Genomic DNA, 69,965 nt, shown 5'->3' on the forward strand with positions numbered 1-69,965 from the left:
AAAGGAGCTTTTTCCTCTCAGCTGAACCCTAAGACCCCCACACATCTGAATCACTTGAGTTCTCTCATCACTCGGATTGGCCTTCTTCACCGTCTAGGAGCGACAGGTGAAGATGTGCTTGAAAAGACCCCAATGAGGCCGGCGGCCCAAGAAATTCTCGCACAAGGACAAGAAAGCAGCAAGGTACACTATGGTGTTGGGTGTGAAGTGGTGGAGTTGCGCCCCAAAGAAATTCAAAAATCCCCGAAAGAAAGGGTGAGGCGGCAAAGAAACCCACGGTCGACGTGGGTGGCCAAGAGAACGCACTCACCCTCCTGAGGCTGCGGCTCTGACTCCCTCCCCGGGAGCCGCGCTAATCCATGGGGGATCAGTCCTCCGTCGGCCAGGTCGTCAAGATCTGCTTGACTAATTGTCGAGCGGATCCAGTCACCCTGGATCCAGCCCGGCGGCAGGCCGGTCCTCGATGAAGATCCGCTCCGACTGGTCCCCCTTCCCTTCGCCTTCGCTGTCGCTTTCTTCGCCTGCTCCAGGGACGCCGTCTTCTCTTTCATCATCGTCGCCGGCAAGGCGCGCACGGAGCAGCGGTGCTGAGGCGGAGGCGAACGCGGCGGAGAAGTCTGGAGAAGAGAGGGGGGAATGAGGACGCACTGTTCAAAAAACCCCGTCCGGCGCCTTATATAAGGTTGCTTCCGAGTGACTGACATATAGGGCTGGGCGATCCTGTCAAATCCCGCAACAGTCGCGCGCGCGATACGTGGCGAAAAAGGTGGCGCGGAGATCGAGGCGGCCCTGCCTTATCCCATCCGATTACTGCGGCCTCGCCCCGCCCCGCGCGCTTCCCAAAACTCAAATCCCACAAAATCCGCGGGTTGCAGAACAACTCGTCAGACAAAAGATCTCCTCCACTCTGTCGCTTGGAGCTCTCCAAGCGAAAACTTCACTCGACGGATACAAATAATGGATCGAGGCAACTGAAAAAGAAGTTGGTGCCGTCACCTAAGGTTCATTGATCCAGAACAAGACATACTCATAGCACAAGAAATGGGTCGGAAGAGTTCTCAACTCCTTCCCCACTCAAACCTCGATCCATTCGGGGGCTAATGATGAAGCTATGTACCTAGGGTAGGGTCATGGACCTGTCCAAACTACCCTACCCAAGGACATCTCTAGAAGAAACCACCTGTCAATCGACTCGGAAGTGTTCCACTCGACAGACTCGAAGACACTCGACCATGAAGCCAACCACTCGACGCCCAGGAGATCTAAAGTCACTCTGCACGCAAACGGTCGGTCATTAAGTAGCTTTTATGATCATCATAGCACTTTATGTGTAGCGTTACCAGTAACGCCCAATCTTAATGTATCTTAAACCTTGCATAACTGAGGGCCGGAGGGGTCTGGCGGACTCTATATAAGCCACCCCCTCCTCAGTGTAAAGGGTTCGCACCCCTGTAACTCATACGCATATAATCCAGTCGACCGCCTCCGGGCTCCGAGACGTAGGGTTGTTACTTCCTCCGAGAAGGGCCTGAAATCGTAAATCTCTTGCGTATACAACTACTCCATAGCTAGGATCTTGCCTCTCCATTAGTACCCCCCTACACTACTGTCAGACTTAGAACCACGACAGCGGCCATGGCGGAGAGGCGTAGAGGACGCAAACAACCAATTGGGGTGTGGGAAAGAGGTTGCCTATAACCTTGTGGCTATAGGCACCCGCATGGAGGACTGAGAGGTGGGATGGCGCCGAATCTTCGCCGGCGGCCGCCGCGGGGAGGGAAGTGCGCCTCCTCTCGTGTTCTTCGTTGAAAAGGTGATGCGAGATCGCGAGGGAATTGGGGTGGAGGGAGGAAGGGGCCGCGACGCGCGGCTAAATCCTGACGATGAGGATTAAAACCCTAGCGGCGGCGAGGAATAAACCCTAGCAAACGGGATAAAAATCGAACCAAAAATAGCCCTGAATTTTTTACCGAGAATACCCTCGAAATATTCTGATCAGTTTGAAATATATTTTTCTCCCAAAAATGCCCCTCGGGGTCTGATATAATACACGTGACATCGGCGTATTGCATCGGATCTGGACCATCGAATTCGCTTCGACGGACGGTCCATATCGTCCAGATGCACTGTAAAATGACCCTAATATAAACCCCCACCCTCACCTTTTTTAAGACTATCAAGCCTTCTCAAATTAGGTCTGTAGTAGAAGCTTCGAAGCAGACACCCGTATAAAATCTTTCACTCATTGAAAAGTGAAAACCCGTGACAATATCATACTAGAGACGGATGGGACAGGAAGAAGTGGCATTTAGAAGTGCTGCTAAATTTACATTTGGGTTCCGGCATAACAAAGCTTGCATTGTCTTTTTGAGATTAGCTAGGCGCACAGCTTGCCATTGATAACGATTCTACCAAGATTGCTGCAAATTCACAAGCTGATCCAAAGTAATAGTTGTTGTCCACTGGATTCCTCCGGAGATATTTCGTTAGGATCGACCAATCCTTCCTGGCTCTTGATGACGTGGCTGTATTCTCTCCAGGCACAATTAGAGTATAGAACTCGTTGCTCGGTTACCACATATAGGGAGGAGCCCGGACTCGTCGTATGGGGCAGAAAAAGACACACGGTATCAACCACATTACATCGTCGTACTAGTAGTATGATTTTGATTTTTGGAGGTAGACGACGACCCGCAGAGAGAGAGAGAGAGAGAGAGAGAGAGGTGTGAAATCGCGCACATGCTTCTCATGCGCTTGGCAGGTGCCACTGAACGGATATAACCCACACGTTTTGCGGCTCCTAGATGCGTGCACAATCTGGTTCACACGTTGGGCATGTACGTTTACGTGTCATCAGTGCAAAATAATGATGGGGATTAAAACTGGCATGGGGTCATGTACATTGGCACGTTTTTATGTGGTGGCGATGTATTCGACACGGAGCTACATTTGGCAGCGACGACCTACCCAACCTAACCAGCTAGGGAGTCCAACAAATCAAGTTCGATCGTTCCTGGCCTTGGATCAGTTTTCCATTTCGTCCATTCAGAGTTTCAGACCCTGCCGACAGGAGGAGTGGGGTCGAAAGCCAAGGAGAGGTCTTCACTACCACTCCCTCAGTATAGTGTTAAAAACGTTATTATATTATAAAAAAAAAAAGGAGACTAGCCATGGCCGCAGGGTCAGTCACGGGCCGTCAATGACGATGCCACTGCCGATGCTTATCCGGACCCGGGAAGGTAGCGCTGGCAGCACCTCTGTCCTCTGGCCCCCGATCAAGCAACTCCACCATGTCCGTTTGGCTTGGCCCCCGATCGAGCAACCCCATCAAAATCTTTGTTTCAGACTCGCATAGTCTTTCCTTTGTGTAAAAAGAATCGTCTGAAAAACTTCCATTCCAAAAGAAAAATCATTCCTTTGTGTAGAAACATTCGTCTGAAGAACTTCCATTCCAAAAGAAAAAATCATTTTAAAAGCTCATCACAAAAGAAGTTGTGAATAGCGCTGTTAAACTCTACGTTTTGCAGTTCACTATGCAGCTAAGGAAGGAACAACGATGATAATGTACTGGAACTGAGAAGATGAAACATATCCGCTCATATCATGCGAACATCTTACATGGGTGGATCGATATTCAAGTTCGCCCGTGTTCATTTCACAGGTACACACATCTCACAGGACACTAACTCACACTGGCCAGTAACTTCACCAGAACTTCAGTTGGACCAAGTGCTCTGTTTCAGCATAAAAAGTTATCAACTCCACCAAAAGATACGAAGAACCGCTGTTGGCAATCAAACAGCTCCTGACGGTGGAAAAGGGCACGGGCAAAATTTCATCACAAGGGCAGCACTTCGCTCAAAGGTTGAAGATCTGAGCTGGCCAGCTGCGCTTCCGGCCATCTGAGCTGATTCCCGTGGTTTCGATTGATATGTCTATGCTGCGGTGCTCAGAGGCCCTCACGATGCTGATGCGGGATCTGATCGTCACAGCTGGGCATTCACCCGTGCCAACAGATGCTGATGAGCCAATGACTGACCCATCCTTTACCATCGCGATGGGCTCTTCGAAGGTGAAGATTGTCTGCGACCAGTGAGTTGGTGTGGAGAAAGGAGAGGTGGAGAGGACCACGGGCTTGTCCTTGCAGAACCTGCTGGTGAAGCCGGTGTCGAACCACAAGACAATGCCATGGCACCAGGTTACTCCTGGCACAGCCGCACAACTTTCAGGAAGCCTTAGCTCCAAGCTCGCGGTCAAATCCATTTCGCTTTCCTTCATAGTTGCCAGATCAAAGGACTGCATAAACAAGAAATAAGACCAACATGTCAGAGTATAGATACCTGCATCGGAAGGATATATTAGCACACAGGATGGAATGTTGTAAATCTTAAGTGCATTTATTAAATCAGGGACCTTGAGTATGTTGATTCTACAGAGAATATCATATATTACACTTGGGTCGCGAAATATCAGATTCTATCAATAGAACTGTTCGAACAAAGTTTTCTCCAGCTCAGTATAACCATTAAACAATTTTTAGCAAAAACGAGGATGCTTGAGAAGTGAAATAACCTAAGTATGCAGAGTTCCTCGGACTTACATGGAGTACAGCGGTATCTGTCACAACATCCTGAGAAGCCAGTATATCAACAACAGGAAATCGAGCTGAACTCTCTGTTACTTCTTTCCCAATAGATGACATATCAAAGCCATACACATTTTCCCAAAATGGCAAGCTCGTTCCACCTCTCCCGAAACCAGCACCAAACTATGGATCAGAGGAAAAAAGTTATCAAATGCAGAAAACAAAGACAAATAACACATGCAGGCATTGCTAAAAAACTTACAATTGTTGCAGTATCCGGGAGAACAGCACCGCCAGGTTTTAGGAAATGGTCGCGTGCATATATAACTGAACTGAGCATGGATTCATACAACAGGCAATATCCCATCCACTCACTCACTAACACATCAAAGCCATTTGGCGGAACTACTATTTTATGGTTTAGCTCTTCAGCCTTGGTATGCACAACAGTTATCACTTCAGAATTATGCTTCTGTTCCGGTTTCGTATTTTCGTCATATAATAGACCATTATTTTTTGCCACCTGCATTCGTATTTTAACTGTGAGATAAAAATCATCGTAAAAAGAGGCCATAGTATGGCATTATGATTCAGAAAAGGCATACTTGGGTAGCCACAGAAGACATCTTTGCACTCCCATCAACAGCGATAACTCTTGATGCACCGGCCTTCGCTGCAAAAAGACTTATGAGAAGCATCTGTCAGCAACAGCCCAGGAGGCATTGACAAGTGACTGTTAAAAGAAATTGATTTTAGCGACAAGCCTTGCGCTTGATGATATGAAAACCAAACCACGTGCAATTAGCTCCAACCAAATATCACGCTAAGAGAGGCATTTTAAACCAGGCCAGGTTTGAACCAATGCTCAACCTACCTAAACCAAGTCAGGATTCTCCTTAACAAGCTACTCAGTGCATTGAACCTAGCCAAGCGAAATCTTGTTTAACCTTTAAAGTATTCAAATTGTAATTATAGCCACCGCTTACTTATTTATTTCAAGTAGATATAGTCTATTTGCTTGTGATGGACCCAAGACTACCAGTACACATGAGGCGTCATGGTAAGACAAAGTAACCCACCAGTGCAAAACAATTAGCATCCTACACTACATACCTTAGAATTCCTGTACCACAACCAACATCCAGTACAGTTGCTCCATTCATGAGGCTAGGATTGTCCAAAAGGGCATCTCTGTAAGCGTCTGTTCTTACCTGAAAAGATTGGGAACAGTAAGGGAGTCAAATGATCTTGTGAATCATAATAGCGCATATATGAAATCAAACCAACACACATATGTTGAAGGAATCTATTAATCACATATGGCAAGAGTTCACGTACTTTGTCGCCCAGCATCTCTCTATGAATGCCAAATGAACTATAAGACCCAAAGTAGTTGTCATCCACTTTTTTAATTTCCTTGGCAGTAACACTAGCACGTGTAATCTTTAGCTGCCTATCAGTCTGTTCCTCTGAAAGAGTCCCATTGTTATCTCCTCCATTACTTTCAGTAGTAACTGCTTCCTCAAACCTAGCACTGATGTCAGAGCAATCGTCGATGGTGTTTAGACCATTCCCCTGTAGTTCACATGACCTCCCATTGCCCGCTGAACACTCTCCTGTTTCCACTGGCATCTCACAGTCCTCGTCATCTTCATCATCAAAGATGGACAAACTGTGCAACAGCGAGTCATCTTCCATGAATGGTTTCAAGTACGAGTCCTCCGCCCATGGAACCTTCCCCTCAAGTTGGGAAATTTCTGCGCAGCTCCAACCCTTATTCTCTGCAACCTACATATCAAAGGACCCATAAGTCAAGGAATGCAGCAAACAAGCACAGAATTCAACAAAAATTACTATCGACACAACCTAAATATCAATCATAAGGTCCATAAGCCATGGAATGCAGCAAACAAGCACAAAATTCACCAAAATTGCTATCTAAGTCAACCATGAAATGGAACTAGTGGATTGGTTCCTTACACTGGTAGCCTCATACGACCACAAAAGTTTTAGCACAGCAATTAGCTTGGTACTGTTCGTATTTGGTTGCAAACCAATCGAGCTGAGAAGCTCAGCGCGGCCATGGAAGCAAGGGGGGAGAGGAGACGCACCTTGGAGCGCACAAAATTGATGAGCTTGATGCATCCGTAGAAATCCAGCCCGAGCTCCCTCACGACCTTGTGGAAATCGAAGCCGTGCTCGGAGCCGCAGTGCGCGAAGAGGGGGCTGTCGGAGTCGAACCGCGCGCTGCAGAACAAGCAGAGGAGGCCGCCGCCGCCGCCCGCCGCGTCGTCGCCGTCCGACTCCCAGTCGTCCCACCCATCCTCCCCCTCCTCCTCCTCATCCTCGTCGTCCTCGTAGTCGTCTCCGTCGTCCCGGGGAAGCTCTTGCTTGGGAGGGAGCTCGCGCGCCTGGGTCGCCATGGCCAATTGCTTCTTGGTGAAGGGACGAGCAGCGGCGAGCGGCTCGGTTAAACCCTAGACGAAGCTTAAGCCCTGGACGAATGAGGCTGGTGAATGGGCCGGGCCGAATATCCAAATGAGGCTGGAAGGTGGGCCCAGCCCATAAGATGTTAGAGAAGACCCGAGTCTCCGGTCTCAACAATCCGCCCTTCGTCTCGCCCCCTTCCTCTCACCGTCGGCGCCGCCGCCGCCATCCACCGGAGAGAGCCGTCCGACGCTACCCGGTCCAGGTAAGAGCTCTCTCATCTCCTCTTCCCCATCCTCGCCGTCGAGCTTGTAAGAATAGAGCGTAGAGGTCAGGAACGGCACTGATAGAGGACGGAATCGTAGGTATACTCACCTGTGCATGACTGCGTTGGTTCGGCTCGCCGGGAGAGCAGCTTCTTGGAGCAGGTGAGGCTCCAAGACTGACGTTCCCCTTAACCAAAGTCCGCGTGCATACAACCCTTGAGCTCACTGTGCTCGCGATCTTCCTCGCAGGGGCGCCAGCATCGCGCCTCCGCGTGGCCTCGGCTTGCTCCCGCAGCGCAGGACCGCGTTCCAGGGTGCGAGGATGGCGAATGGCGGCGGAAAGGGCGGCCGCGGCGCGCTCATAGTCCTGGAAGGGCTGGACAGGAGCGGCAAATCGTCGCAGTGCGCCCGGCTGCTGTCCTTTCTGCAAGGGAAAGGCTGCGCAACCGAAGGGTGGCGCTTCCCGGACAGAGACACCAGCGTCGGGAAGATGATCTCCACCTACCTCGCCAACGAGTCGCAGCTCGATGATCGGACCATCCATTTGCTCTTCAGCGCGAATCGCTGGGAGAAAAGGTTTGTTGTTGTTGTGAAATCTAATTGTGTACAATCTGATAGTGATTCAGGCCGAAAAGAATTCTTGGGTGGTAACTGCATGATCTGCAGTAATGCACACACTATATGCAATAGTTCAGATGTGTGTATGGTTCTGAATATGGAGCTGTTTGTTGGGTTTGTCATGTACAGAAGTTTGATGGAGAGCAAGCTACTTGGTGGAACTACACTCGTCGTTGACCGCTACTCTTATTCTGGAGTGGCGTTTTCAGCTGCTAAAGGACTTGACATTGGGTGGTGCAAGGTCAGGCACATACAAGCTTGAGGTGCGCACCTTCTTAGGTCTGAAATGCTGACAAGTATTGCCTGTTTTTTATTATTGCAGGCCCCTGAGGTTGGACTGCTAGCTCCAGATCTTGTAATATATCTTGATGTACAACCAGAGGTACTCCATTGCTCCTAATTCTTCCTATGGATTTAAAGCAACTGATATGTAGGTTATGCATTGCTTGTAATGCTTATTTCATGCTTTTGTGCATTTGAATTGTTCGGTTCCCTCATACTGGGTGATGATAGCCACCATAGGCCCATAATTTTATCAAATAATCATACAGATAAAACTCAGTGATGGTGATGCACCTAAGATGTTCATCTATATTCAGTGTCGAAACAAACAATATGCGTCAATTGTATGTCATTCTGCTTAAGGTTATGCATTGCTTGTAATGCTTATTTCATGCTTTTGTGCATTTGAATTCTTTGCACACCCAGAATCTGTAGCAAAAAGTACCCTTCTCTGCAGTTGTTTACTCGGTTATCCGAATTTCATAAAGGTAAATCTGAAATTACTGTTTCAGAAAGCGGCCGAAAGAGGAGGCTATGGGGGTGAAAGATACGAAAGAGTTGAGTTCCAAAAGAGAGTTGCTGAGCATTACCATTCACTCCGTGATTCGACATGGAAGGTAACTTATGCCACACAAAAATGTTCTGACATAGGGCCCTGTATTTGCTTTGCCACGTTTGCTTGCAACTCAGGGTCCATGTGAGGTATATAGTCAAGGAGGTGCAACTTGAAGTGAAGCAGTATACATGTCTAGAATTTACGCAAGAACAAACTGAGGAACCCCACCTTAGATTCTTTTGCAACCTTTTTTATGTGAACCTCAATGGCTTACTGCATTTCTTTTTCTGTCATGAAGGTCATCGATGGTTCCCTTCCCATGGAGACCGTGGAAGAACAGCTAAGAGAACTAGCCATGAATTGCATTTCAGAATGCCAAGACAAGCAACTTACCAATCTTCCCTGGTAGAGTTCCCGCGATGAAATGCCAAACCACATAGGCACATCGGCAAGATCTCTCTTTAGTATGTGATTGACTGTTGCTCTGTTAGATCTCTGAAGTGTGTGATTGACTGTTGCGATTGACTGCTGCTCCGTTAGATCTCTTTTAAGTGTGTGATTGACGACTGTTACTCTGGATGAGATACAGGCATATCATTTCTTTCCCCATTTATGTGTGTGTGATTGACTGTTACTCAGCATTGCTGATTGCTTTACCCATTTATGAACTCCGACACCTGGTGCAGATCCTCGATATATCTATGAAGTGGCATTTTTTTCCCACGGAACTTTATATAGTGGTCTTGTGACCATGTACTGAATCTGGCGTGCTTTTTATGTTGAGTAAAATGCATCATAAGTCCTAAAACTATTGGAAGTGTGTCAGTTTAGTCATATAACTTCGAAACTGCAGTTTTAGGTCCTAAAACTATTGGAGGTGTGTCAATTTAGTCCTATAACTTTGAAACTGTGGTTTTGGGTCCCAAAACTATGTAAGTTTGTTTATCTCAGGTCCTAAGCTTGCATGGCCAGCATTGACCCGCCGCCGTGTCGATTGGAGATGCTTGAATTGTTGCCATGTTGACCCAATGGACCCACCAAGTTGACTTCCACGTCGTCCGTCGTCCCGCAGTAGTGACTCTTTCCCATCTGTGGCCATGGTTGTGCCCAAACAACAAAATGCATGACCAACTCTATGGCAAGGATATCGGGGCAAGGACATTGTCATGAGAGAGAGAGAGGGGCGGGATGGCGTCCTCCATCCCGATTGGCTCGGTGTCTCCCGGCGGCCGCGCCTAGGGATAGGGATGTTGTCCTCCATGCCGGCTGGCTCGGGGTCTCCCAGCGACCGCGCCAAAACCTCTTAGCGAGGTTGCTTGTAGCTCATGGGCACGCAGGGGGAGGGCATGCAGGTTGCAACACACACTGCGACATTGAAGCGTATGGACCATTTTTTAGGAAGTAAACACATATAAAGTGCTCTTTTGAAAAAAAAATGCACCATAGATGCTGGACATGCAAGCTTAGGACCTGAGATGGACAAATTTGCATAGTTTTGGGACCCAAAACTACAGTTTTGAATTTATAGAACTAAACTGACACACTTTCAATAGTTTTGGGACCAAAAACTACAGTTCTACAGGACTAAATTGACACACCTCCAATAGTTTAGGATCCAAACTGTAGTTTTTAAGTTATAGGACTAAAGTGACACATCACCAATAGTTTCGGGACTTATGATGCATTTTGCTCTTTTATTTTTTATATGGAATCCTATATAATCCCTCCCTTCCATAATTCATTTATTTATCTCAGTAGCTGCATGTGATCTATACAAAGTACCTAAGTAGCTCATCTCCCCTACTTCTTGTTTATCTCAACATGAACACATGCCATCTCATTAAAAGCCCACCTCAACATGCATGATCATTATTAGTTGATCCCGATTACTTCTATTGGATTCAACATGCACACACCTCACCACGACACGTATGTGAAAAAGTTTTCATTATATTATGCAACTTATACTCAATAAAAACTAACTTAAAATGATCAAATGCAAATATGTAATATGTATTGTTAGTTTTAGTTAATGTACTCCCTCCGTTCATTTTTATAAGATGTTTCAGACAGCTAAGATAGAACTGTTTGGGTGATGTCTAAATTGTCTGCAACATCTTATAAAAATGAACAGAGGAAGTATTAATCTCTACTACCTAAAAGAAACGCAATGTTCCGTTTCCCCTCTTACGTTCGTCCGACGCCAGATTTTCGCTTGTGGCTCGTCGCTCGTTGCTCCTCGATCGTCCGCACATGGGCCAAAGACCAACGCCCAGCCCGAGCGAGCCAGCCTACGCACAATCACACGCACTCCTTCCTCCTCACGGCCTCAAACGGGCGACGCTAGGGTTTCGCCCAGCCCCAGCCTCGGCCGCCGCTCGACCTCGGCGACCGCCGCTAGACCTCCACGCCCGTGCCTTGACCTCCTTGGCTCCTTGGCCGCCACTCGACCTCCTTAGCTCCTCGGCCGCTGCTCGACCTCCACGGCCGCGCTTCACCAACACTTGCTTCCCCGTATGCCCTTCATTGATATGGACTCGTGCTCCTCAGCCCTAATGGTGTTGTGCTACACGCGTGCTCCGCGGCCCCTCCTCCACGGTCTCGTACAGGAAGGACGAGGGCGAGTCCTGGTTACTGGCGTGTGTGGGTAAGATTTTTCATTGATTTCTTCTCCGTTGGAAATTGTCCAGCCAGTATTGATTTCACGTTTCATTTTTTCTTGTTGTTTTTACTGAATGAATTACAGGAACACACACCTATCATATGCCCTAGCAGTGCAGGCCTGAACACATGTCATATGTTGGAGTAGATGCAAGTATATGAATGATGAATGGGTGCTGCCTTAAATCATCAGCACATTAGTGGTGCCTGATCCAAGTCAAACGCTCGCCGTGGACAGCCTATTCGCCAAAGTGGTTACGCCGAGCTGTAGCAGCTGGGCGCCCATCTAGCCGCTCTGCTGGGTGTGGCGTCACTCCTGTTCCCGGCAACAGGTACTTCTCTACCAGACAAATTCACTTAGATTGGGCTGCTGCAAGAGTTCCTATTGTTGATTTTGAATGTTTTTTTTAAGGAGAAAGGTTAGTAAATGATGTTGTTTTCTACAATGCAAATTTAGTCGTCGGCTTTGCTATTGAGTGCCAAGGTGTAGATTCAGAACTGCGGGGTTCAACATAGAGGGCTTCACTACAATATTCTTGCCATGGGGTTGATGGATGTGAACGGTCTAAATAACACGGCCAATGAGCGGACGCTTCGTCGAATATTTTTGATCTATGCAACACTGGATCAATTACACATCCATCCACCCAACTTCAGTTTTGATATATTTGATGCATAATATACAACGAATCTTACTTATGTTGAAAAACTTAGACATATAAGAATGTCTGCAAGCAAACCACGTACCACACATTTTAGAAGGTTTATTTTTCTACATTTATAAATTTTTTTCTACATTTGTACTAGCTATGTATCAATAAGTATTTCTACATTTTTTTATTTGATGCCAAATTTTAAGGAACGTCAATCTGATGTATTTTTACAGTAATCATCATGTTGACTTGGTGCTTGCCCGTTCGCAACATACCTTGGTATTGTCGAAGGGTTGGATGATTGTAAACCGGATGTACCATTAACGACAATGGCGTGGATGGATTGGGGAGACAAATAATACGGAAGGACAAAGAAGTAGGATGATTTGAAGGTTAAAAAATTCTAAAATGCTATTTTATGTGCATGAGGATTCTAAACAAAACACGACTAATGTGAAACCAATTGGATATTCATGCCCCCGGTGCAACGCACGGACAATTACCTAGTAATCTAAACATTCATATTTCATACCATCAAATCTCACAACAATAGATTGCAACTAAATCTCACAGTAACGCGGGGAAGTAGTTATCATATATAGATGGGGGCGTCCTGGGCGCCACTTTTCGTTTTTCTCCACGCCTTGCATGCTTCCATGGAACAGGGCATTCTTCTAATTCAATTCTCGACGGTTGATCGTCGGCGGCTGGACCAACCCTTGAATCCCGTTCCACTTTACGCTTTCCAAAATGAAAAACACATGCGGAGTCGTAGTATATTGCCAGCAGTACTTAATTTCAAGACTCCTTTTCGCACGCCTGGACTCACGTCACGTCCGGACTCCGGCGAGCCTATAAAACCACACCGGCGACGCCATTGCTAACGACAGCCACCGCACCTTCACAGTTCACACTTGACAATCTGCTCTGTTTCTGCTCGAGTGAGTGACTGATCGGTATTCGATAGCTAGCTAGCAATGACGGCGCGGGGGATTGCAAGCGGGAACGGCAGCACGGCCGTGGTCGTGGGCGTGCTGCTCGCCTGCGCGTTCCTCCATGCGAGGGTGGCGGAGTCGGCGGAGTTCATCGTCGGCGACGGCAGCGGCTGGTCCGTCAACGCCAGCTCCTGGGCCAACGGCAAGCGCTTCTTGGGCCGTGACGTCCTTGGTACGTACACCCTCTGACCTCTTATGTTTCTAATATAAATGTAACTAAGGCACTTTCAAAAAAAATTGTAACTAAGGCGTTTTTGCAGTTTAATACTAAGGCGTTTTTGCAGTTTAATACAGGGTGTGTCTAGGTTTCAGACTTAACCAAGCCTTAGTCACACGGAGTACTAGTATACAATAAAAAAAAGAAAAACTAAAAAAAATATTTTGTACGAATCTCCATGCAAGATCTAAAAGATATAACATCAACTGAGACGTAACAAAGTCTCTCGGTCCACTAAGACTTAGTAAAAACTGTTAATTTAAACCGAGAGGCGGTACTTATGATGCATACATACATGGATCAATGTATGCTTGCTGCATGAAAATTAAATTGGTGGTGCCAAGCTCTGATGCATGTCCGGATTTGGGTACGCGAACGGCGCTGGACGGCCCGACGGCGCTGGACGTGGTGAAGGTGTCCGCGTCGGAGTACGAGGCGTGCGCCGCTCGGCGCGGCGCCAAGGTGCTCAAGTCCGGGGCCGACCGCGTCACGCTCGCCCTCGGCCCAAGCTACTTCATCTGCAGCGTCCCCGCCCAGTGCCAGGCCGGCATCAAGATCGCCGTCGTCGCCAGGAAGCAGGGCCGCGTCGGCGGAGCGTCCTAATTCAGTCTACATATACCAAGTTCTCGGCCCATGTATCCAATATTTATTACCACTCCATCATTCGTGCCTCTTGTGTTACGTTATAACATGTGTAATGATTTTGTACTCTTATATACAATAAGCGAGCAAGAGGCATGTGCTGATTATCTTTTTCATCTGCCATCACACGCTGGTTGGAAATAAAAGCTCTGCCCAGAGCTGAGGACCTGTGCGTATTTTTTGGGTCCCGATAACTGCCATATGTGTGGACGTTAAGAAATTTGTCCACACGTTCTGTGTGGTGCCTAAGAGGACTAGCCCACACGTTTGTGTGTGGGCAAAACAATTAGCGTTCACACGGCTCTTTTTTTCCCTTCCGGTCCCTCTTACACGCGTGCGTGTGGGCGAAAATAGATAACGCCCACAAATTCGGTACGTCAGGCCTCGTGCCTCGTGGTCCTGCATGTCTCACGTGACACTTTATCGCGTGCACGCAGTTGCCATGGGCCGGACCCTCGTCTATGTTCGTTTAAGTGCAGTTGCTATGTTGCTGAACTACGGTTGCCATATCGGACAACTACAGTTGTCATGTCTGCTCAACTGCAGTTGCCATCTCAAGTCAAACTTTCAGATTGCCATTTTTTGAACAACTACAGCTGTTGCCATGTGTGGTCTGGTCTACTGCAGTTGCCATAATTTCAAAACTTTAGAAGTTGTCACCTACTAACACTAGGCAGTTGCCGTCTAGCACTGAAAAAATGGCATGGCAAAAAAACATGTTCGGGTAAAAGAGAGAGTTGCCATGTGCTCACAAGCACGTTAGGGCAGTTGCCATGTAAAAAAAAGAGTTGACATCTCCTTACATGCACGCTAGGGCAGTTTGCCAAGTACTCCCTCCGTCCGGATTTATTAGGCCTCTCAGCATCACAAGCATGTCCCCTTTTATAAGGCCCCGTGTTGGAAAGGTGCATGCATGCAACCATTTCATTGGTTGTATTGAAAGCTATTGTTGTTGGTGCCATGGCTGAAAAGTTAATACACTTCATGTGTGCTTTTTCATTGGCTGCATGCATGTGAGAGAGTGCATTGGGAGTGGAATGAAAGAATTAATGTGAGCAAATTACTATGTGTCTTGGTCTAAGAAAAGTTGTCTTTAGGCCTAATAAACCCGGACGGAGGGAGTACCATGCAAAAAATATGGCAACTGACATGTTTGGATAAAAGAAAGAAAGAGTTGCCATCTGCTTGCAATCACACTAGGGCAATTGCCATGTACGCTGCAAAACGCATGGCAACTGGCAGCTTGAGTGTGAGAGAGGAGGCGGACGTGTGGACGAGATGGCAAACGCCGACACATCATCCCTTGTGCGTGACTGAAAACTGGTGTGTGGGTGAACTGCTAAACGTCCACACACCGGTCCCTCCATGTGGCAAATTGGATGTGTGGGCGAACTATGTCTCACACCACACACACGCCTTGTCCTACATAGCACACAAAATCAGCCTTTTTACGCCAACATTCGTGCAAAAGGCGTTGGACGGTGATGAAGGCGTGTGGGCGAGTTGGCTAACGCCCACACGTGTGGGCGTTAACATTTCCGTATTTTTTTATATAACAGAGCAAGAAATTTCTCCAAGTGGAAAAACAATGCATGAATCGTCAACGTAGATGTAACCGAAGTTCGTCAATGCTAGTACTCCCTCCGTCAGGAAATACTTATCGTGTGACAAGTATTTCTGGACGGAGGGAGTAGAATATAAAACCAACATATACTGGACTAGAAGTATAAGGTTGCGCATCTCCCGATACCGTAAGCTTTACCAGTACAAAGCATAAGTTTGCAATCCCAAATTCAGAAGACAGACAGAAGTAACAGCTTAGACAGGCACGCTTTTTTGCTACTGTCAACCAAGAGTACAGCTCAAGAACCACACCGCACTGCATGCCCTTTTGATCATTTAGACATAGCTGTCAATCAGCGACTTCCTCATGTCATCGACGATCGCTGTGGGCTGGCCTTCTCTCAACTTGAAGACGCTCTCGATGACGGACAGCTCGGTAGCCGTTGTGTCTGAGCCACAGAAGGCGGTCCAATCGTTCACCGTCATGCCCGCAGCAATGACCTCGCTACCACGGTTCACGGTTCCAGCGACAAGAGGGACTTGGAGGAGTGTGGACAGCTCATCAAGATCTTCAATGGATGTGTGAGGATGGACCTGTGCCGCAAAGGAATTGCACATTAACAACCTTAACCAATTTTTGCAGAAACAGATAGATCAGAGGGATGCAAATGCAGCAACACCATACCAGTCCACCCCTGTTAGAGAATGCACAGTAGCTGCCAACAAGGATATTTCCTGCAATCGTCTGACGGAACACCTCAACCCCAAGCACATCTGCAATAAGCTCCTCAGTTGCCTGGGGAACCAAACAGGAGATACTTTAGTTGAGGTAAGCTAGGAAAGGCACAGGTTCAGCAAATAAACATCACTAGGGATGTATAGGCATACCTTGTCAAGGTCAGGGTGTGTGAGCGCAACATGGTCATTGCAGGATATGCAATTGCCAAGGGCAGACAGCCTCTCATCGATGCGCTGAACAACCACTTGATCAGGTATGCAGTTCCTCAGATGCTGAAGCTCTAGCAAAAGTTCAAAACCCCATAAAAATAATAAGCATCACAAAAATCATAATATCACTTAACTACACAAATCATGCCTCTCTAGAAGCAAGATGTCTAAGAACTGAAACATCAGAAATGACTGAAGAAACCAACATCTGTAGACATAACGAATCTCTAAGCAACTTCTATGTAACTCCAATGGTATCAACAGTCTTTTAAGTACTAAAATCAACTTGAAAATGAATGCTGGTAGATAGCAACTTCGTATTCAAAAGCATATTAAACCATAAGAGAACTGTGCGGTTCGCAACAACACACAAGACATAACAGAATTATGTAAACAATTACATTGTAGATTGAGGTTCCGAAATAAAGTACCTTGATCAGTGGTTGTGTGTGGCAAGAGAAGTCCATTCTTGTTTCCTGGGGTCATCAAGGTGGTGGTAAGTACACTACAAGTGAGTGAATAGCTCAAATGACAGACTATAAGTTCAAAGGCTAACCAACGCAGAGGCGACCAATTATTCTAGTGCCACCGATAGAGGTCTTGACCACAGGAATGACATCTGCAAGCTCAGACTCAAATGTACTGCATAGGTATTCAAAAGATCAATCAGTTAGAGTTAGTTATTCCTCTGCTTCCACCAAAAGTCCAAAAAGCTAAACCAAAGGAAACATCCATTGCTAACCTGTAGAAATTCTCTGATCCTCCAATTGCAACCAGACAGTAGGCATTTGTGAGCTTGGAGAAAACACCAACTTCACAGTTGTTCTCAAACTGGATACCTGCAGAAACCACATAGCAAAGAACACGGTCAAAACCCAAAGGATACGAGGAGCAGAGTTGCCACAAACAGTACAGCAACTCAGACTAGAAGGGTAATTACTTATACCGAAAATCACATATGAACTTCTAACACTTTCACAGGCACAAGGGCATCCACTTGGAGGTGTACCACATGATTAAACATCACAATTTCATACTCTCAGATCACAGCAACACCACTTGTATACGAAATGGTGACGGGGTTAATCCTAGATAAATACAGCAGCAGCAACAGCTGCTCATCACAAACTCAAAGCTAATCTAATTATTAATTCGAATTCTAATCCTAAATACCAAAGAATAAATCATGTCCAGACGGTCAACTATCTTTCTGCAGGGACGAAACCACACCTTCTCTAAGACGCTGCCTAAATCACACCCGTTCTCAACATCTAGCCACGGAATCGACACTTCACGACAGCCCCGAAACCCGCACCGCGGCCGTGGCGACCAATCAATCAATCAATCCGAGCAACGAAAAAATCGAGAGGGTTCGACAACCACAGCCGCCCCTTCCGGTGCCACCGAATTCGTGAAGGACAAAACTCGCGCTGGAAAAGGGATGGGTAGCTTACGGGTCGCCATGGTCGATTCCTCTTCGCCTCAGCCGCTTCTCGTCTGCAGCAACAGGCGCGCACCTGCAGATCAAACGCGCGGATGATTCAGCGAGCAGACGGGCAGGGGAGAGGGATCGCTGGTGCGGGAGAAGGAAGCGGGCGGCGAACCGGGAGAGGGGCGGGGGTCGAGAGGCGGTGGCCGCTGCGGTGGGAGCTAGGGTTTGGGAGCGCGGCTTCCGAGAGAATGGGGAACGAGGGGAGAGCCGTGGCGGCGTGGTATATGAGCACGGGCCGCTCGGAGAGACGGCGGCGGAACTGTGTGGGCCGAACGGGCTGGTCCTATTAGGTCGAGACGTCACAGCCGGCCCGTGCTGATGCTATGGGCCGAGGCTCTCATTCGTGTGTTCGGCCCACCCATCGCTGTTGGCCTTCTCTCGCTGCGAAATGTTTTGAAGAACGTAATACACTCTTACCTCAAGAAAAACGTAATGTACTCTGGAAATCCTCAATTCATAAAAAACTGGAAGTGACATTTTTTTTGCGGGTAGAAAGTGATATTTCTAACTTTCATGAAAGAGCGAACCATGGTCAGAGGGGTAGTGGTATCCTCAACCACCAGGGTTCAAGTCCTGGTGCTCGCATTATTCATGGATTTATTTCAGGATTTTCAGCGATGCGCTTTCAGTGGGAGGAGACATGTTGGCTCAGTCTCTCAAAAGTGCTCATAGGGGTAGGGTGTGCGTGTGTGCGTTCATAGGGTAAGTGTATGCACGTATGTATGAGCGCTTGCGTCTGTAGTATGTTAAAAAAAACTTCCATGAAAGAGGAATTAACTTCCGAAATTTTGAATTAATTTAACAACAATTTTCATGAATAGCAATATAAAAAGTACGAGTTAAGATGGTAATTTTTTTAGATCATCTTGTGTAGTCTTATAGTTATTCTTCCAAGGTTGTGGTAGAATATTATAATTTCCTCTAATCACTCATATGTTGCTAAATATTTACTGTAATTTTGTAAATATCAATCAAATAAATGGTATACCTTCCTCTGATTACTCAGACGCTTTGGAAACTTTATTGTAACTCTATAATAAAAGGTTGTGATAAAATGAAATACATTTCCCTAATCACTCATATGTTTGGTATTTGTTTCATCTTGATTTGATCTTGTATATATGAGAAATATTGTGTTCTCCGTGCATACGTATATTATTTTTATGTGATATTTCTACAAATAAAAGCTCATTTGTTTTTGGATGTGCTTGTTATCTGAAATATCAGAAAAAACATTTCTATGTTTAACATGAAATTATATGATGATTGACACGTGTGGGTTTACTCCTGGAAGAAGAAACATACTTGTGGGTAAATTTATTGTCTGCAATACACATCCTCTTTTCACATCAAGTATAAAACAAGTGAACCTTATGAAGAAACAGTACTCATAAAATACCATCAAATATGTTTCAACTATGTTATTCAAACAAGTCCCCTCACCTCCACCGGCTACTCCGGTGGCGGTAGGAGGTAGGGAGTCGGTACTTTGTTTCTGCTCGTCTTTAGTAATCTAGTGTCTAACTTAGGTTTTTGGATGTCTATGGCTTCGTCCTGGCGGTGGCTATGCCACTGTTAAATCAGTTTATTCCAAACCTTTCACCAAAGTTGTGGTTATCCTATCTATTGATGTTGGATCTAGGAGGCAGTGTCTACGTCGTCTCAGGTCCTTGGGATTTGGGCAGGCGTTTTTTTCATGTGTCGGTGTGTTGCTAACGAGGTAATGGTCTTCTTCTCCCTGCTCTTTTGTGGTGGTGGTGTTGCGAGCAGACAGTGGACCAGGGTGATTTTTTTTAGAAAAGGAGGATGACCCCCGGCCTCTGCATCTGGGAGATGCATACGGACACTTTATTGATTATTCTCAAGGACCTTACAGAGTATTACAACAATATGCCTGAATCCACCATCTTGGCAACATATGTCGTTACTCATATCCATACGATGAAGGGGTGCTATCTGGGCCACTCAGACCACTCACCTAAGCCTAACATCAAAAGCCGGAAGCCCCAGTCGAGCCACATACCGGGTCTGGGGCACAATCCGGTCAGACGCACTCGTGTGTCGTCGCCGTCATCTTCCACAGGTCCGTCTTCAAATCATATTGAGGCATCTACCTTGTCTGGCCACTCAGCCATCGACATCATCATGACGCCAAACAGCTACCTCCTCCTGCGCGAGTCCATCCCGCGCATCGGACGCCGAGCCTCCACAGCGCCATGCCGCTGATAACCGCCGTCATCTCCACAGTGGACCAGGGTGATGTTCCCGTTGTTTATCCCACAGCGATGAGGCTATGGTCTCTTTTTTTCCCTTGGTGTGTGCCTAACGTGTCAGATCTCTCTTTGGTGGTCTGTGCTTCCGCTATGTGGTGTTTTCACCGTCTTCGTTATGAAGTTCATAGAAATTTTCTTCGGGGCATGATTTAGCTCTAGGATTTTAGACCCACACAAGTCTTATGCGATGACGACTTCTTCTTCAAGGTGTTTATCCGCCTGGACCTTAACACGATGACTTCCCGACCGTACGATACAATGTCAAGCCGGCTTTGGTCATGGAGTGGTAGTGGTGGCGAACCTTCTACTCGTACTCGAGTTTGAGTTTGTGTGGCTCTCTAAGAACCTGGCTTTTAAAAAATGGAGGCAAAGAATTTCTCATATATATATTCACTTGCGAAAATGATTTTCCATAACTTCTTTGCACCCGCGGCAACCCATAACTTTGCCTCGTCCAAAATGGTGTTGTGTTGAGTAGTATCGGCGGCAGTGTGCTCTTGCGCCAGTGCATGCAAACATTCCTTTCATTCCAAATCGTCCAAGAGACAAGCATGATAACTGATGCCATGGCCTTTCTAGATGGGGTGTGCACGTCGGTTCTATTATCCCACCACTCCTTGACGGAGCCCTCAACATGGCAAGATAGATGTATCCATATGCACAAGGTCAAGTTTTTCAATCACCGAGTTCCAAAGTTGAAGGGTGCATCAACACCAAAAGAAGAGATGTGTCCCATTTTATTTTTCTCTTTTGCAAAAGGGGCAAAGGCTGCAATTCTTCAACCGCACTTGGCCGACTATCAGCGGCCCAAATCCTATCATGTGTGGCCAACCAAGAAAAAAACTTGACCTTCGGCGGTGCCCAATTCTTTTATGTCATGCAATCCAAAGGAGATAGGACCAAGCCCAAGAATTACGCCTTATAGGCAAAGGACGCCGAATACAATCGATCATTAACGTGCTTCCTAATATCATCCTCGACAAGATCATCAAGATGGAAATCGTCAACGATTATCCAAAGATTGAAGAATTCTCCGATATGATCTACCGAGACAACGTCAGAGGGTCTGATTTTGAAGATCCAAGCATTATCCCTGAGCGCCTCTCACACCTTTTACCTTTTTTCACCTTGAGGCCTCATAGATGAGAAGGGCGATGTCCTTGGTCTTACAGCCAAGGGGCCGAGGAGAACCCGGTTGCACTTTTCTTGGTTTTTGAGATGTCTTGTATTGTTGAAAGCTTTTTATGAAAATCCGATGCTTTTCGCTAAAAAACTGTATTATTCGAACGTGTTACTCGTCAATACAAAAACGAGTAATCTTATTTGGCTCCCTCTCAAAGTCTCAACGTATTTTTTTTTCGCTCCATAGATGCCTTTATTTATTCCTAGATGGCCCGAAACCATGTAGAGAAGGGAACGCTCATAAAACCTTGTTGTACGGGTGGTTTGTGACTTCCCACCCTTTCTTCTTTAATGAATGATACGTACACTCATGCGTATTCGAGAAAATAAACCCTTGTACAAAGTTCAGTTCCATGTAGTCGTCCCGTCGATCTCGCGGGGAGGCATCTCCGATCACAGTTCGTCGGCGGCTTGGGCGGTCAGCATACACCGTATACGTCAGCCGCAGTGGAACCAGCACGGTAGCTCACTCCCAGTCCCAGCTCATGGGCCTGCGGAAGCGCGGAGGAGGAAGATGGTGAAGGAATCAACGAAACAATGGACACGGCAAGGAACACAGAACAAGTGTCGAGGTAGAGAGCTGGGCGGTGGAACACGCCGTGGGAGCAACCGTCAGCGCGTGAGCTTTTTCTCCCGGGATAACCGAAAGGGGACCGGCTCGGTTTGGATTTCGACGCCGGCGGCCCGAATCCGTCTGGCATTGATGCGAAAAGTGAGAAAAAAAATATACCAATCTGCTGGGCTCGTCCATATCCGTATCGTCCTGGTAATATTCCGGCGAGATCGATCCGGGGAGCTGGAGCTCTGCGAATGGCTGAACTGAACCTTTGACAGGCAAGGGAAGCTCTGCCTGTCAGCTGGCCAGTCCTCACAAGCTAACGTGTCACCTAGAGCTGCTCGTGAAATTCTATAGAAGAAGAGAACAAACAGTCCACACGAGAACCGAGCCAGTTCTCCTCTATCCAGCCCTCCCGATAAGCGCTGCTGACGACGAGCCTACAGTTTTTCTCGCCGTCTCGGTCGGCCGTTCGGTCGATGGATGCAACATGCCGCAGCCCGCGCAGATTATTACGCACGCGCGTACGCACGCACGCTCGGGTAAGACAGCGACGAAACAGTAGTGCTGGAATCCGGCGTGCGGACACCGCTGCCGCCGTTGGGTTCCGTCTCCCGAAAGCGACCGGCGATCGGCGATCCCGATCCAGGCCCGCCGTGTGATGCGGCTCGACGCAAAGTAAGCAGATCCCGTCCGCATTCTTTTCTTTAGGATTCCTTGTCCTCTTTCAAAAGTCCCGTTCGCATTCTTTTTTACACAAAGTGTGTGTTTTACTCCGCGGTAATTGAATTACAATCTGCTAAGACATCTTCGGCTACACTTCCTGGCACACGACCCAACCAACAAGCAGGGTGCTATCACAAAAATGACCAGTATTAGCAAGACTATTTTTTGAAAAGGGACGTTTTATTACTTACCCTCTCCGTTCCAAATTACTAGTCGTGATTTTAGTTCAAATTTAAAAGTTTAAATTTGAACTAAAACCACAACGAGTAATTTGGAACGGAGGGAGTACAAGATTTAAGCATTACACCCGGCCTCTGCATAACTAAGATGCATACAGCTAAATAATGTCCTCTCACACAAATAAAAAATTTAAAAGGATAAATACAAAGAGACATGTAGAGTTCATATAAGGCCTAAAGCGGGGCGTGGCCAATTCTAAGATCATGCTGCCACCCATGTTGAATAAAAGTATCCCTCGCTGTAGCCTCCAATTGTGTATACACCTCCGTAAACAGGTCTCGATTCTTCACGCGTTGTAGAGAGGACCATAAACGAAGAGTCCCGGCACATCTGTAGATAACATACATCAGAGAAGTACTTTTATCATTAAAACCTTATCATTTCTACATAACCAAAGCGACCAAATAACGGCTAGTGCTCCCACCCTGAGAAGAGTTCTAAACTTGTGATCAATCTCATGTAACCAGTTGCCAAATACATTAACGACACTACAAGAAGGATACAAGCCAGAAGCTATTTGGATGACTGATCGTATAGAACGTGCCAATTTGCATTGGAATAATATAAATGTTTTATTGTCTCATCATGGTGACAAAAGACAAGATTGTGAACTTCTTTGCTAATTCCTCTTAATAATGTTATCTTTAGTAAGAATAACTCCACGACAAAGATACCATGCAAAGATTTATTTTCTTAAGAGGTTTCTTTATCTTCCAGATCTTCTTGTTATTATCAACTGGCACATCAGACTGGATTAACGCTCTATACATGGACTCAATTGAGAATTGTCCATTCCCATGGAGATTCCATCGGAATACATCAGACCCATGTGGCAATTGCACCGTGGACAACCGCTGGAGCAGGATGTTCCACGAATGTAGTCTAGGTCCAATTAAATCTCTTCTAAACGTCACATTAGACGGAAATGATTTCATTTCCGTGGCGATAGTATCACCCTTGTGGCGCACAATATTGTATAAAGCCGAATATTGTTCCCGAAGTGTGGCATTTCCTAGCCACTCATCCTCCCAGAATCTAAATTCCGAGCCGTCCTTAAAAGAGAATGATCCATAGCAGAAGAAATATTTCTTCGTATCAACTAGACCCGCCCAAAAGTGGGAATCCCCAGGCTAGCATTGTACTTGGGATACCGCCTTGGAACCCACATATTTCCTTATTAGGAGGGTCTACCACACACCATCTTCCGTCAGAAATTTAACAACTGCTTGCCTAGAAGGGCCCTATTCTTAACCTCAAGGTCATGAATGCCCAACCCGCCTTGGTCTTTGGGATGACAAACCACACTCCATTTAGCCAGTCGATATTTCTTTTGCTCGCTATCTCCTAGCCAAAAGAATCTTGATCGAAAATAATTCAATCTATGTAAAACTCTTTTTGACAATTGGAAGAAGGAAATCATACTCCCTCCGTCCGAAAATACTTGTCGTCAAAATGGATAAAAAGGGATGTATCTAGAACTAAAATACATCTAGATACATCCCTTTTTATCCATTTTGACGACAAGTATTTTTGGACGGAGGGAGTATATAGTACCATACTACTTAGTAGTTTGTACTGAATTTATGAGTACCACTCTTCCACCTAGAGATAGCAGTTTACCTTTCCAACTGCTAAGTATTTTTTGCAGTCTCTTCTCAACATGTTTCCATTCAACATTTGTGAGTCTCCGATAGTGTATCGGCATACCCAAATATATGATCAAAACTGGCCCAACCCGTATCCGAACAGTTCAGCATACATGTGGGCCTTGTCTTGTGCGTCACCAAAGCAAAACAATTCATTTTTATGAAAATTGATCTTAAGACCCTGAGAGTTGCTCAAATGCTGATAAAATTAGTTTCATATTTCTCGCTTTCTTGAGGTCATGATCCATGAAGAGAATCGTATTATCGGCATATTGAAGTATAGAGAGACCACCATCAACTAGATGATTTATAACACCATCAATTTGGCCATCAACCTTGGCACACTCAACCATGACTGCATGGGCGATAACGAGTCACCTTATCGCAATCCCTTCTTCGTTTAGAAATAGTATCCAACGCCATCATTGACCTTAATGGCAACACTACCTCCAGAAACGAAGCTATAGATCATAGCACACCACTCTGCAGAAAATTCTTTCATTCTGAGACTCTGTTGTAGAAAGGGCCACTTGACTTTGTCATAAGCCTTTTCGAAGTCTATTTTCAGTACCACACCATTCAACTTTTTCCGGTGTAATTCATGGACTGTTCAATGAAGGATAACAACTCCATCTAAGATGTGTCCGCCTTGCATAAAAATTGTCTGTGACGGACGAATCACATGTTCAGTAACCGAATTTAGCCTAATAGTCGCAACCTTCGTGAATAAGGAGGCAAATAGGTCTATATTGTTGTATCCTTTCAACCTCATTAACCTTAGGTAATAAAATAACCTCGCCGAAGTTTAAGCGAAACAATTCTAGTTGGCCAGCATGTAGGTGGCTTAACAAAAGTAGGAGATCCAGTTTGATGACTTCCCAGAAGTTTTGATAGAACTCTGCGGGAAAACCATCCGGACCCGGGGCTTTGTTATACCCCATTAGAAAAACCACCTTTCTAACTTCCTCCTCGGGGTATGGGGTTGTTAATGTCATCTATTCGGGACTCATCCATCGAGAAATTTCCTTCTTCTAGGACTCCGGACAGATTTTAAAAATGATTAGTGATATAAGATTTAAGTTGCTCATGCCCCTCAATCATGCCCTCATCCTGTTGTAGGGAATGAATAATTTTCTTCCGGTGTCTGCCATTGACGTCTTCATGGAAATATCTAGTATTCAAATCACCTTTTAGGATAAACTGACAGTTAGAATGTTGGTACCATTTGAGTTACTCTTCACGCAACATGTCAGCTATCTGTGCATTCGAATGGTTCTTGATCTTGATTTCATGCTCAGATAGAGGTCTAACATCCGCCAAAGCTTCTAATTGATCAATGATAGATGAAAGACAAAGCTTCTCCTTTTTTAGGATACCCACCATATGCCTAGCCCAACCACCAAGGAATTTGCGCAATGCACGCATTTTGTTATTCCATCTATGTATTTGGGTAGGTCCGTCCATCGGTTTTCCCCACACCTCCTTAACCATGTCATGGAAGCCACCCCGAAGCAACCATCCAAGTTCGAACTTGAACTTGCGTCTGTGTTGGGGTGTTGGCCAACCAGTAGTTAGGAGAATGGGTGCATGGTATGATATAGCCTTGATACGAGGTACAACACGAACATACACCATAGGAAATTTAGATTCTCAGTCGGTATCCATTAAAACGCGATCTAGTTTCTCATATGTTGGTTCCAGAAGACTGTTCACCCAAGTGAACTGTCTTCCAATCATGGAAAGCTCTCGCAGGTTTGGACTATGCATGAAAACGTTGAAAAGGAAAGGCCAATGATTATCAAACCTATTGCGGCTTTTCTCATTTGGAAATCAAAGCAAATTGAAATGCCCACCTATAAAAATGGGATAGGGATTATCTTTCGCTAGATTATCAATTCACGGAGAAAATTGGTCTTGAACTCATCCTGGGCTGCCCCATACACAGAGAAAGGCCAATCAACGTTTTTTATGACAAACTACATTGTCGCGACATGGGTCCCTTCATTTTTCCATGTTCAGTTTTTTGCCAAGATTTGTCATGCCCGCTGAAGGAAATTGCCATACCGCAACAATGTAATTTGGCATAGAAAAACGTTCAATTTGCCATGCTTAAAATCTGACGTCGAGGTCTCTAAGCACTGAGCGATGATTATCCCCGCTAGAATGAACCGTCGACGCGCCGCTGCCGATGCTCCTCTACCAAAGTCGTCTTGACTTTCTCGATGACAGCTGGAAAATCTTCATGCACGTGCCCCTAAAGACCAACGATTTGAAGTCGTAGTCGTTGTCGTTACACGTTAGAATAGATTTGAAGCAACTGACACCAAATCTTAATGTCATGCAGGAGAAACCCTAACCTCACCACCCCAAAAAAACGACAGGAATCTACGCTAGAGCTTCATCGAACACGTTCAAATGAACAAACCCAAGGAGGATCGGAGCCTGAAAAACAAACTCGAAGAAGAAGTGTCGCCATACGTCCGGGCGTCGCACTTGTGAGGACTAAAAAAAACTTAACCTAGGCTACTAGCCCGTGCGAAGGCATCGAGATTCCCCTCCCCGCCATCGGAGTCGGAGCGGCAGGCGGAGGGGAGACGAATCCAAGGCCTCACCGATAAGTCCGGAGGGAAGAGTTTTCCTGGTGGAGTCTCGAGGAAAGAGTTTGCCCTACCATATAGGGGAAGGGGAGAAAACGCTTGAATTGAGCTTTGGGGTTTGTACGTTGCAATCACTTAATTGGTTTTACTCTCTTTTGTTTATGTCTTTTTAGAAGAAAAGGGCTCTTGCCCCAGCTCCATTCCATAGAAATGAAACCACATAGTACTTATTACAGCTCGCGTGAGAGGATTGACACATCCTTCCGGCACTTTCTAAGAAAAGTTCACTCTAATAACTCTCACTAACTGCGAAACCGAAACATAGATCTAAACATAACTTTCTTTCCCCCTCACTTCCCGCATACAAGGTTTCTATGATTCACCCTTCCAGCAATACATCGCTGAACACGCCAGTCCATCCTTCTGCCTTCTTCTTCATCAGGTATTGCATCCACAAATTCTTCTTCCTCAACCTGGCTCTGGCCAGATCAGCAGAGGAGGATGCCTGGCCGACTCCCAGAGTGAAGAGATTAGCCTCTCCACGCGATCTCTTGCAGCCTCTTTGCACAGAATCTTCCATTGATCGCAGAAGCCTGCAATTTTTCTCAGAATTACCTGCACACCCATCCAGGGGTTTTTGTTAAAACACATGTCATTCCTGCTTCTCCAGATAACCCAGAGAGTGGCTGAAACAAGCATATTTTCAGCTTGCAGGGTTTTGTGTTTCTCCCAAATCTTAGTCATATTATCAAAAGTAGGCTGGGGCATATATCCTGAAATGTCATGAATATTCCTCCACACCTCAGTAGCAACAGCACATTTTTTTTGAAAAATGTCCAGCAATTGCTGGCTATTTCATTGATTCATAGCAGGGAGAACATGGTGAAGAAATAACATGGTGTGCAATGGTCATTGACCAAGGAGGAAACATAGAGAAAAATAAAAAAGGAGAGGAGCCACTCATAATCTAAAGATTCTCACGGAGGATCCCCGAAAGGGGTCTCAATGCAGCTTGCTCCTGCAAGCCTCCAAAGTTCCAAAACACTTTGCAAATTTCTCACAATGTCCGGTGACGATGCCACCTTGTTTTGGAACGTGCACTTGTTTCTCTCCTGCCAGATTTCCCAGCATATTGCAAGTAGCATTGTTTTGACTCCTTTTTGATCCCTTGGAGCCGCTCCGGTGATGATATCTCCGGCTATTGCCACTGGTTGTTTCTGGCTCCATTCGTTTTTTGGCGTGAAGGTGCAACATCACATTCAAAGAACATGTGATTACTATTTTCATATTCAAAGCAAAACAGGCAAGAAAGATCATCTAAATGTTGTCTCTTGCACAGATTACTCCTAACCAACAGTTTATTATGAGTCAGCAACCACAAAAAGACATGGATATTAGGAGGAACTTGAAGCTGCCATATCTCAGGGATATGGACAGGACAGACCCCTCTAAAATTAACTATACCATACATAGATCTAACAGAGTAAATCCCATTAGATTCAAACTTTCAAATAATGGCATCTTCTTCATCATTCAGAATGATATCTTGCGCAATGCTAATTAAGTCAAATGAGAGGTGTAGTAGTCTATTGTCCACACACCTTCTGAAGGTGATTTTAAGATTAGCACCATCCCAAAGGTCAGCAATAGGTTTGTTATGCTCATTAGCAATAGTGTAAAGCTCCCAGAATTTTGTTTATGTTTTTGTTAATCTGCTTGCTTGCTTCGAGTGCAAAGGATAGATTGCTCGTTGTATATTGCTTGGGGCATCCTACCTGCCGTTTTGGGCCACTGCCTCGTTGTATAATCAGTCGCTTGCATGGTGACGCGGCCTTTTTTCTTCTTCTTTTTTGCGAAAAAGTGACGCGGCTTTGAAAGGGCATGGAAGCAGGTTTAGTGTGCCTTGCCCCTGTGGCGTTTTACTTGTGTGCAGTTTATTTATGGGAAGGCGGCCATTAGGTGAAAAGTGTAGGCGCGCGCCAGCCGTCCAGCACACTGCCTGCCTATGCGCAGTTTATAATTAGCACTCCAGCTTCATGATTAAGATTGGCAGGATTTACACTTACACTTACACCAGCATATGGTCGAAGCAAGCAAGCAAGATGACGGTTGCGCATGAAGCAGGTGCAACCGAAAGGACTTCTGGGCTTCAGGTAGGGATTAAACATTCCGCCGACAACTCGTGTTTCACGGCCGGCCGGTTTAACAATACCACGAGCAGTAGTAGTTTTCGTCTCTGCACATGAAGGTTCGGATGAATGATCCGGTCATGTGGCAGTGCGTGCTTGATCCGATCAAGCTAACTGAGAAGAATCTCCCATCCACCTCGTGTTTCACTAGTGTTAATTTGTAGGAGTGCCCCTTTATCTATAGATGGGCTTTGTTTTCAGTTCATTACTGCCAAGCTTGATCTGTTATAGTCTCATCTGCCTTGATCGTGTTTCCATGGTGTCATTAGTAGTACCTTCTATGGAGCAGCTCTATTCAATTTTAGGACAGGGCGGAATGTCCACAGCACTATGCTAAGCTTGTTAATCAACAGATTACTCGAAAACGGCAGTAGCGTGGCGTGCATGATTGCGATCAGCGCTATTATTCGCTTCTTTTAGTTCCAAAAATGGTTTCGAAAAGGATCTCGCAGAATGGCTATGGTACAATCAGCACTATACTGGTACAAACTTACAATCAACATATTACTCAGAAACGGCCGTGGCGTGCATGATTGTGAATTTGTGATCATCATTACGATTCTTATGGTGTACTCCACAATTTGTATTATAATCAGAAGACACTTGTTCTTCGGTCGGGGCACGGCCACGCGGCCATTCGATCTTATCCGCAGAAAACGATTAAAGCATTCACAAAAAATTGCAAACGAGAAGGTGCATCAGATGCTCAATTATAGCATGATCAGGGAGTTGTTTAATCATTTGTCAGCATTAGGTTATCATTATACGCGCTTGATTCTTGGTAACCGCTCGTTGCTTCTGGTTCCCGGCGCGTGGTGTGTGGTTGGGGCTGATCTGACCGGAAAACAATAAATAACAAGATGTTGAGACCAAGCGCGCTTCCGACTCCTGGACGGATCTCAGCCTCTAATCCCGTCCAATCGGTTGCTTCTGGTTCAGTGCATCTGATGCAATCATTGAGCAGGGCCGTGAGCTCACCCTGTGACGCGCGCGCTTCTGAATCCACATCCTTTATTTTCGTTGGGATGATCAACAAAGCGGCGGCCACTTGCTACAGGAGTTGTTGGCTTCAAAATCTTCCCAACTGGAACATGAATTCAACTTTATCTTCATTTCAACCTAGGGTTGCTCTTAATCCGGGCAGCAAAGCTGATGAAACATGAGTTTGTGGTCGTGCGGAATGGCCACAATACTCGCACGACCACAAACTTGGGCCTTGGAGGTGTGGCGGATCCCAGCCCCCATTTTGGCCAAGGAATCTCGTCCTTAATTTAGGTAATTCTAGTGTCTTTGTTGGGTCGGGACGGCGAGACGGCGTCATCCTAGGGCTAGAATAGTGTCCTTGTGCGCCTAGCATCGGTGAAGGATGTGTGGATGTGTGTCTTCGGCAGATCTACTTAGGTCCGGTGGGCCCTTGTATTCGTTGGATTTGCTTGGATCCGACCAATGTTCGATTGATTTGTCTAAATTCAACCTGCCATCGTTTTAGTTGGTGCGTTTGTAGATATAGCTCTTTCGATCTATGTTTCTCTTCATCGATGATAGCTACTGTATTAGTGTGTTGGTTCTTTGGGCCTTAGCACATTGACTCCTCTGTTGTCTACTACAATAATTTTTTACTAGTGTTTATGGACGTTGCTTGGTGACCCATGGATTTTGTTGGAAGGGACTGTTTGGATTGCAGCCCCCCACTGTTGATCCAAAAAATTGGTCGTTGACCAAGATTGGAGCTCTGTTTGGATGAGCATCAATATTTTGGTGCGCCCAGCCTACCCCAACATCTCTAATTCAGTTTCACGCCAAATTTTTGGCAAGTCACGGGTGACCAGATCCTACGTCAATTATTTGGCTAGCCAAGATTGGCAGGGCAGGCAGAGGTGAAAACCAAACAGCCCCTAAATTTTTGTTACTTCTAGGAATCTTTGTATTGCTATTCAATACTCCCTCTATTTCATAACATAGTGCTTTCATGCTTTTCGGGATTTAATTTTGACCACAAATTTAATCAAGATGGGCGACTGTCGTGGGAGCATGACAAATACCGTTGAATTTGTATTTGAAAGAAGTTTTCAAAGTTATAACTTTTCAGTAAAATGATTTATTATTATTGGTCTAATTTGTGATCAAAGTTGAATCTCAAAAAGCGTGGGCACACTACATTATGAAATGGAGAGAGTATTATTAATACATGAGAAAATTTCTTCGGAAAGTTCCCCAACTATTACGGGAGTTACCCCTTCATCCCGTGTCTCATGCGAACAAAGCGATTAAGGTTTTCCCTGGTTCCCATCGGTGTCGCCGCCCGTCCGCTTTGTCTTCAGTGGCCTTAGGGCCAAGGAGGCAAGGTGGACCTTGATCCTTGTTGGCAGGTGAGATCCTGTCATGCTTTTAGTTAGAGTTTTGAGTTTGATTAGGGCTTCTGTCCTTCTTAGGGAGGCTAGGTGCACAAGAACTCTCTAAAGAGTGAAGATGGAATAATGTCCTTTCTGCCTATCCCTCATCTCGGATGTGCGTCTACCATCGTCAGAGACCGTGTGGATGTGTGTCTTTGTTGAATCTCATGAAATTTGGTCGGTGTTTGTCTTTGGTGGATCTATTTGGATCCGGTCTTCGTTGGTCTCCGGTGGATCCATCTTGATCCTAGAATTTAGTCTGTTCTGCGCCAGGCCAATAGCATTTTCAGAGTTCCTAAGAAATCCTAGAGGCACACGCAGCCTATTCGTGCAAGGCAAGAGGTGGAACTAAAGTTTAGTACCACATTGCTAGTTTGGTGGGAGTTGAACCTCCTTATAAGGGAGGTTGTTTCCCCACATGTATGAGCATGAGAACAAGAGGGACATTCACGCGTGCTCCTCCTCCGCCCGCCTTGCCACGACACTCCTCGTTACGATGCACCGCGGGTTGCGGGAATGAGCCAAGCCGATGTCTAAATTTTTTCCACGCACTACGGGTATACGAAAGGTCACACGAAAGTTCAAAATATTTTGCTATAGTGGAGACTGAATACGAACGGCGCATCCCTTCGGCTGCTGATTGTTCACTTCGTCTCCCTCTCTTCGTTTCACCTCTAGTCACTGCCAGTTTGCCTGCTTCTTCTGTGCCTATAAAAGAGAGGTCGCTCCTCTCCAGAGAGACACACCAGAACATCATCTTCCTCTCGCCACCGAGTTCTAATCTCTGAGCTGCTGCTATGATCTTCCCCGTCCCAGCTTGCGGCGTGCACCACAGGTCGAGACAGTAGGCCTCTGAAACCCCACTTCTTTGAGTCATGTACGGGAGAAGGATGATAATGTTTTTGGGGAGCGTTCTAGGCGACTACTGACTGGTTCATCACGGACGATCTGGACACCGACGACTACTTCCCCAACGACAACTTCTTCCCCGCCGTCGACAACCTCTTTGACGACATGGCAAGCGAGGACATTGACCCCAAGACCGGTGCTTCTGATGTTGTTCCGTACGTCCTCATGCTCTTTCTATTTGAGGTTCTGCACAGTTTCTTGCTCTAGTATCCGCTCTAGATATGTTCGATTCTAGTTCACATATGCAGATGCTATTTACCTTCTCTCTGTCAGATTGCATGACTTGTTTTATCTCTTCTATGATAGTCATGTTTATCTAGTATTTCTGTTAATAAAATCATTTGGTAAATTGCCCATATTTCCAACAATCCAAAAATCTTATTATAGGCAATTTACCCCAAGTGGTTTTGTTGCATCCATGAGCCCTCCTATGTTTGAGGTTGTGCACTATAAGAGGTGGCACGTGAGAGTAGTCTTATGGTTTCAAACCATGAGTTCCCATGACGCCACTCTTGGCAAACCTGAAGGAGATCTTGATCCTCAACAGGAACAAGCTTTTCAGAAAATGGATACCCTGTTTAAGGCTGCTCTCTTGAGTGTTCTTGGTGAGAACATAGTTGATGCTTATGCGTCAATTGATAATGGAAAGATATGTGGGGCGCACCCGAGGCCAAGTTTGGGGTCTCGGATGCCGTCACCGAGCTAACATCATGGAAAAATTCTATGACTACAGGATGACTGATGAGCTCCGTGGTTGAGCAAGCTCACAAGATACAGTCATTTGCTAGAGAACTTGAGCACTTCAATTGTATGTCCCCGGACAAGTTTGTTGCTGGAGGCATCATCACTAAGCCTCCTCCCCCGTGCAGGAACTTTGCTACCTCTCTGAAACACAACAGACATGAGTTTTCTGTTCCGGATCTCATTGATACTCTTGATTTGGAAGAAAAGGCGAGAGAAAAAGACACACATGCTTGAGGTATTGAGGGAGCATCTAGTGCCAATCTGGTACAAAAGAAAAACTTCCAGTCCCATAAGTTCAAGAACAAGGGGAAGTTTGATCGTAAAGCAAAATTTGATGGGAAGAACAAGGTTGTACAACACACCAACTTCAAGATGAAGAATGACAAGAAGAAAGGTGTTTGTCATGTGTACAAAGATCCTGACAATTGGGCTCCTAGTTGCCCTAATCGATATGACAATCGTCATCTTGGGGAAGGCGACAAGACCGCTAATGTTGTCATTGGTGACACTGACATGAAGGATGCTGGGTATGGTATATTTCTCGCTATTCCTTCAATATGCCATTCTCCCGATTGGTTGATTGACACGGGTGCTAATGTGCATGTATGCGGTGATATTTCCATGTTTTCATCTTATCAGACCGCAGGGACTTCCACCATTCTGATGGGCAATGGTTCAAGTGCTTCTGTTCGTGGTGTTGGCACGGTCGCTCTAAAATTTACTTCGGGGAAGATCATGCGGCTGAAGAACGTGCATTATGTCCCCTCCGTCAATAAAATCTTGTTAGCGGATCTCTTCTGTGTAGAGATGGCTACAAGCTTGTCTTTGAGTCAAATAAATTTGTACTATCCAAGTATGGAACTTTTGTTGGTAAAGGCTATGATTCAGGAGGCATGTTCCGTTTATCCTTGTTAGATGTTTGCAATAAAGTTGTTAATCATGTTTGCAACAATAGTGAACCAAATATATGGCATTCACATCTCTGTCATGTTAACTTTGGTTGCATGTCACGACTAACCAAGTTGAACTTAATCCCTAGTTTCACCACTATCAAGGGATCTAAGTGAAGGAACTATGCCCTAGAGGCAATAATAAAGTTATTATTTGTTTCCTTATTTCATGATAAATGTTTATTATTCATGCTAGAATTGTATTAACCAGAAACATAATACATGTGTGAATACATAGACAAATATAGTGTCACCAGTATGCCTCTACTTGACTAGCTCGTTGATCAAAGATGGTTGTGTTTCCTAGCCATAGACATGAGTTGTCATTTGATTAACGGGATCACATCATTAGGAGAATGGCGTGATTGACTTGACCCATTCCGTTAGCTTAGCACTTGATCGTTTAGAATGTTGCTATTGCTTTCTTCATGATTTATACATGTTCCTATGACTATGAGATTATGCAACTCCCATTTACCGGAGGAACACTTTGTGTGCTACCAAACATCACAACATAATTGGGTCATTATAAAGGAGCTCTACAGGTGTCTCCAAAGGTACATGTTGGGTTGGCGTATTTCGAGATTAGGATTTGTCACTCCGATTGTCGAAGAGGTATCTCTGGGCCCTCTCGGTAATGCACATCACTATAAGCCTTGCAAGCAATGTAGCTAATGAGTTAGTTGCGGGATGATGCATTATGTAACGAGTAAAGAGACTTGCCGGTAACGAGATTGAACTAGGTATTGGGATACCGACGATCGAATCTCGGGCAAGTAACATACCGATGACAAAGGGAACAACGTATGTTGTTATGCGGTTTGACCGATAAAGATCTTCGTAGAATATGTAGGAGCCAATATGAGCATCCAGGTTCCGCTATTGGTTATTGACCGGAAACATGTCTCGGTCATGTCTACATAGTTCTCGAACCCGTAGGGTCCGCACGCTTAAGGTTTCGATGACAGTTATATTATGAGTTTGTGAGTTTTGATGTACCAAAGGAGTTCGGAGTCCCGGATGAGATCGAGGACATGACGAGGAGTCTTGAAATGGTCGAGACGTAAAGATCGATATATTGAACGACTATATTCGGACTTCGGAAAGGTTCCGAGTGATTCAGGTATTTTTCGGAGTACCGGAGAGTTACGGGAATTCGCCGGGGAGTATATGGGCCTTATTGGGCCATATGGGAATAGAGGAGAGAGGCCAAAAGGAAGGAGGCCTACGGCACCCCTCTGGTCCGAATTGGACAAGGGGTGCAGCCCCCTTTTCCTCCCCCCTCTCCCCCTCTTTCCTTCTCTCCTACTCCAACAAGAAAAGGAGGAGTCCTACTCCCGGTGGGAGTAGGACTCCCCCCTTGGCGCGCCCTCCTCCTTGGCCGGCCGCCTCCCCTCTTGCTCCTTTATATACGAGGGCAGGGGGGCACCCCATAGACACAACAATTGATCTCTTGATCTCTTAGCTGTGTGCGGTGCCCCCCTCCACCATAGTCCTCGATAATATTGTAGCGGTGCTTAGGCGAAGCCCTGCGAGGGTAGAACATCAAGATCGTCACCACGCCGTTGTGCTGACGGAACTCTTCCCCGACATTCTACTGGATCGGAGTCCGGGGATCGTTATCGAGCTGAACGTGTGCTAGAACTCGGAGGTGTCGTAGTTTCGGTGCTTGATCGGTCGGGCCGTGAAGACGTACGACTACATCAACCGCATTGTTCTAACGCTTCCGCTTTCGATCTACGAGGGTACATAGACAACACTCTCCCCTCTCGTTGCTATGCATCACCATGATCTTGCGTGTGCGTAGGATTTTTTTTTGCAATTACTACGTTCCCCAACAGTGGCATCAGAGCCTGGTTTTATGCGTAGATGTCATATGCACGAGTAGAACACAAGTGAGTTGTGGGCGATATAAGTCATACTGCTTACCAGCATGTCATACTTTGGTTCAGCGGCATTGTGAGATGAAGCGGCCCAGACCGATATTACGCGTACGCTTACGCGAGACTGGTTTCACCGCTACGAGCACTCGTTGCTTAAAGGTGACCGGTGGGTGTCTGTCTCTCTCACTTTAGTTGAACCGAGTGTGGCTACGCCCGGTCCTTGAGAAGGTTAAAACAGCACTAACTTGACGAACTATCGGTGTGGTTTTGATGCGTAGGTAAGAACGGTTCTTGCTCAGCCCGTAGCAGCCACGTAAAACTTGCAACAACAAAGTAGAGGACGTCTAACTTGTTTTTGCAGGGCATGTTGTGATGTAATATGGTCAAGACGTGATGAGATATAAGTTGTTGTATGAGATGATCATGTTTTGTTGAAGTTATTGGCAACTGACAGAATCCTTATGGTTGTATCTTTATTACATAAGATGCAAGCGCCAAATAATTGCTTTACTTTATCGCTATGCGATAGCAATAGTTGCAACAGCAATAATTGGCGAGACGACCATGTGACGAAACATTGATATAGATCAAGATGATGGAGATCATGGTGTCGTGCTGGTGACGATAGAGATCATGACAATACTTTGGAGATGGAGATCAAAGGCGCAAGATGATCATCGCCATATCATGTCACATATTTTGATTGCATATAATGTTTATCTTTTATACATCTTATTTTGCTTAGTTCGACGGTAGCTTTATAAGATGATCTCTCACTAAATTTCAAGGTATAAGTGTTCTCCCTGAGTATGCACCATTGCGAAAGTTCTTCGTGCTGAGACACCACATGATGATCGGGTGTGATAGGCTCTACGTTCAAATACAACGGGTGCAAAACAGTTGCACACGCGGAATACTCAGGTTAAACTTGACGAGCCTAGCATATACAGATATGGCCTCGGAACACGGAGACCTAAAGGTCGAACATGAATCATATAGTAGATATGATCAACATAGTGATGTTCACCATTGAAACTACTCCATCTCACGTGATGATCGGACATGGTTTAGTTGATTTGGATCATGTGATCACTTAGATGACTAGAGAGATGTCTGTCTAAGTGGGAGTTCTTAAGTAATATGATTAATTGAACTTAAATTTATCATGAACTTAGTCCTGGTAGTATTTTGCAAATTATGTTGTAGATCAATAGCTCGCGTTGTTGCTTTCATATGTTTATTTTGATATGTTCCTAGAGAAAACTGTTTTGAAAGATGTTAGTGGCAATGATGCGGATTGGATCCGTGATCTGAGGTTTATCCTCATTGCTGCACAGAAGAATTATGTCCTTGATGCACCGCTAGGTGACAAACCTATTGCAGGAGCATATGCAGACGTTATGAACGTTTGGCTAGCTCAAAATGATGACTACTTGATAGTTCAGTGCACCATGCTTAAACGGCTTAGAATCGGGACTTCAAAGACGCTTTGAACGTCATGGACCATATGAGATGTTCCAGGAGTTGAAGTTAATATTTCCAGCAAATACCCGAGTTGAGAGATATGAAGTCTCCAACAAGTTCTATAGCTAAAGGATGGAGGAGAATCGCTCAACTAGTGAGAATGTGCTCAGATTGTCTGGGTACTTCAATTGCTTGAATCAAGTGGGAGTTAATCTTCCAGATAAGATAGTGATTGACAGAATTCTCTAGTCACCATCACTAAGTTACTAGAACTTCGTGATGAACTATAGTATGCAAGAGATGACGAAAACGATTCCCGAGCTCTTCGTGATGTTGAAATCGACGAAGGTAGAAATCAAGAAAGAGCATCAAGTGTTGATGATTGACAAGACCACTAGTTTCAAGAAAAGGGCAAAGGGAAAGAAAGGGAAACTTCAAGTAGAATGGCAAACAAGTTGTCACTCCCGTGAAGAAGACCAAAGCTGGACCAAAGCCTGAAACTGAGTGATTACACTGCAAAGGAAATGGTCACTGGAAGCGGAAATGCCCTGAATATTTGGTGGATAAGAAGGATGGCAAAGTGAACAAGGGTATATTTGATATACAGGTTATTGATGTGTGCCTTACTAGTGTTTATAGTAGCCCCTGAGTATTTGATACTTGTTCAGTTGCTAAGATTAGTAACTCGAAACCGGAGTTACAGAATAAACAGAGACTAGTTGAAGGGGAAGTGACGATGAGTGTTGGAAGTAGATCATCATCGCACACTCCCTATACTTTCGGGATTAGTGTTAAACCTAAATAAATGTTATTTGGCGTTTGCGTTGAGCATGAATATGATTTGATCATGTTTATTGCAATATGGTTATTCATTTAAAGTCAGATAATAATTGTTGTTCTGTTTACATGAATAAAACCTTCAAATGGTCATACACCCAATGAAAATAGTTTGTTGGATCTCGATCGTAGTGATACACATATTCATAATATTGATGCCAAAAGATGCAAAGTTAATAATGATAGTGCAACTTATTTGTGGCACTGCCGTTTGGGTCATATCGGTGTAAAGCGCATGAAGAAACTCCATAAAGATGGATTTTCAGGAATCACTTGGTTATGAATCATTTGATGCTTGCGAACCGTGCCTTTTGGGCAAGATGACTAGAACTCCGTTCCCTGGAACAATGGAACGAGCTATTGACTTATTGGAAATAATACATACCGATGTATGCGATCCGATGAGTGTTAAAGCTCGCGGCGTGTATCGTAATTTTTTGACCTTCACAAATGATTTGAGCAGATATGGGTATATCTACTTGATGAAACATAGTCTGAAACATTTGAAAAGTTCAAAGAATTTCAAAGTGAAGTGGAAAATCATTGTAACAAGAAAAATAAAGTTTCTATGATCTGATTGTGGAGACGAATATTTGAGTTACGAGTTTGGTCTTCATTTAAAACAATGTGAAATAGTTTCGCAACTCACGCCACCTGGAACACTGATAATCCCCAAGTGCAAGGAATCATCGTAGCACTTTCCAAAGATGGAAGTGATAAGTATGAAGTGTCGAACCCACAAGGAGCTAAAGGTAAGATCAATATTCTCTCAAGCCCTATCTGCCACTGATACGACTCTACATGCACCGAACGTTTGCTTCCAACTAGCAACGAGAAATAAAACTACGTTGTGGGTATGGAGAGGATAACTTTGTATAGTAACGAAGAGATAAAACATAAAAGTAGGTGCTGCTATCATAAAGTGAGAATATAATACTAAATAATATAAATAGAGAGTGTGGAATTATGGTGGATCGGTGTGTGGAATTGTCCTAAGCAATTGTTAACAAGATCGATAGTCGTCATTGCAATTTCATATGAGGGAGAGGCATAAGCTAACATACTTTCTCTACTTGGATCATATGCACTTATGATTGGAACTCTAGCAAGCATCCGCAACTACTAAAGATCATTAAGGTAAAACCCAACCATAGCATTAAAGCATCAAGTCCTCTTTATTCCCATACGCAACAATCCCTCTTACTCGGGTTTGTGCTTTTGTTCACTCACCAACCCACTATAAGCGAATCATGAACGTATTGCAACACCCTACAACGGGAATCCCTCACGCTTGCGCGACACGGAGGGCACCATAGGAGAGCACCAAAATAAAACATACAACTCGTACCAATCTAGATCATCAATCAACCCAAGGACAAAAGATATCTACTCAAAACATCATAGGATGGTAACACATCATTGGATCATAATATGTGGCATAAAGCACCATGTTCAAGTAGGGATTACAGCAGGGTGCGGGAGAGTGGACCGCGTAAAAGAGATGGGGATGATGATGATGATGGTGATGTTGATGAAGACGATCACTGCGGCGATGATTCCCCTCCCGATGGCACTCCGGCACCACCGGAAGAGAGGAGGAGAGGTTCTCCCCCTTGTGCTTCTTCCTCGATGGCCTCCACCTTCTGGTCCTTGGCCTTCATGGTGATGAAGACCCCTTCGGGATACTCCTCCATGGCCTCTGGTGATGATGCCCCCCTCCAACAGGGTGCCGGAGAGGGCCCCGATTGGTTTTTCGTGGCTACAGAGGCTTGCGGCAGCGGAACTTCTGATCCAATCTCCGTTCTGGAAGTTTTAGGGTACGAGAGTATATATGGGTGTAGGGGGTACGTCGGAGGAGCTACGGGGGCCCCACGAGGCAGGGGGGCGTGCCCTAAGGGGGGGGGCGCCCCCCACCCTCGTGAGCACCTCCCATATCCTCTGACGTAGAGTCCAAGTCTATCCGGTGGCTTTCCTTCCAAAAATAACTTCTCCAGTTGATTTCGTTCTGTTTCGACTCCGTTTGATATTCCTTTTCTTCAAAACACTAAAATAGGCAAAAAAACAGCAAATATGGGCTGGGCCTCCGGTTAATAGGTTAGTCCCAAAAATAATATAAAAGTGGATAATAAAGCCCAATATTGCCCAAAACAGTAGATAATATAGCATGGATCAATCAAAAATTATAGATACGTTGGAGACGTATCAGGCATCCCCAAGCTTAATCCCTACTCGTCCTCGAGTAGGTAAATGATAAAAAAGATAATTTTTGATGTGGAATGCTAGTAAGTGCTTAAGTTTGATCAATGAAAATTCCAATCACTTTTTCTAGCATCAAAATGTGTCATAATAGTAGCTTATTTCATAAAACTTTTCATGATCAGGTAACAATCTAGTCACAATGTCAAGCATGGTTCAGAAACTTCATTGAGAACTAACAAACTATAATCTCAGTCATTGAAGCAATTGCAATTTATCGTAACATCAGAAAGAGTCAAGAATAGAGCTTTTCAGCAAGTTCACATACTCAACTATCATATAGTCTTCTACAATTGCTAACACTCACACAATACTTATGGTTATGGAGTTTTAGCCGGACACTGAGAAAGATAGGGGCTTATTGTGTTGCCTCCCAATGTATTCACCTTTAGGTGATGTCAACAATAATAGCCCATGCTAACTTACATCCAATTGGATATATATATCATGATCTTTCAAACACGAGGAGCTTGCCAAAGGATAAAATGAAAAAGGGAAAGGTGAGGATCACCTCGACTCAAGCATAAAGTAAAAATATAAAGTAAAAGATATGCCCTTTGCAGAGGGAAGCAGAGGTTGTCATGCGCGTTTAGGGTTGATGCACAAAATCTTAATGCAAAAGAACGTCACTTTATATTGCCCCTTGCATGTGGACCTTTATTATGCAGTCTGTCGCTTTTATTACTTCCACAACAAGTTCGTACAAAGCTTATTTTCTCTGCACTAATAAGTCATACATATTTAGAGAGCAATTTTTATTGCTTGCACCGATGACAACTTACTTAAAGGATCTTACTCAATCCATAGATAGGTATGGTGGACTCTTATGGCAAAACTGGGTTTTAAGGGTATTTGGAAGCACAAGTAGTATCTCTACTTGGTGCGAGGAATTTGGCTAGCATGAGGGGGAAAGGCAAGCTCAACATGGTTGGAAGGTCAATGACAATATACTTTAACTGGGATGTCAGAAAACATAAACCATTATGTTGTCTTCCTTGTCCAACGTCAACTCTTTTAGCATGTCATACTTAATGAGTGCTTCACAATCATAAAAGATGTCCAAGATAATATATTTTTATGTGAACCTCTCTTTCCTTATTACTTCCTATTAATTGCAACGATGACCAAAACTACGTTTGCCAACTCTCAACAACTTTTATGCCTCATACTTTCTATGTGTGAAGTCATCACTAACCATGTTATAAGTATATGAAACATATAAAAATTCAGATTTATGACATTCAATTCATTCCCCCAATTACTCATAGGATATACATGAAGCACAAGAGTAAATGACAAACTACTCCAAAAGATATGAGTGAAGGACACTGAGTAGTCAAATAATTAACTAGCCATAGGAGGGTTCCTCCTTTTTTATTCAATAATTCAGATCCAATGATTTTATTCAGACAGCGAATAAAACAAAATAAAATGACATTGCAAGGATAGCACAACTCATGTGAAGAAGCAAAAACTTAGGCTCAACCGATACTAACCGATAGTTGTTGAAGAAGAAAGGTGGGATGCCTAACGGGGCATCCCCAAGCTTAGATGCTTGAGACTTCTTGGAATATTATCTTGGGGTGCCTTCGGCATCCCCAAGCTTGAACTTTTATATCTCCTTAATTCCTCTCATATCATGGTTTCTCTTTTTATTGAAAGCTTCATCCACACCAAACTCAACAAGAACTCGTGAGATAGGTTAGTATAAACCAATGCAAAACCTTATCATTTTCTACTATAACAAAACACTAAAATTATTATTCAACATTGCATACTAAATGTCTCTGCATATTTAATACTCATATCCTCAAATAGAATCATTAAACAAGCAAATATATGCAAACAATGCAAACATAACAGCAATCTGTCAAAACAGTACAGCCTGTAAAGAATGCAAGAATATCAATACTTCCCTAACTCCAAAAATCATGAGAGAAAATTCCCACTGTAGTATATTTATCAGAGCTCATTATGAAAAAAGTTTCAACATTGTATCATGCTCTGACTTTTCTAGGGAATTTTTGCAACGGCGATAAACTTTCTGTTTTCAAACAGCAACATGTATGCTAGCAAAATAAGCATGGTAAAGGCTATCCTTGACATTTTTATTGAAAATAAAGATGCAAAACACTATTCTAAATAACATCCAGCTAAAACTAACAAAAGAAAATGACACTCCAAGTAAAACACATATCATGTGACGAATAAAAATATAGCTCCGAGTAAAGTGTACCAATAGTTTTGAAGACGAAAGAGGGGATGTTTTCCGGGGCATCCCCAAGCTTAGGCGCTTGAGTCTTCCTTGAATATTACCTTGGGGTGCCTCGGGCATCCCCAAGCTTAAGGTCCTTCCACTCCTTATTCTCCTCATATCGATACCTTGCCCAAAACTTGAAAACTTCAATCACACAAAACTCATCCAAACTTCGTGAGATAGGTTAGTATGATAAAGAGTAAACCATGCACTTGGGTACTGTAAAATACAAGGTTCATAATTATTCTCACACAAAGCCTACTATACCATATCATTTCTACAATTTATATTGAGAAATATAAGTCATAGAAACTAGAAAACAAGCAAACTATGCAATGAAAACAGAATCTGTCAGAAACAGAACAGTCTGTAATGATCTGAACAATAACCATACTTCTGCTACTCCAAAAATTATGAAATAAATTGGTGGACGTGAGGAATTTGTCTATTAATCTTCTGCAAAAATAATCAACTCAAAAGCACTCTTCTTTAAAACAATGACATCTATTCTCGTGAGCACAAAGTTTCTGTTTTTTACAGCAAGAGCACTTTAACCTTCACCCAAGTCTTCCCAAAGGTCTTACTTGGCACTTTATTGAAACAAAAGCTATAAAACATGATTACTACAATAGCTTAATCATGTAGACACACGAAAACAATAAGGGTAAATATTGGGTTGCCTCCCAACAAGCGCTTTTCTTTAATGCCTTTTAGCTAGTCATGATGATTTTAATGTTGCGCACATAAAAGATAGGAATTAAAGCACAACGAGAGCATCTTGAAGAATATGACTAGCACATTTATATCTAACACACTTCCTATGCCTAGGGGTTTTGTGAGTACACAATTTATAAGAACAACAATCAACTAGCATAGGAAGGCAAAACAAGCATAACTTTCAAAACTTTAAGCACATAGGGAGGAAACTTAATATTATTGCAACTCCTACAAGCATGTATTCCTCCCTCATAATAATTTTCAGAGGCATCATGAATAAAAACTTTGTTCTCATACTCAATTGGAACCTCTTAGGAAATAGTGGAGTCATTACTAACTAAAGTTGACACTCTTCCAAATCCACTTTCATAAATATCACACTAAGATTCAATATCTTCCAAAATAGTGGGATCACTAATTCCTAAAGTTGACACTCTTCCAAACCCACTTTAAATGATAATATTATTAATACTCCAAAAGATATAAGTGAAGTTCATGGAGCATTCTACAACTAACCAATATCCAAGCTCAAAATGTATATGTGAAGCACAAAGAGCAATTCTATAAGATCATACTTAAAAGATTTAAGTGAAGCACATGAAGTATTCTATAAATCAATGAAGGGCTATCTCATGCTAGCATGGTTCTTGGGAAAAAGAAAAAACACAAAGGACACAAATCATGTGAACAAAACAAAAACCGAGGTATACCGATATTTGTTGAAGAAGAAAGATGGGATGCCAACCGGGGCATCCCCAAGCTTAGATGCTTGAGTATCCTTTGAAATGTTTACTTGGGGTGCCTTGGGCATCCCCAAGCTTGAACTCTTGCCTCTCTTTATTCTTCTCATATTGATAGCTCCTCGACCTTCGGACACTTCATCCACACAAAACTTTAACAAAAACTTGTGAGATCCATTAGTGTAATAAAACAAATCACTACCTTTAGGTACTGTAATTAACTCATTCTTTATTCATATTGGTGTTAAACCTACTGTATTCCAACTTATCTATGGATTATAAACTATTTTACTAGCCATAGATTCATCAAAATAAGCAAACAACACACGCAAAACAGAATCTGTTAAAAACAGAACAGTCTGTAGTAATCTGGAAGTTTGCCAAACTTATGTAACTCCTAAAATTATAAACTAAATTTGACAATTTTAAAAATTTGTACAGAAGTAATTTGCAAAAATAATTAGAACCATTTGACTTTCCAGTTAAAAATTTAAATTCATGCACTACAGCCAAAGTTTCTGTTTTTATTCTGCACAAAGCAAACAAGCAATCTAATCATCCTAAAACCAAGCTTGGCACATTATTTTTATAATACAATGAATATATACAAGGGGATAATTATTTATAGAGAAACTTCCATGAAAAATTCTACATTGTTTCCGTGAGCATGAGCACAAGTGCTCAAGGTCGACCCTCACTTCTTCAATGCAAGACCTTCCAATCACTTCTCTTTTTGAAAAACTTTTTAGGCATGAGAGGCAAGTAATATTTTTTTTGTATTTTCATTTTTATTTTTTTTGTATGTTTCACCCACAACTGAACAGAAACAAAAAGGAAAAACAAAATCTAGTTAGCGAAGAAAGCAAACAAGCACACACGAGAATATCAACCCCACGCTATTGCTCCCCGGCAACGGCGCCAGAGAAGAGCTTGATAATCCCCAAGTGCAAGGAATCATCGTAGCACTTTCCAAAGATGAAAGTGATAAGTATGAAGTGTCGAACCCACAAGGAGCTAAAGGTAAGATCAATATTCTCTCAAGCCCTATCTGCCACTGATACGACTCTACGTGCACCGAACGTTTGCTTCCAACTAGCAACGAGAAATAAAACTACGTTGTGGGTATGGAAAGGATAACTTTGCATAGTAACGGAGAGCTAAAACATAAAAGTAGGTGCTGCTATCATAAAGTTAGAATATAATACTAAATAATATAAATAGCGAGTGTGGAATAATGGTGGATCGGTGTGTGGAATTGTCCTAAGCAATTGTTAACAAGATTGATAGTCGTCATTGCAATTTCATATGAGGGAGAGACATAAGCTAACATACTTTCTCTACTTGGATCATATGCACTTATGATTGGAACTCTAGCAAGCATCCGCAACTACTAAAGATCATTAAGGTAAAACCCAACCATAGCATTAAAGCATCAAGTCCTCTTTATTCCCATACGCAACAATCCCTCTTACTCGGGTTTGTGCTTCTGTTCACTCACCAACCCACTATAAGCGAATCATGAACGTATTGCAATACCCTACAGCGGGAATCCCTCACGCTTGCGCGACACGGAGGGCACCATAGGACAACACCAAAATAAAACATACAACTCGTACCAATCTAGATCATCAATCAACCCAAGGACAAAAGATATCTACTCAAAACATCATAGGATGGCAACACATCATTGGATCATAATATGTGGCATAAAGCACCATGTTCATGTAGGGATTACAGTGGGGTGCGGGAGAGTGGACCGCGTAAAAGAGATGGGGATGATGATGATGATGGTGATGTTGATGAAGACGATCACCGCGGCGATGATTCCCCTCCCGATGGCACTCCGGCACCACCGGAAGAGAGGAGGAGAGGTTCTCCCCCTTGTGCTTCTTCCTCCATGGCCTCCACCTTCTGGTCATTGGCCTTCATGGTGATGAAGACCCATCCGGGATACTCCTCCATGGCCTCCGGTGATGATGGCCCCCTCCGGCAGGGTGTCGGAGAGGGCCCCGATTGGTTTTTCGTGGCTACAGAGGCTTGCGGCGGCGGAACTTCTGATCCAATCTCTGTTCTGGAAGTTTTAGGGTACGAGAGTATATATGGGTGCAGGGGGTACGTCGGAGGAGCTACGGGGGCCCCACGAGGCAGGGGGCGCGCCTTAAGGGGGGCGCCCCCCACCCTCGTGAGCACCTCCAGTATCCCCTGACATAGAGTCCAAGTCTATCCGGTGGCTTTCCTTCCAAAAATAACTTCCCAGTTGATTTCGTTCCGTTTCGACTCCGTTTGATATTCCTTTTCTTCAAAACACTGAAATAGGCAAAAAAACAACAAATTTGGGCTGGGCCTCCGGTTAATATGTTAGTCCCAAAAATAATATAAAAGTGGGTAATAAAGCCCAATATTGCCCAAAACGGTAGATAATATAGCATGGAGCAATCAAAAATTATAGATACGTTGGAGACGTATCAAACACCACAATGTAATGGTGTGTTCGAACGTCGTAATCGTACTTTACTAGATATGGTGCGATCTATGATGTCTCTTATCGATTTACCACTATCGTTTTGGGGTTATGCATTAGAGACAACTGCATTCACGTTTAATAAGGCACCATCTAAATCCGTTGAGACGACACCGAATGAACTATGGTTTAGCAGTAAACCTAAGCTGTCGTTTCTTAAAGTTTGGAGTTGCGATGCTTATATAAAAAAGGTTTTCAATCTGATAAGCTCGAACCCAAATCGGAGAAGTGCGTCTTCATAGAATACCCAAAGGAAACTGTTGGGTACACATTCTATCACAGATCTGAAGGCAAAACATTCGTTGCTATATTCGGATCCTTTCTAGAGAAGGAGTTTCTCTCGAAAGAAGTGAGTGGGAGGAAAGTAGAGCTTGATAAGGTAATTTGTACCTTCTCCCGAATTGGAAAGTAGCTCATCACAGAAATTAGTTCCAGTGATTCCTACACCAATTAGTGAGGAAGCTAATGATGATGATCATGAAACTTCAGATTAAGTTACTACGAAACCTCGTAGGTCTTCCAAAGTACAGTCCGCACCAGAGTGGTACGGTAATCCTGTTCTGGAAGTCATGTTACTAGACCATGATGAACCTACGAACCATGAGGAAGCGATGATGATCCCAGATTCCGCGACATAGCTTGAGGCCATGAAATCTGAGATGGGATCCATGTATGAGAACAAAGTGTGGACTTTGGTGGAGTTGCCCGATGATCGGCAAGCCATATTATATAAATGGATCTTCAAGAGGAAGACAGATGCTGATAGTAGTGTTACTATCTACAAAGCTCGACTTGTCGCAAAAAGGTTTTCGACAAGTTCAAGGTGTTGACTACAATGAGATTTTCTCAACTGTAGCGATGCTTAAGTCTGTTTGAATCACGTTAGCAATTGCCACATTTTATGAAATCTGGCAAATGGATGTCAAAATTGCATTCCTTAATGGTTTTCTTAAAGAAGAGTTGTATATGATGCAACCAGAAGGTTTTATCAATCCTAAAGGTGCTAACAAAATGTGCAAGCTCCAGCGATCCATCTATGGACTGGTGCAAGCATCTGAGAGTTGGAATATACACTTTGATAAGTTGGTCAAAGCATATAGTTTTATACAGACTTGCGGTGAAGCCTGTAGTTACAATAAAGTGAGTGGGAGCACTACCGCCTTTCTGATAAATATATGTGAGTAACATATTGTTGATCAGAAATGATGTAGAATTTTTCTAGAAAGCATAAAGGAGTATTTGAAAGGAGTTCTTTAAAAGAAAGACCTCGGTAAAGCTACTTACATATTGAGCATCAAAATCTATTTAGATAGATCAAGACACTTGATAAGTTTTTCAATAAGTACATACCTTGTCAAGATTTTGAAGTAGTTCAAAATGGAACAGTCAAAGAAAGAGTTCTTGCCTGTGTGGCAAAGGTGTGAAATTGAGTAAGACTCAAATCCCGACCACGGCAGAAAATAGAAAAGAAAATGAAAGTCATTCCCTATGCCCCAGTCATAGGTTCTATAAAGTATGCTATGCTATGTACCAGACCTATTGTATACCTTGTTCTGAATTTGGTAAGGGAATACAATAGTGATCTAGGAGTAGATCACTGGACATTGGTCAAGAATATCCTTAGTGAGGACTAAGGAAATATTTCTCGATTATGGGGGTGATAAAAGAGCCCGTCGTAAAGAGTTACATCGGTGCAAGCTTTTACACCGATCCAGATGACTCTAAGTCTCAATCTGGATACATATTGAAAGTGGGAGCAATTAGCTAGAGTAGCTCCGTATAGAGCATTGTAGACATAGAATATTTGCAAAATGCATACGGCTCTGAATGTGACAGACCCGTTGACTAAGCTTCTCTCACGAGCAAAACATGATCACACCTTAGTACTCTTTGGGTGTTAATCACATAGCGATGTGAACTAGATTATTGACTCTAGTAAACCCTTTGGGTGTTGGTCACATGACGATGTGAACTATGGGTATTAACCACATACATATGTGAATATTGGTGTTAAATCACATGGCGATGTGAACCAGATTATTGACTCTAGTGCAAGTGGGAGACTGAAGGAAATATGCCCTAGAGGCAATAATAAAGTTATTATTTATTTCCTTATTTCATGATAATTTTTTATTATTCATGCTAGAATTGTATTAACCGGAAACATAATACATGTGTGAATACATAGACAAACATAGTGTCACTAGTATGCCTCTACTTGACTAGCTCGTTGATCAAAGATGGTTGTGTTTCCTAGCCATAGACACGAGTTGGCATTTGATTAATGGGATCACATCATTAGGATAATGATGTGATTGACTTGACCCATTCCGTTAACTTAGCACTTGATCGTTTAGTATGTTGCTATTGCTTTCTTCATGACTTATACATGTTCCTATGACTATGAGATTATGCAACTCCCGTTTACCGGAGGAACACTTTGTGTGCTACCAAACGTCACAACATAACTGGGTGATTATAAAGGAGCTCTACAGGTGTCTCCAAAGGTACATGTTGGGTTGGCGTATTTCGAGATTAGGATTTGTCACTCCGATTGTCGGAGAGGTATCTCTGGGCCCTCTCGGTAATGCACATCACTATAAGCCTTGCAAGCAATGTAGCTAATGAGTTAGTTGCGGTATGATGCATTACTTAACGAGTAAAGAGACTTGCCGATAACGAGATTGAACTAGGTATTGGGATACCGACGATCGAATCTCGGGCAAGTAACATACCGACGACAAAGGGAACAACATATGTTGTTATGCGGTTTGACCGATAAAGATCTTCGTAGAATATGTAGGAGCCAATATGAGCATCCAGGTTCCACTATTAGTTATTGACCGGAAACGTGTCTCGGTCATGTCTACATAGTTCTCGAACCCATAGGGTCCGCACGCTTAAGGTTTCAATGACAGTTATATTATGAGTTTGTGAGTTTTGATGTACCAAAGGAGTTCGGAGTCCCGGATGAGATCGGGGACATGAAGAGGAGTCTCAAAATGGTTGAGACATAAAGATCGATATATTGGACGACTATATTCGGACTTCGGAAAGGTTTCGAGTGATTCGGATATTTTTCGGAGTACCGGAGAGTTACGGGAATTCACCGGGGAGTATATGGGCCTTATTGGGCCATACGAGAATAGAGGAGAGAGGCCAAAAGGAAGGAGGTCTGCGCCCCCCCTCTGGTCCGAATTGGACAAGGGGTGCAGCCCCCTTTTCCTTCTCCCTCTCCCCCTCTTTCCTTCTCTCCTACTCCAACAAGGAAAGAAGGAGTCCTACTCCCGGTGGGAGTAGGACTCCCCCCTTGGCGCGCCCTCCTCCTTGGCCGCCCGCCTCCGCCCTTGCTCCTTTATATATGGGTGCAGGGGGGCACCCCATAGACACAACAATTGATCTCTTGATCTCTTAGCCGTGTGTGGTGCCCCCCTCCACCATAGTCCTCGGTAATATTGTAGCGGTGCTTAGGCAAAGCCCTGCGACGGTAGAACATCAAGATCGTCACCACACCGTCGTGCTGATGGAACTCTTCCCCGACATTCTGCTGGATCGGAGTCCGGGGATCGTCATCAAGCTGAACGTGTGCTAGAACTCGGAGGTGCCGTAGTTTCGATGCTTGATCGGTCGGGCCGTGAAGAGGTACGACTATATCAACCGCGTTGTTCTAACGCTTCCACTTTTGGTCTATGAGGGTACGTAGACAACACTCTCCCCTCTCGTTGCTATGCATCACCATGATCTTGCGTGTGTGTAGGAAAATTTTGAAATTACTACGTTCCCCAACACTAAGTGTCAAGTTTGTGTGCAAGCTAAGCAACCCTAAGTCTCACAAGACTGCAAAAACAAGAAATCCTGCACCACTAGAGCTCATACATTCAGATCTATATGAAACGAATGGTGTTTTGACAAAAGGTGGAAAGAAATATTTCCTGACATTAATTGATGACTCCACTAGATGCTGCCATGTGTATCTTTTGAAATCCAAGGATGAAGCTTTGAACTTTTTCAAGATCTATAAAGCTGAAGTGGAAAACCAACTTGATTGTAATATCAAGAGGCTTAGGTCCGACCATGGTGGAGAGTATTTTTCTAATGAATTTTATTCATTTTGTGCGGAACATGGTATAATCCATGAGAGTATGCCTCCCTATTCACCTCAGTCAAATGGGGTAGTCGAAAGAAAGAACCGTACTTTAACTGATTTGGTTAACGCCATGTTAGACACATCGGGTCTCTCCAAGGCATGGTGGGGGGGGGGCGATATTGATTGCATGTCATCTCCTAAACCGAGTTCTCACAAAGAACAAAGAGATAACTCAATTTGAGGAATGGGAGAAGAAAAGGTTAAAACTCTCTTATCTACGAACTTGGGGTTGTTTGGCGAAAGTTAATGTGTCAACTCCAAAGAAGCGCGAGCTTGGACCAAAAACTGTGGATTGTGTTTTCCTGGGATATGCTTTTCATAGCATTGGATATATATTCTTGGTTGTAAAATTTGAGGTATCTAGCATGCATGTCGGTACAATCATGGAGTCGAATGATGCGACTTTCTTTGAAGATATCTTTCCCGTGAAGGATATGGCTAGCTCATCAAATCAAGAGATGACTAGTTCATCGAATCAGGAATTAGTTACAACTATTGAACCTACCATTGCGATGGAACACTTTGAAAATCCTGTGGAGGAGAACAATGAAGTTCCTACTAGGAGCAAGAGACAGAGGACTGCAAAGTCCTTTGGTGATGATTTTCTTGTGTATCTCATAGGTGACACTCCCAGTTCTATTTCAGAGGCCTGTGCATCTAAAGATGCTGACTACTAGAAGGAAGCAGTCCATAGTGAGATGGATTCCATTTTGGCCAATCAAACGTGGGAGATCACTGATCGACCTTACGGGTGCAAACCTATAGGGTGCAAATGGGTACTCAAGAAGAAGCTTAGGCCTGATGATACCATCGAGAAGTATAAGGCACAACTCATGGCTAAGGGTTATTCCCAAAAGGAAGGTGAAGACTTCTTTGATACTTACTCACCTGTGGCTCGATTGACCACTATTCGAGTACTACTTTTGCTAGCTGCCTCACATGGTATTCTCGTTCTTCAAATGGATGTTAAAACTGCTTTCCTAAATGGAGAGTTGGATGACGAAATTTATATGGAACAACCAGATGGGTTTGTAGTAGATGCTTAGGAAGGAAAAGTGTGCAAGTTGCTGAAATCTTTGTATGGACTTAAGCAAGCACCCAAGCATTGGCATGAGAAGTTTGAAAGAACTTTAACAGCTGCAGGCTTTATTGCAAACGAAGCCGATAAATGTGTGTACTACCACCATGGTGGGGGCGAGGGAGTCATCCTTTGCTTGTATGTTGATGCAATATTGATTTTGGATACAAATCTGAATGCTATTAAGGAGGCCAAGGATTTCCTATTTCGTTGTTTTGAGATGAAGGATTTAGGAATGGCTGATGTTATTCTGAACATCAAGCTATTGAAAGACGATACTGGTGGGGTTACACTGCTTCAATCCCATTATGTGGAAAAGATCTTGAGTTGCTTTGGTTATAATGACTGCAAACCCTCTCCAACACCATATGATGCTAGCGTGCTGCTTCAAAAGAATTGCTAGACATCAACTGAAGTATTCTCAGATTATTGGCTCTCTTATGTTTTATCTAGTGCTACAAGACCTGACATCTCTTTTGATGTTAGCAAGCTGAGCCTTCAAAACTGGGAGATGGTCATTGGAAAGCTCTAGAGAGAGTTATGAGTTATTTGAAAGGCACTGCAAAATATGGAATTCACTACACTGGGTACCCAAAGGTGCTTGAAGGGTATAGTGACTCAAACTGGATCTCAGATGATGATGAGATAAAGGCCACGAGCGGATATGTATTCACTCATGGAGGTGGCGTTGTTTCTTGGAATTCTTGCAAGTAGACCATCTTAACGAGGTCAACAATGGAAGCAGAACTCACAACACTAGTTAGATACAGCTATGGTAGAAGAAGATTGGCTTCGTCGGCTCTTGAATGACTTGTCAGTAGTTGAGAAACCTGTACCGGGTATCCTTATGAACTGTGAACCAACTGTGATCACGAAAGTAAGCAGCTCAAAGGATAACATGAAGTCATCAAGACATATTCAGAGAAGGTTAAAGTCTGTCAGAAAAATGAGAAACTTCGGAGTTATTGCATTGGATTATATCCAAGCATCTAAAAATATGTCTGATCCTTTTACTAAGGGTATATCACGCAATGTGATAGATAATGCATGGAAGGAGATGGGTATATATGATACCCACCGTATGAGTTGTTCACATTGGTAACCTGGTCTATGTGATCGGAGACCCCGTGAATTATATGTGGAAGACAAGTTGTCGGTCAACTGAGAGGAGAGTATCCTTACTATTAACAATATCACTCCATGAAGATGCAATACTCTCCTAATCTGCACGACATATTGATATATATCTTAATGTGTTCTAAGTGGCTCTTTTAAGCAGAGATGTTGTCCTGCAAACCATCTTTTGAAGAACACATCTATATGAGTCTGATTGTTAAACGTCGCAATCTATGAGAGTAGGGTGCTCTCTAGTAAACTCATGAAAGGTCTTGGAGTATGACGCATAAGCTCCACCCGCGGGGAAGACCCATGGTAGCCTAGTATCGATGAAGGCTTTATGTGAAGTGAGATTCGCAGAAAACTTGCAGTTCAAGGCCCAATCCATTGTTCAAGTTGCTTACCAGTGTAGCATAGAGTTCTAGGTGGAAGTTCAACTTAACAGTCTCCACTGCAGTACCGGTATATAAAACAGGGTTTTGGAACCAAAGCCAAATTTTGTGTGCATCTGGGATATTGCGGGGGATTGCTGAAATTTAGTCTATTCTGTGCCAGCCCAATAGCATTTTCAGAATTCGTAATAAATCCTAGAGGTCCATGCAGCCCATTCGTGCAAGGCAAGAGGTGGAACTAAAGTTTAGTCCCACATTGCTAGTTTGGTGGAAGTTGGACCTCCTTATAAGGGAAGTTGTTTCCCCACATGTATGAGCATGAGAACAAGAGGGATATTCACGCGCGCTCCTCCTCCTCTGCCCTCCACGCTAAGCCTCGTCATGACGCGGGGTTGCGGGAATGAGCCGAGCCGATGTCTAAATTTTTGCCACGCACAATGGGTATACAAAAGGTCACACAAAAGTTGATTTTTTTTTGCTATGTGGAGACTGAATACGAACGGCGCATCCTTCGGCTGCTGACTGTTCACTTCGTCTCCCTCTCTTCGTTTGACCTCCCGTCGTTGCCCGTTCGCCTGCTTCTTCTGTGCCTATAAAAGAGAGGTCGCTCCTCTCTAGAGAGACACACCATAACATCAGCTTCCTCTCGGCGCCGAGTTCCAATCTCCGAGTTGTTGCTACGATCTTCCCCATCCCGGCTTGCGGCGTGCACCGTAGGTCGAGACAGTAGGCCTCTGAAACCCCACTTCTTTGATCCTGTACGGGAGAAGGGTGATAAGATTTTTGGGGAGCGCTCTGCGTGACTACTGACTGGTTCATCACGGACGATTCGGAAGCCGATGACTACTTCCCCAACGACGACTTCTTTCCCACCGTCGACAACCTCTTCAATGACATGGCAGGCGAGGATGTTGACCCCAAGACCAATGCTTCTCCCGTTGTTCCGTACGTCCTCATGCTCTTTCTGTTTGAGGTTCTGCCACCGTTTCTTGCTCTAGTATCCGCTCTAGATATGTTCGATTCTAGTTCACATATGCAGATACTATTTACCTTCTCTCAGTCAGATTGCATGACTTGTTTTTATCTCTTCTATGATAGCCATGTTTTATCTACTATTTCTGTTAATCAAATCATTTGGTAGATTGCTCATATTTCCAACACTTGATTCGGTCGGCGATCATCTTTTTCGTGTGCTTACAAGTTTGATCCTTCCGATCCACGCTTCTACTCATCGTGTGGCATATGAAATGAGAACAATGGTTCCCGAGTGTCTATTACAACAACAAGGATTGTTGTTCTGATGTGCACGTCCTCTATGGGGTTTAGCATGACGATTCCCGAGTGTCTACCACGACAACAAGGTTTGTTCGTCTCCGGCAAGGAAGGACATCACGTCTTAGTCTCGCTCCAGTGCTTGCAGTCGTCGCTAGGAGATCCGTATATCCAAATTGTAATTTTTATTATTTCGAATGCCGTTCATAATATCAAAACAGATTATGAATTGATCGGAACTTCTTTTTAAGAAAAAAAATAGAGTACAGTGTGCATCACCTGTGAAAGCGAGCTTAATCTGTCGTAACAGTTTCGGGCACGGTACGTAGGGCAGATTTGGCGCCTGATGGCAAATTTGACAAATTTAACCTATAGACGAAATTAAATCACAGAATGAACTGTTCGTGAAATTATTTCACGCGGTTGACCCGTGGCGCCTAGCTCTCAGGAGCTGCACTAGTGCAACGCCCGGGAGCTAGGCGCTGCACTAGTGCAACGCCTAGGAGCTAGGCGCTACACTGTATAGTGTGGCGCCTAGATCTCAGGCGCTGCACACCACTTAGTAATTTTCTGATCACACGTGTATGACGCTGGCCGTGTAGCGCCTATCTCTGAGGCGTTGCACAGTGTAGTGTGGCGCCTTCGTGGCGGGCGTCATACAAAAAGGTCAGCCGCGTGAAATAGTTTTATGGATAGTTCATTCTATGATTTGATTTCGTCTATAGGTCAAATTTGTCAAATTTGCCGCGCCTGATCCGTGACACCAAAGCCACCGAGCACCAAGCCACCGAGCGGGCCCCACCGAAGCCGGCACCACCCGTCGCCGCCACGCGGGCCCCACCCCACCCCCACCCTGATCCCTTGCGCAGTTCAACAAGTGTTCTTCCCCGTGGTGCGGTGCGATGCGCTTTAAAAGGGACGGGCAGGCGACTCACCCCACCCTCTCCCTCCCCAGCCCAAAAAATTTCCTCGCCCCTCCCCGAAGAATCCCACCACCACAACCACTGCCACGAAGAACCAATCCGCCCCCTCGCCTCCCCCAGGGCCGCCGGTTCCCCCCCGAGGTGAGGCTTCCCCGCGCTCCGCTCGCTCCGGCGATTTCCGCCCGCGTGCGCCTCTCTGTGTGTGTGCGCGCGCGCCGATGGTGACCGTGGGTGGGTAGATAGGCCCGGCGCGCCCGCAGCTTCACCTCTTGCTCGCTCGCGAAATTGGGGCTCGCTTTGCTGGATTCCGTCCCGGGGGGTCTGGGAGGGGGAATTCGAGGCGATCGGGTGCAAAGGTGTCGGGTTTCCCTCGGATTCGCCTGCCGGCGGTGCTCCAGCTGCGGCCGGTCGGTCATCCGTGCTCACGGCTGGCGTTCGATTGGCGTCGGGGAGTGGAGAATTGGGGTTTGTTGCTCTGTGTGGCTCCCCGAGCTCCTCGTCCCGGCTGATTTTGACGTTTATGCTACACGCTAGAGTTGACTAATATTCGCACACCGCAGTAGGCTCAGAAAAAGAAGCGCCTTTATGTTATTCCTTTTCCCTGTGTGTTTTCTGTGGGTGCACATGGATTCCACCATGCTTGATTATGCCCGCGCGAGTAATTTCCCCGTCCATGGATGGATGCAATTGTGCAGCAGCCGCTGATGCTTAGCCGATGTGTTGTCCTGCGTGAGCTAACGGCTGCTGATGCTTAGCCGATGCGCTGTCTGGCGCGAGCTTTTAACTCGGATGTGCACAGGGCAGGGGTGTTGTTCTTGCTCTTGGTCCGGTGGTCTGGTCTGGGCTGCATCTTGCGTTTGTCTAGAGTCGCTTTGGAATCTGGATGAGGTTCTCATCTCATCACTTCAATCAGGAGCTAGGTCCTACCACTTACTAGTTCCTGCTTATGTCTTGCTTTCCGTGAGATGCTGTTGTTTGTTCGGCAAGGTTGTTGTTCGCTTCTCAATAGAATATTGAGAAGTGTGAACAATGATTGCTTTATCATTTCAGAAGATTCTGTCCGTGTGTGTGTTTTCTATCTAGGGGACGGCGCTTGCTAAAATTAATCATCTGGTTGTTGTTTAAAGTTTAGCTGCAGAGTGTCCAATATCCTTCTTTTTACTGTTTACTGCATTTCGTCGCTCTCCTGCGGACATTTTAACTTCCGTGCATGTTTTATGCATGAGTAGTTCTGCTGGGGGCAGTTGGAACTGCCTGCAGTAGTTTCCACCTCATGTAGTAGGATTTATTAAGCTCACACTGATGGTATTGACACATTGTTGTGTCCGGTAAAGTGCGTGCCTTCCTAGAATTTATGCATTTGTTGGTCCTTTGAACTTTTGGATTAAGAAGCCTTGTTGTTTTGTGTTTCTCAGAAGGGTAAATGGGATCAGAAGGGCCTTCAATCGTGACTGTACATGTTACTGGATTTAAGAAGTTCCATGGTGTTGCTGAGAACCCGACAGAGAAACTTGTGACCAACATTAAATCGTTCATTGAAAAGAGAGGGTTGCCGAAAAATCTTGTACTTGGAAGCTGCGAAATTCTCGAAACAGCCGGGCAGGGGGCGCTTGGAACATTATATAAAGTTCTAGAATCTGCCATTGCAGATAGAGAGAACGGGTCATCAGCTCAGGGGCAAATAATTTGGGTCAGTGCTCGCCTAACTCTTGAGTAGTAAATTTGTTTCAAGGATCATGCTAGATGACTCAATCTTCCTCTAAATTTCAGCTAAAATGTGCATTTGTATTGTTTGATGTGTTCTTATACTCTCAGCCTGGAGTTTAAAACTAATGCTATCTATAGTTCAACTGAAAGCATCTTCTTGCATTGCCAATCAAAACTCTGAATTCTATCAGATTTCTTGGATATAGAAGTTATTTGCTTCACCTGGACCTTTTACGCTTGTGCTTGTCAGTAATTTAGGATTGCATATAATTGGTGAGTACCTAGTGTTGGAGGTCATGCAATGATGCTCTGCCATGCTTACACCTTACATCTTTCAAGATGTGTGAAAAACATGCATTCCAGAAAATGAGAATGGGGAATAATATTGCTTGAGTTTCATTGGATCATACTGTATATTATTCATTCATAAACTACAAAGTGTTGCCAACTTGCCATATATCCGCCATCCTGTAGTTGTGATGTTTTCTGAAAGATACGAAAAGTTTAGTGTGCTTCCATTTTTGCTTAAGATATCTTTTGTACGGATAATTTTTCAGGTCCACTTTGGGGTAAATAGTGGTGCATCACGGTTTGCTCTTGAGAATCAAGCTGTGAATGAAGCCACCTTCCGCTGCCCAGATGAGCTTGGGTGGAAACCTCAGGTTGCGTTGTTGTCAGATTACAAACCCTTCATTTGTTCTGCATTTGAATAGATCTTCTGGTTGCATTTCATTTTACCAGCTTCCTTGTTCCCATGCAGAGAGTGCCTATTGTGCCATCTGATGGAAGCATCTCACGGACAAGAGAGGTAAATGCCAGATTGTTCATATACGATGGGTGCTTGCTGAATTAAAGCTAGAAACTGCAATCCTGCTGTACTGATCTTCTTATGCTTAATCGTGCTTCTGTGAACTTTTCATGGTCAACACAGACTACACTGCCAGTGAAGGAGTTAACCAAGTCACTCCGAAAGACAGGCTACGATGTGATGCCTTCGGATGACGCGGGGAGATTCGTGTGCAACTATGTGTACTACCACTCCCTCCGGTTTGCAGAGCAGCACGGCATCAAGTCTCTGTTTGTGCATGTGCCCCTCTTCTCGACAGTCGACGAGGAGGTCCAGATCCATTTCGTCGCTTCCCTCGTCGAAGCTCTTGCTAGCTTGAACTAGGAACGGCAACTTAAAAGGTGGGCTTTACCTAACCTTTCGACCCCATTTTGTTACAAAGAGCTGGCTAACTGATTGAAATCCTTGACCTGTTTCATTGCCTGTAGGTCAGCGGTTTGACCTGGACGATGTAAAGTTGGACGCAGACTGAATAAGATTGTGTGGTGATTGGCGCCTATTGGTCAGATCTTGCTCCAAAAAGGGTGTATTTAAGGGGAGAGAAAAAGAAAAACGATGCTTAGAGTGTGTGTGAAATGCCGGCTTGCATGCCATCAGTTACATGTCCTTAACTTGCATGAAAACCTGGTTCCAATAAAATTGACAGATCATTGGAGTAGATGCAGCGTGTGCGATGCAATTTGTTGATGCCGTGTTTTTTCCGTTCTTGCATTTCCGATGCTTTGGTGAATGGTGGTCATTCACATTTCTGATTCCAGAGCCATATTTTCACCTCTTGTTCTTCAGATGCTGTATCTGTGATACCACTGTCATCTCCTTTGACAGGCAGAGTCTTCACTTTTCCCCTCTGTTCTTCTTTCTTCATTCCTTTGTGTTTTGCATATGATCAGTACAGTGTATCCTGCAAATGCAGTGTTAGATGAGCTCTTTGGAGCAAGGTGTCCAAGCGTTCGTACAATCAGGGGCGGAGCCAGAATTTGAGCATGGGGCAAGGCACAACAGACACAAAAATTCTAGCATTGCATTGCCAATATGATAAAGAAAAAAAATGATGGTTTAGTACGGAACTACGGACAATATGGTCAATCAACAATGCAAGAAAATTACACTTGTATTAGTTTAAAATTGTCTCCGCGACTACCAAGAAGATCAAAAATCAAGGAGAGGGCGGGTGGGGTTTGCCCAGTAAAATCCACAAGAGAATCGGAAGGTTATGCCTAGTTTAGCTCCCTCCGTTCCAAAATAGATGACTCAACTTTGTACTAACTTAGTACAAAGTTGAGTCATCTATTTTGGAACGGAGGGAGTAATTTACAGTACATATTTGTGGGATAAAAATGAAATGGTTGCCCCTAATTTATCATTCTTCCCTGCCCTCTTTGATTGCTTTTCATTGTCTCTTTGCGTTTACCCTATTTCCGTGGCTCTCCTCTCTTTCTTCTCCCTGTACAATTATTTTGATCGTTTCTGAATCTTGAGATTGCTTCAATGCATGTGATCACTCTCCTCAGCCTTCCCCTTCTAAATCTTATAATCCTAATATTGCAGGTGCTATGTCGGAAATCCATTTTTTTTATCCTCTGCCCCAAGGAAAATCAAAGAAGAAGAAAGCCCTGATATTCTCTACTTAAATTCAAAAAGATTCAGATACCGAAAGCAACAAGAATGGAATTCCATCTAAATCAAGAATTTCTGCAGCCTAATACTGTAATACGAAATTTTTTTGAAACGAGGCAAAGATTTGCCATTTTCATTGAATAAGGAGAAGAGTTTGTTACATGACAGCCCCGCAAAAAGAGGGAAAGGAGCAAAGGTCTACTCTCGCGGCATCAAATTACGCAAATGTCTGGCACCTGCCAGAGCCTAGATAGATGCCTCCTCCTTAATAGTTTGCACGATCACTGCCACCGGTGCCGCCTTGGTCCAGAACACACGTGCATTTCGCTCCTTCCAAATCTCCTAGCTAACAAAATGGAGGAAGGAGGCCAAGGCTTTCCGCGGTTGCACTGTAATACAAATTAGTTTGCCCGTATAATTTCATGGTACCAATTAGTCAATCAAATGAGACTCACCGGGGAATTTTCTTGCTAGTTGCGGTTGCTTTTGGCTGGCCGCAGACTCATAGGTTCGGTCGTCCGCGCCGGCGCTGATCCGATGTGCCTTGTACGAGCCCTTCGCCGAACTGCCCCAGGCGGCTAGTCGTGCGCCGAAACGATGGAGTCAGGTCCCCCTCGTGACCTCCTCAGCTTCCAAAAGGGCCAAAACGCGACTCAGCTCTTTGTTTCCGTGGTGGGCTGAGACATGGGCTTCAAAGCTTGAGCTCAACTGTGGCAGTTTGTCTATGATACCCCGGTTCAATGCCAACCGGGGCGCCCTCCTTTGACCCGTTGAGATTGTTTCGGTGGTGGTTGCCCACCTTTGTCATCACCACGAGGTAAATGGTCGTCATGATGACAGGATGTACTGCCACCGTCTGCTGCTTCTACCATAGCCGTCATTGCTCCACGGCACGTCGACGATGTCACGACAGCTTGAGGACGCGTTTGTTCTGCATGCGTTCATCAGGCGTGGGTTGACCAGGGTCCAAAGTCCGAACCAATCACACCGCCCCTGGGAGTCCGGGTCATGTCTTAGTTTCAGTGAGGCTGATCATCCAAAAAGACCAGCCAAGGCAGAAATAATCTTTTTTTTTCTAGAAATAACCGATAAGCCTAAGAGAGGCCCAAGCTAAACTAGCCGTCTGCACGTCAAATCTGGCCCACTCAAGTGTTCCGTTGAGCACTTTTCTAAGTGACTTTTAGGAGCAATTTTCGTAACTTCACTCCTCTTTGATTTTCCAGTCGGGTTTCTTCGAAAAAATGGCTATTGGATTTTTTTTAAAGATTAAAAAAGAAAGTATTTCATTTTTTAAAGAACTTAGATAATTTTCACATTTTTAAAAATATTCATGAATTGAAAATATCCACAAATTGTACAAATGTTCATGAATTTTTTTAAAAAAAAATCCTAAACTATAATGTTATTGAATTAATATTGTTCGTGTATCTTAAATGTTCATGAATTCCAATTCTTTTTCCAAATTTTAGTAATATTTCATGAATTTTAGGTAAAAAAGGGAAAAGAAATAATGGAAAAAGGGAAGAAAACCATAGAAAATGAGCTATAAATCATAATAGAACCGAAGAGTCATCCACATCCACTCCGCTTCCACCCCTATATGCGAGCACAAAACAAATTCCTATAGAAAGAGTTATGTTTTTTTTATATTGTAACTTATGTGAGAAAATCATTTTGTAATTTCCACATAGATCGCAAATGCCCAGATTATATTTATTTAGTTATTTTGTGAACTTTATAAAAAACAAGTTTCAAAACCTGAAAGTGTGACGGGTTCATCAATTTATTTAGTTATTTTGCGACCTTTACAAAAAACAAGTTTTGAAACCTGAAAGTGTGACTGGTATGTATGAAACGAACCAAGAAAGATGTGCGTGGGGATGGGAAATCCGTGTGATGCAGGGGGGAGTGGGGTGGAGGGCGTGGCCCCTGCTCGCCCCCTAGCTCCGGCCCCACGTTCAATGCCAACCGGGGCGCCCTCCTTTGACCCGTTGAGATTGTTCCGGTGGTGGTCGCCCACCTTTGTCATCACCACGAGGTGAATGGTCGTCATGATGACAGGATGTACTGCCACCGTCTACTGCTTCTACCATAGCCGCCATTGCTCCACGACACGTCGATGATGTCACGACAGTTTGAGGACGCGTTTGTTCTGCATGCGTTCATCAGGCATGGGTTGACCAGGGTCCGAAGTCCGAACCAACCACACCGCCCCTGGGAGTCCGGGTCATGTCTTAGTTTCAGTGGGTTGATCATCCAAAAAGACCAGGCAAGGCATCATTAGCTTGGTCAGTCTTTTTCTGATGCTTAATGTGGAGTACTATATAGGCTCATCAAACCACGCTTTTGAGCTTTTCCGGGTTTGAGATTTGGTCTCTACTATTCCACAAATTCCCACGTAGTATGCAAACATTCGTCACTTTGTTTCCAACTATTCTGATTAAACCATGGACCTTCAAAGTGAGTGACCATCTAGAAATAATCTTTTTTTTTTTAGAAATAACCGATAAGCCTAAGAGAGGCCCAAGCTAAACTAGCCGTCTGCACGTCAAATCTGGCCCACTTAGGTGTTCCGTTGAGCACTTTTCTACCCACTCAGGTGTTCCGTTGAGCACTTTTCTAAGTGACTTTTAGGAGCAATTTTCGTAACTTCGCTCCTCTTTGATTTTCCAGTCGGGTTTCTTCGAAAAAATGGCTATTAGATTTTTTTTCAAAGATTAAAAAAGAAAGTATTTCATTTTTAAAGAATTTAGATCATGTTCACATTTTTAAAAATATTCATGACTTCAAAATATCCACAAATTGTACAAATGTTCATGAATTTTTTTAAAAAAATCCTAAACTATAATGTTATTGAATTAAAATTGTTCGTGTATCTTAAATGTTCATGAATTCCATTTCCCCCCCCAAATTTTAGTAATATTTCATGAATTTTAGGTAAAAAGGGAAAAGAAATAATGGAAAAAGGGAAGAAAACCATAGAAAATGAGCTATAAATCATAATAGAACCGAAGAGTCATCCACATCCAATCCGTTTCCACCCCTATATGTGAGCACAAAAAAAATTCTTATAGAAAGAGTTATGTATTTTTATATTGTAACTTATGTGAGAAAGTCATTTTGTAATTTCCACATAGATCGCAAATGCCCAGATTATATTTATTTAGTTATTTTGTGAACTTTATAAAAAACAAGTTTCAAAACCTGAAAGTGTGATGGGCTCATCAATTTATTTAGTTATTTTGCGACCTTTACAAAAAATAAGTTTTGAAACCTGAAAGTGTGACTGGTATGTATGAAAGGAACCAAGCAAGATGTGTGTGGGGATGGGAAATCCGTGTGATGCAGGGGGAGTGGGGTGGAGGGCGTGGCCCCTGCTCGCCCCCTAGCTCCGGCCTCACGTTCAATGCCAACCGGGGCGCCCTCCTTTGACCCGTTGAGATTGTTCCAGTGGTGGTCGCCCACCTTTGTCATCACCACGAGGTAAATGGTCGTCATGATGACAGGATGTACTGCCACCGTCTGTTGCTTCTACCATAGCCGCCATTGCTCCACGACACGTCGACGATGTCACGACAGCTTGAGGACGCGTTTGTTCTGCATGCGTTCATCAGGCGTGGGTTGACCAGGGTCCGAAGTCCGAACCAACCACACCGCCCCTGGGAGTCCGGGTCATGTCTTAGTTTCAGTGGGGCTGATCATCCAAAAAGACCAGCCAAGGCATCATTGGCTTGGTCAATCTTTTTTTGATTCTTAATGTGGAGTACTATATAGGCTCATAAAACCACGCTTTTTGAGCTTTTTCGGGTTTGGGATTTGGTCTCTACTATTCCACAAATTCCCACGTGGTATGCAAATGTTCGTCACTTTGTTTCCAACTATTCTGATTAAACCATGGACCTTGAAAGTGAGTGACCATCTAGAAATAATCTTTTTTTTCTAGAAATAACCGATAAGACTAAGAGAGGCCCAAGCTAAACTAGCTGTCTGCACGTCAAATCTGGCCCACTCAGGTGTTCCGTTGAGCACTTTTCTAAGTGACTTTTAGGAGCAATTTTCGGAACTTCGCTCCTCTTTGATTTTCCAGTTGGGTTTCTTCGAAAAAATGGCTATTGGATTTTTTTTCAAAGATTAAAAAAGAAAGTATTTCATTTTTTAAAGAATTTAGATAATGTTCACATTTTTTAAAATATTCATGACTTCAAAATATCCACAAATTGTAAAAATGTTCATGATTTTTTAAAAAAAATCCTAAACTATAATGTTATTGAATTAAAATTGTTCATGTATCTTAAATGTTCATGAATTCCAAAAAATTTCCAAATTTTAATAATATTTCGTGAATTTTAGGTAAAAAAGGGAAGAAAACCATAGAAAATGACCTATAAATCATAATAGAACCGTAGAGTCATCTACATCCAATCCGTTTCCACCCCTATATGTGAGCACAAAAACAAATTCCTATAGAAAGAGTTATGTATTTTTTATATTGTAACTTATGTGAGAAAGTCATTTTGTAATTTCCACATAGATCGCAAATGCCCAGATTATATTTATTTAGTTATTTTGTGAACTTTATAAAAAACAAGTTCCAAAACCTGAAAGTGTGATGGGTTCATCAATTTATTTAGTTATTTTGCGACCTTTACCAAAAACAAGTTTTGAAACCTGAAAGTGTGACTGGTATGTATGAAAGGAACCAAGCAAGATGTGTGTGGGGATGGGAAATCCGTGTGATGCGGAGGATCTAAATGTGTTCTATGCTTCCACAACAATCACCATATGGAACGGGACGAGGACTCCATTTTGGGACTCTCCTTGTCTTCTTGGGCGCAAGCCTAAGGAAATTGCTCCGCTCATATTCGATGCCTCCTCGAGAAAGAATTGGATGGCGTGCGTGCCCTAAAGAACAAGGTGTGAATTCTCAAGATCAACCCTCTAAGTTGTCTCTGTTGAGCACACCCGATAATTCTTCACCCTTTGGAAGCTTGTCCACGAGACGCAACTTGATGAGTCCGTCAAGGATGACATTGTGTGGAAGCATACGACTAGTGGCACTATTCGGCGGCCTCCGCTTACAAGACGCGATTCCTTGGCATGGCCTTCTCTCCTTTGGACGTGGTTGGCTATTCAAGATTGAATTTGGACCGCCGATAGGTTGAAAAAGTGGGGATGGATAATTGCGGGCTTTGCCCTCTCTGCAAGAGAGTACAAGAGTGCAGCACACACCTCTTATTTTAATGTCGTTACACCTTGAGGCTTTGGGGATTGGTCATTGGAAAGCTAGGGCTTGAGGATTTGGAGTGGCCTCTTGGCATTTGGAGGGCTCCGTAAAGGATTGGTGGGCAAGCTAGTAGAACCGGTGCCGGCACCAAGTAGAACGGGCTTCGCTTACCATGCTTATATCGTGGGCCATATGAAACAAGCGCGCCGTCAACAATTTTGCTAAACAACATCATGACCGAGGCAAATTTTTGGGTCACCGCCAGAGCAAAGAAGTTAGGGTCGATCATGTCGCGAGAATAATAGTTCATGTCGTGTTTTGGTGGTTTGTAACAAACTCTACGCTCTTCTTAATTAACGGATGAGACAAATCTTTTGTCTCCGTTTTGAAAAAGAAAAGAGTTCTGAATTCCGACAAACGACCAGAGTTCTGAAGATGCTCTCCCTACTCATACATGGAGTTCAGAATTCAGATATCAGAACCTTCGGAGTACTAGCAAGCTGCTCCACTGGGTGTCAGTCACGCCTGTTTTGTTCGGTCGTGTGCCGCCGGTCTCGGCGCAGGTTCTGTCGGGTTTGTCCCTGCCGCCGTCTTCCACTCCCACCACAGCCGCTGCCGCCGTGGCGTCCCCGCTCGTCGGACTCCACGTCGGCCTGACAAAGACGCCGCCGGAGGACGCGGTAATTTTGTTCTCCGTTCACAAGGCGCCAACAGCCGGTCCCAATCATGATGGACACATCGCTCTGCTCGATTCAGTTGCTCGGAATGTTCTAGCCACGCACTGTGTTTAGTTCAGTTGACATAAAGAATTCCGAATGTGGAAGCCTGGAGGCCATCTCTCCCGGCCATTTGGAGGCATCTGCTTGGAATTGGGGGAGACCTCCATGCGTTGAAGTTGCCAGTAGGTTCGAGCTCGACGTCTCGCTCGTCAATGGCGCCGTTCGTGCCCACAGCTCGGTAACAAAATCGTATAGAAATGAAGAGTCGTTGTAGCCATTGTCACTGCGCACAATGCGAAATGTTTACCCCTGCCTATAAATTGGCTCTCCTCACCAAGAACACCTCATCTCACTCACGCTTGATCCGTCGATCTCTAGGTGATAATAACGAGATTAGCTCAGCTTAGCTCGGGAGCAGCAAGTAGCTGCTGATCAAGAGCCATGGCTGCCAGTTCCGAGCTTGCGATTTTGGTGGCATGCGCGCTGCTGTTAGCTGCGGCGTGCGGAGGTGCCCCCGACGACGTGCCCGAGCTCGAGGTCGGGTACTACGAGGAGACGTGTCCCGAGGCGGAGTCCATCGTGAGGGCCGCCGTGAGCGAGGCCGTCGCCGCGGACGCCGGCGTCGGCGCCGGCCTCATCCGCCTCCTCTTCCACGACTGCTTCGTCCAGGTACACACACACATTCAAGCATGCGCATGCACGCGCACTAGCAAATACTCGCATTGCTCACTGAGTTGCTGACACGTATGCGCGTGTAATGGTGCGCAGGGCTGCGACGCGTCGGTGCTGCTGGACCCGACGGCGTCGAACCCACGGCCGGAGAAGCTCGGCCCGCCCAACTTCCACAGCCTGCGGGGCTTCGAGGCGATCGACGCGGCTAAGGCCGCCGTGGAGGAGGCGTGCCCCGGCACCGTCTCCTGCGCCGACATCGTCGCCTTCGCCGCGCGCGACGCGTCCTACCTCCTGAGCGGCTACCGCGTCGACTTCACGATGCCGGCGGGCCGCCTCGACGGCCGGCGCTCGAATGCCTCAGACACGGTCCCGTCCCTCCCCCCGGCGTCCGCCAGCTTCACCGAGCTTGTCGACAATTTCGCCAGGCAGGGCCTCGACGCGGAGGACATGGTCGTGCTCTCCGGCGCGCACTCCGTCGGCCACGCCCGCTGCTCGACCTTCGCCGCGGGCCGCACGGCCGTCGACGCCGACGCCGACATCGACCCGTCGTTCGCGAGGTCGCTGCGGAGGAGGTGCGCCCGGGCGGGGAACAGCACCGACGGAAAGGAGCAAGACGAGCCGACGGTGAGCCAGGACACGGTGACCCCGACGGAGCTGGACAGCCAGTACTACCGCAACGTGCTGAAGCGCAGGGTGCTGCTCGCCTCCGACGCGGCGCTCCTGGAGACCCCGGAGGCGGCGCGGATGGTGCGGGACAGCGCGAGCGTCGGCGGGCGGTGGGAGAAGAAGTTCGCGAAGGCCATGGTGAAGATGGCCGGCATCGGCGTGAAGAAGGCCGGCCGCCATGCCGAGATCAGGGCGAACTGCAGGGTCGTCAACTACTGAAAGCCATTAACGTATGGTGCCGTTGTGCATGCGTCCATTGTTCCATATATGATTTGTCCCGTTCCCGTCACCCTGTGAAGCATTATTTTCAGTTCTTTATTTGTTGGTTTCGTTCTTGCGAGCTCGCCGTCTCGTCTGTTGATTCGTTGATTTGTCCACGCAAAAATGAATAAAATATATTCTCTGGTGTTGATGTTTTGATTGTTTTCTCCGAAGACTTCTGAATTCTGACGCTCGCTCTTTGGCAACGGACAACAAAGAACACTTCCGTGCGTCTCACGGGCAGGGCAGCCGCTCCAGTTGTCGCGAAAGGAAATCTCATGCGTGACAAGCTCCAAAAAAAAAGTGACAAATAATTATAGTATTATTATTTTGTTTCAAAGTTTGTGCTAGATACTCTCGTTAGAGCATCTCCGGCTGTTGGACCCCAGGGGACACGTAAAATCGCCGTCGGGGAGCGAGCCCGCGCAAAAAGTCGGTCTGGGGACGAGTGGGTTCCCAGCCGCCGATCCCAGGGCCGCCCCCAGACGCCGTTTAAGTTAAAAAAAAACATTCGGCAAAGTTCAGCTAAACTCGGCTAAAATTCGGCAAATTTGGCATATATTAGACATGTTCGGCAATTTACATAGCAAATTTATCTAAAAAAAGGTCAAAACTACAACTAAGGGGCGAAGAAGTCGCTAAACGCGGCGTAGTCGCCGCCGTCGGCGGCGGCGGCCCTCTCCTCCTTGACGCGGCCGCCCTTGCTGGACCCCTGCCCAGCGTCGCCATGGCAGACTGGTGGCGGTGGCGGCGCATCGTCGTCGTTGCTGTCGTCGAGGACGACGAGCCTCCTTCGTCGCGGCCCCGACGGCGCTGTTCGTAGTGCTGCAGGGCGGCGCACTGGCGCTCCTTCTCCATCTTGAGATAGTCGCGTGCGCCCATTTCAAGGCCGCCTCCTCGTTGAGCTCCACGTCGCCGTGCTCCGTCTTCACGGCGGGGAGCCCTGGCTCCGTTTTCACGGCCACGAGCCCCGGCTCTGTCTTTGGTTTGATGAAGCGTGGAGGAGCCGACGAGGAGGCGCGCCGGCCGCCCTCGTTTATGACGATGCTGGCGCTGCGAGTGCACCGGCCGAACGGCGTCTCCGCTGCGGGCTCGGCCTTGACGCCGAGCAACGCCGGCGAGCCGGAGGAGTGAGAAGAAGAACGGTAGGAGGAGTGCGAGAAGGAAGTCGACGAGGAACCGAACCTCCTGGGCATCCATTGCCCTCCGCGCAGGCGGTGGGCCGAGGCGGTCGCCGTGGCAGGGTATGCCAGCGGCGGTTCGTTGCCGCCCTCGAGGTACGATAGCACGCCGTCGAGCGTGCGGCCCGGGGTGCCCCACCACACACGGCGCCCCTCGCTGTTCTTGACGCCGCCCACCACCGGCGCCCCGTTGGTGGACGCCAGCCTCGGCTCCTGGCGGCGCTGGAAGTACGCTGCCCTCGCCGTGTGGTTGTCGACAGCGTACTGGGGGAGGGCGAGCTGCTCCTCTATGAGGGAGGCTCGCACGCGGTCGATCTCGGCGACGAAGTAGGCGGGGCGTGCCTCGACGTTGGGCACCAGGGGAATGGGCACTCCCCCATTGCTGAGTCTCCACCCCGTCGGCCTGGCGCGCATGTTCGGTGGCGCCGAGATGTTCGCCTTAAACAGGAGCCACGCCTCCCACTCGTGAAGTGAGCGGCGGCCGAAGCCGTTGGCCGCCGCCGCGTTGCCGAGGAAACGCGCGGCCATCGGGCTTGGGAGTGAGAGGGAGAGAGAGGGAAGAAGCGTCGGCGGCTGCGCACGGGAGAGGGAGAGCTCGGCGGCGGTCGATGGACGGCTAGGGCTGGTGTGGCTAGAGGCGAGGGAGGCCACCGGCTTACATAGCTGCGCCTGTGTGTACGCGTGGCGGGAAGGGAGGCGTCGCCGCGCCGCCCCGTGACACGCCGGCCGTGAGGAATCAATGGCAAGGCTGACCGGCGGCGGCAGCGCGGCATCCTTGGCATTGATTCCCGCGGGAACCGAGGCGATGAGGGCAACGAAGTGGCCGTCTCGCTGACTTGGCGGGCCCGCGGCTCTTTCGCGCCAAAACCACTCGCCCCGACGCCCCCAGGCGCCCCCAGCGCGCCGGGTTCGGCCTGGGTCCGCCGGCGCTGATTTCGGCCCAAGCCGGCGAAAAACGGGCTCCTGGGAACGTGACTAGACCGTTTTTTTGACGCCGGCGCAAAAAAATCGTCTGGGAGGCCATGTTGGGGGCACGGCTGGAGATGCTCTAATCTTGTGCTCCCTCCGTCTCATAATATAAGAACATTTTCCAAGCTAAAACAGTTAAAAACGCTCTTATATTATGGGACTGAATATTGTCTTTGGAGGCCGAGCTCG

The 69,965-nt window shown here is 45.2% G+C and overlaps 5 protein-coding genes and 1 long non-coding RNA gene across 8 annotated transcripts; 4 read left to right on the top strand and 2 right to left on the bottom strand.

The window, feature by feature from the left end:
- Nucleotides 1-3,540: 3,540 nt before the first annotated feature.
- Nucleotides 3,541-7,052, bottom strand: LOC123044034 (probable protein arginine N-methyltransferase 3). Its single transcript, XM_044466654.1, has 7 exons — nt 6,697-7,052; nt 5,924-6,373; nt 5,699-5,796; nt 5,191-5,269; nt 4,848-5,108; nt 4,601-4,768; nt 3,541-4,296 (listed from the first exon to the last, which is right to left on the bottom strand). The coding sequence occupies exons 1-7, from the start codon at nt 7,006-7,008 to the stop codon at nt 3,859-3,861; spliced, it is 1,806 nt and encodes a 601-aa protein (XP_044322589.1). The 5' UTR covers nt 7,009-7,052; the 3' UTR covers nt 3,541-3,858.
- A 76-nt stretch (nt 7,053-7,128) lies between these two features.
- LOC123044035 (thymidylate kinase) lies at nt 7,129-9,457 on the top strand. Of its 2 annotated transcripts, XM_044466655.1 has the most exons (7): nt 7,142-7,277; nt 7,378-7,440; nt 7,528-7,854; nt 8,026-8,137; nt 8,219-8,278; nt 8,691-8,795; nt 9,033-9,457. In XM_044466655.1, the coding sequence occupies exons 2-7, from the start codon at nt 7,394-7,396 to the stop codon at nt 9,141-9,143; spliced, it is 762 nt and encodes a 253-aa protein (XP_044322590.1). In that variant the 5' UTR covers nt 7,142-7,277; nt 7,378-7,393; the 3' UTR covers nt 9,144-9,457. The 2 variants fall into 2 exon arrangements, with proteins under 2 accessions (XP_044322591.1, XP_044322590.1); XM_044466656.1 differs by lacking the exon at nt 7,378-7,440 and having other exon boundaries at nt 7,129-7,277.
- Nucleotides 9,458-11,035: 1,578 nt separating this feature from the next.
- LOC123044036 (uncharacterized) lies at nt 11,036-13,466 on the top strand. The gene is made up of 2 exons (XR_006419791.1): nt 11,036-11,381; nt 11,481-13,466. It is a non-coding gene; the product is annotated as an uncharacterized lncRNA (long non-coding RNA).
- A 2,150-nt stretch (nt 13,467-15,616) lies between these two features.
- Nucleotides 15,617-18,150, bottom strand: LOC123044037 (eukaryotic translation initiation factor 6-2). 2 transcript variants are annotated; one of them, XM_044466657.1, is made up of 8 exons: nt 18,018-18,150; nt 17,868-17,930; nt 17,156-17,252; nt 16,970-17,055; nt 16,845-16,889; nt 16,354-16,484; nt 16,151-16,261; nt 15,617-16,059 (listed from the first exon to the last, which is right to left on the bottom strand). In XM_044466657.1, exons 2-8 carry the CDS (start codon nt 17,875-17,877, stop codon nt 15,802-15,804), a joined length of 738 nt encoding a protein of 245 aa, XP_044322592.1. In that variant the 5' UTR covers nt 17,878-17,930; nt 18,018-18,150; the 3' UTR covers nt 15,617-15,801. The 2 variants fall into 2 exon arrangements, with proteins under 2 accessions (XP_044322592.1, XP_044322595.1); XM_044466660.1 differs by having other exon boundaries at nt 17,868-18,115.
- Nucleotides 18,151-55,867: 37,717 nt separating this feature from the next.
- Nucleotides 55,868-59,125, top strand: LOC123044038 (pyrrolidone-carboxylate peptidase). The gene is made up of 6 exons (XM_044466661.1): nt 55,868-56,054; nt 57,329-57,603; nt 58,178-58,282; nt 58,381-58,428; nt 58,552-58,808; nt 58,896-59,125. The coding sequence occupies exons 2-5, from the start codon at nt 57,337-57,339 to the stop codon at nt 58,789-58,791; spliced, it is 660 nt and encodes a 219-aa protein (XP_044322596.1). The 5' UTR covers nt 55,868-56,054; nt 57,329-57,336; the 3' UTR covers nt 58,792-58,808; nt 58,896-59,125.
- Nucleotides 59,126-66,426: 7,301 nt separating this feature from the next.
- Nucleotides 66,427-67,584, top strand: LOC123040901 (peroxidase 2-like). The gene is made up of 2 exons (XM_044463623.1): nt 66,427-66,696; nt 66,796-67,584. Exons 1-2 carry the CDS (start codon nt 66,469-66,471, stop codon nt 67,582-67,584), a joined length of 1,017 nt encoding a protein of 338 aa, XP_044319558.1. The 5' UTR covers nt 66,427-66,468.
- Nucleotides 67,585-69,965: the final 2,381 nt, after the last annotated feature.

This window comes from Triticum aestivum, chromosome 2B (assembly GCF_018294505.1).
Source record: "Triticum aestivum cultivar Chinese Spring chromosome 2B, IWGSC CS RefSeq v2.1, whole genome shotgun sequence".
Classification (NCBI taxonomy): domain Eukaryota; kingdom Viridiplantae; phylum Streptophyta; class Magnoliopsida; order Poales; family Poaceae; genus Triticum; species Triticum aestivum.

What these genes read in the sequence shown, in the direction of transcription:
- LOC123044035 (XM_044466655.1), top strand. Translation starts at nt 7,394, where the DNA reads ATGACTGCGTTGGTTCGGCTCGCCGGGAGAGCAGCTTCTTGGAGCAG. An exon ending in AGAGCAGCTTCTTGGAGCAG is followed by an intron (nt 7,441 to 7,527) that starts GTGAGGCTCCAA and finishes TCTTCCTCGCAG; the next exon opens with GGGCGCCAGCATCGCGCCTC. An exon ending in GCGAATCGCTGGGAGAAAAG is followed by an intron (nt 7,855 to 8,025) that starts GTTTGTTGTTGT and finishes TGTCATGTACAG; the next exon opens with AAGTTTGATGGAGAGCAAGC.
- LOC123044037 (XM_044466657.1), bottom strand. An exon ending in GGATCAGAGAATTTCTACAG is followed by an intron (nt 17,056 to 17,155) that starts GTTAGCAATGGA and finishes ATACCTATGCAG; the next exon opens with TACATTTGAGTCTGAGCTTG. An exon ending in AATTGGTCGCCTCTGCGTTG is followed by an intron (nt 16,890 to 16,969) that starts GTTAGCCTTTGA and finishes TGATGACCCCAG; the next exon opens with GAAACAAGAATGGACTTCTC.
- LOC123040901 (XM_044463623.1), top strand. Translation starts at nt 66,469, where the DNA reads ATGGCTGCCAGTTCCGAGCTTGCGATTTTGGTGGCATGCGCGCTGCTG. An exon ending in TCCACGACTGCTTCGTCCAG is followed by an intron (nt 66,697 to 66,795) that starts GTACACACACAC and finishes AATGGTGCGCAG; the next exon opens with GGCTGCGACGCGTCGGTGCT.
- LOC123044034 (XM_044466654.1), bottom strand. Translation starts at nt 7,008, where the DNA reads ATGGCGACCCAGGCGCGCGAGCTCCCTCCCAAGCAAGAGCTTCCCCGG. An exon ending in GAGAGATGCTGGGCGACAAA is followed by an intron (nt 5,797 to 5,923) that starts GTACGTGAACTC and finishes CAATCTTTTCAG; the next exon opens with GTAAGAACAGACGCTTACAG. An exon ending in TCCCGGATACTGCAACAATT is followed by an intron (nt 4,769 to 4,847) that starts GTAAGTTTTTTA and finishes TCTGATCCATAG; the next exon opens with TTTGGTGCTGGTTTCGGGAG.
- LOC123044038 (XM_044466661.1), top strand. Translation starts at nt 57,337, where the DNA reads ATGGGATCAGAAGGGCCTTCAATCGTGACTGTACATGTTACTGGATTT. An exon ending in AGCTTGGGTGGAAACCTCAG is followed by an intron (nt 58,283 to 58,380) that starts GTTGCGTTGTTG and finishes GTTCCCATGCAG; the next exon opens with AGAGTGCCTATTGTGCCATC. An exon ending in GCATCTCACGGACAAGAGAG is followed by an intron (nt 58,429 to 58,551) that starts GTAAATGCCAGA and finishes TGGTCAACACAG; the next exon opens with ACTACACTGCCAGTGAAGGA.